General features: G+C 37.0%; 1 protein-coding gene across 1 annotated transcript; it reads right to left on the reverse strand.

The window, feature by feature from the left end:
- Nucleotides 1-20,735: 20,735 nt before the first annotated feature.
- On the reverse strand, nucleotides 20,736-48,794 carry RAD21 (RAD21 cohesin complex component). The gene is made up of 14 exons (XM_061171839.1): nucleotides 48,577-48,794; nucleotides 41,572-41,746; nucleotides 36,720-36,849; nucleotides 35,231-35,330; nucleotides 33,142-33,248; nucleotides 32,631-32,837; nucleotides 32,046-32,171; nucleotides 31,594-31,716; nucleotides 29,592-29,815; nucleotides 28,212-28,371; nucleotides 27,628-27,773; nucleotides 24,662-24,811; nucleotides 23,150-23,233; nucleotides 20,736-22,400 (listed from the first exon to the last, which is right to left on the reverse strand). The coding sequence occupies exons 2-14, from the start codon at nucleotides 41,713-41,715 to the stop codon at nucleotides 22,209-22,211; spliced, it is 1,893 nt and encodes a 630-aa protein (XP_061027822.1). The 5' UTR covers nucleotides 41,716-41,746; nucleotides 48,577-48,794; the 3' UTR covers nucleotides 20,736-22,208.
- Between the last annotated feature and the right edge of the window lie 23,295 nt (nucleotides 48,795-72,089).

Here is a 72,089-nt window from a genome sequence, read left to right on the forward strand (position 1 = left end):
TTTCTTTAGAAGAAAGAGGGAAAGTTTTGCCAATTAACTATAACAATCATTCATTCCTTTCACTTCATTCATTTTTAGTTTTATTTTCCCCTAGCTTTATTGAGATAATATTGACATATAACATTGTATAATTTAAAGTGCACAGCACGTTGATTTGATACACTTATCTAGTACACAATTATTACCACCATAGTGTTAGCTAACACCTCCATCTCTTCACATAATTACCATTTCTTTTTTGTGGGGAGAACATTTAATATCTACACTCAGCAACTTTCAAGAATATAATAAAATATTATTAACAATAATCACCATAGTATACATTAGATTCCCAGATTCATCTCATAACTGAAAGTTTATACTCTGACCAACATCTCCCCTTTTCCCCCACCTCTCAGCCCCTGGTCCTACCAGTCTACTCTCTGCTTCTGTGAGTTCAGCTCTTTTAGATTCCACAGGTAAGTGATATCATACAGTATTTGTCTTTCTCTGACTTATTTCACTTAGTGTAATGCCCTCAAGGTCCATCCATGTTATGGCAAACAGCAGGATTTCCTCCTTCTCATGACTGAATAATATTCCACTGTGTGTGTTGTGTATTTACCACATTTTCTTTACCCATTTATTTATTGACAAACACTTAAGTTGTTTTCATATCTTGGCTTATTCTTTGATGATAGCCATTCTAGCTGGTGTGAGGTGATATCTCGTCGTGGTTTTGATTTACATTTCCCTGATAGTTATAGATGCTGAACACTTTTTATGTACCTTTGGCCATTTGTATGTCTTTTTTGAAAAAAATATCTATTCAGTTCCTCTGTCCTTTTTAAAAAAAAATTTTTTTTTTGCCCTTGAGTTGTATGAGTGCTTTGTATAATTTGAATATTAACCTCTTATCAAATAGATGATTTACAAATATTTTCTCCCATTCTGTAGGTTGCCTTTTCATTTTTTTGATGGTTTCCTTTGTGCAGAAGGTTTTTTCTTTGATGTAGTCTCACTTACTTATTTTTGCTTTTGTTGCCTTTGCTTTTGGTGTCAAATCCAAAAAATCATTTCCAAGACCAATGTCGAGGAGTTTATACTCTATGTTTTCTTCTAGGAGTTTTACAGTTTGAGGTCTTATATTCAAGTCTTTAATCCATTTTGAGTTAATTTTTGTGTATGGTATAAGATAGGGGTCCATTTTCATTCTTTTGCAGGTGCTACCCAGTTATCCCAATGCCATTTATTGAGACTATCCTTTCCCTATTGAGTATTCTTGGCTCCTTTGTTGTAAATCAAATGATTATATATGAGTGGGTTTATCTCTGAGCTCCCTATTCTAGTTCATTGATCTTTGTGTCTGTTTTCATGCCAACCCTGTGCTGTTTTAATTACTAGAGCTCCGTAATATAGTTTGAAATCAGGAAGTGTGATGCCTCCAGCTTTGCTCTTTCTCAAAACTGCTTTGGCTATTCAGGGTCTTTTGTCATTCCATACAAATTTTAGGATTGTTTTATTTCTGTTGGAATTTTGATAAGGATTACATTGAATCTGTATTTTGCATTGGGTAGTATGGATATTTAATAATATTAGTTCTTCTAATTCATAAGCTCAGAGTATCTTTCCATTTTTCATGTCTTCTTCAATTTCTTTCATCAATATTGTATAGTTATCAATGTATAGGTCTTTCACCTCCTTGGTAAAATTTATTCCTAGGTATTTTATTCTTTTTGATGCAATTGTAAATCAGATTGTTTTCTTAATTTCTCATTCCAATAGTTCATTGTTAGTGTGTTGAAACACAGCTGATTTTGTATCCTGCAACTTTACTAAATTTGTTTATTCTAACAATTTTTTGGGGGGAGAATCTTTAGGGTTTTCTATATATAATATCATGTCACCTGTAAATAGATAAAACTTCTTATTTTCTGATTTGGATGCCTTTTCTTTCTTTTTCTTGCCTAAATGCCCTGGGTAGGACTTCTAGTACTTTTTTTTTTTTTAATTAATTAATTAATTTATTTATTTATTTTTGGCTGTGTTGGGTCTTCGTTTCTGCGTGAGGGCTTTCTCTAGTTGCGGCAAGTGGGGGCCACTCTTCATCATGGTGCGCGGGCCTCTCACTGTCGTGGCCTCTCTTGTTGCAGAGCACAGGCTCCAGACGCGCAGGCTCAGTAGTTGTGGCTCATGGGCCTAGTTGCTCCGCGGCATGTAGGATCCTCCCAGACCAGGGCTCGAACCCACGTCCCCCACATTAGCAGGCAGACTCTCAACCACTGCGCCACCAGGGAAGCCCTCTAGTACTATTTTTAATAAAAGTTTAAAGAGGGCTTCCCTGGGCTTCCCTGGTGGCACAGTGGTTAAGAATCCACCTGCCAATGAGGGGGACACAGGTTCAAGCCCTGGTCCGGGAAGATCCCACATGCTGTGGAGCAACTAAGCCCATGCGCCACAACTACTGAGCCTGCGCTCTAGAGCCCCCGAGCCACAACTACTGAGCCTGCACGCCGCAACTACTGAAGCCCGTGCACCTAGAGCCCGTGCTCTGCAACAGGAGAAGCCACCGCAATGAGAAGCCCGCACAATGAAGAGTAGCCTCCACTAGCCGCAACTAGAGAAAGCCCGTGCACAGCAACGAAGACCCAGTGCAGCCAAAAATAAAATAAAAATTAAAAAAAAAAAAAGAGGTCTTCCCTGGTGGCGCAGCGGTTAAGAATCCGCCTGCCAATGCAGGGGGCATGGGTTCGAGACCTGGTCCGGGAAGATCCTACATGCTGCAGAGCAACGAAGCCCGTGCGCCACAACTACTGAACCTGTGCTCTAGAGCCCGTGAGCCACAACTACTGAAGCCCGCATGCCACAACTACTGAAGCCCATGTGCCTAGAGCCCGTGCTCTGCAACAAGAGAAGCCACTGCAGTGAGAAGCCTGGCCACTGCAACGAAGAGTAGCCCCTGCTCACTGCAACTAGAGAAAGCCCATTCGTGGTAATGAAGACCCAATGCAGGAAGGAAGGAAAAAGGAAGGAAGGAAGGAAAAAGGAAGGAAGGGAAGGAAGGAAAGAAGTAAAGTAAGTAAGTTAAGTAAGTAAGTAAGTAAGCAAAGTAAGTAAGTAAAGTAAGTAAGTAAAGTAAGTAAGTAAAGTAAGTAAGTTAAGTAAGTAAAGTAAGTAAGTAATTAAAGTAAGGGCATTCTTGCCTTGTTCCTGATCTTAGAGAAAAAAATTTTCAGCCTTTCACCATTTAGTATGATGTTAGCTGTGGGCTTGTCATATATGGCCTTTATTATGTTGAGGTACATTGCCTCTATACCCATTTTGTTGAGAGTTTTTATAATGAAAGATGTTGAATTTTGTCAAATGTTTTCTCTGCATCTATTGATTTTTATCCTTTTGTTAATGAAGTGTATCACATTCATTGATTTGCAGATGTGGATCCATCCTTACGTCCCTGGAATAAATCTCACTTGATTATGGCATATGATCCTTTTAATATGCTGTTATAATCAGTTTGCTAATATTTTATTGAGGATTTTTGTGTTTATGTTCCTCAGGGTTATCGGTCTATAGTTTTCTTGTAGTATCCTTGTCTGTTTTTGGTATCAGGGTAATGCTGGCCTGGTAAGATGAATTTGCACGTGTTCCCTCCTCTTCTATTTTTTGGAAAGGTTGAGAAAGATTGGTTTTAATTCCTCTTCAGATGTTTGGTGAAATTCACCAGTGAATCCATTTGCTCCTGGGCTTTTTTTGTTATTGGATGGTTTTTGATTACTGACTCAATCTTACCACTCATGATTTTTCTGTTCAGATTTTCTATTTATTCATAATTCAGTCTTGGTAGGTTGTAGAAATTTATCCACTATTCTAAGTTGGCATGTGTTTATTATTCATAATATTCTCTTATAATACTTTGTATTTCTGTGTTATCAATTGTAATATCTCCCCTTTCATTTCTAATATTATTTATATTATTTCTAATAAGTTCTTCTTTATTAGTTAGCCTACCTAAAAGTTTGTCTATTTTTTTTATCTTTTCCAAAAAACAGCTCTTAGGTTCATTGATTTTTTTCCTAATGTCTTTTTTAGTCTCTATTTCATTGATTTCCACTTGAATTTGTTATTTCCTTCCTTCTACTAACCTTAGACTTAGGTTTTTCTTTTTTATAGTTCCTTAACATGTAAAGTTAGGTTGGCTATTTGAGATCTTTCTTTTTTCTTTTTCTTTTTTCTTTTAAAACATCTTTATTGAAGTATAATTGCTTTACAATGGTGTGTTACTTTCTGCTTTATAACAAAGTGAATCAGTTATACATATACATATGTTCCCATATCTCTTCCCTCTTGCATCTCCCTCCCTCCCACCCTCCCTATCCCACCCCTCTAGGTGGTCACAAAGCACTGAGCTGATCTCCCTGTGCTATGCGGCTGCTTCCCACTAGCTATCTATTTTACATTTGGTAGTGTATATATGTCCATGACACTCTCTCACCCTGTCACATCTCACCCCTCCCCCTCCCCATATCCTCAAGTCCATTCTCTAGTAGGTCTGTGTCTTTATTCCCGTCTTGCCACTAGGTTCTTCATGACCTTTTTTTTTTTCCCTTAGATTCCATATATATGTGTTAGCATACTGTATTTGTTTTTCTCTTTCTGACTTACTTCACTCTGTATGACAGACTCTAACTCCATCCACCTCATTACAAACACCTCCATTTCATTTCTTTTTATGGCTGAGTAATATTCCATTGTATATATGTGCCACATCTTCTTTATCCATTCATCCGATGATGGACACCTAGGTTGCTTCCATGTCCTGGCTATTGTAAACAGAGCTGCAATGAATATTTTGGTACATGACTCTTTCTGAATTATGGTTTTCTCAGGGTATATGCCCAGTAGTGGGATTGCTGGGTCATATGGTAGTTCTATTTTTAGTTTTTTAAGGAACCTCCATACTGTTCTCCATAGTGGCTGTATCAATTTACATTCCCACCAACAGTGCAAGAGTGTTCCCTTTTCTCCACACCCTCTCCAGCATTTATTGTTTCTAGATTTTTTGATGATGGCCATTCTGACCGGTGTGAGATGATACCTCATTGTAGTTTTGATTTGCATTTCTCTAATGATTAATGATGTTGAGCATTCTTTCATGTGTCTGTTGGCAATCTGTATCTCTTCTTTGGAGAAATGTCTATTTAGGTCTTCTGCCCATTTTTGGATTGGGTTGTTTGTTTTTTTGTTATTGAGCTGCATGAGCTGCTTGTAAATCTTGGAGATTAATCCTTTGTCCGTTGCTTCATTTGCAAATATTTTCTCCCATTCTGAGGGTTGTCTTTTGGTCTTGTTTATGGTTTCCTTTGCTGTGCAAAAGCTTTTAAGTTTCATTAGGTCCCATTTGTTTATTTGTGTTTTTATTTCCATTTCTCTAGGACCTGGGTCAAAAAGGATCTTGCTGTGACTTATGTCATACAGTGTTCTGCCTATGTTTTCCTCTAAGAGTTTGATAGTGTCTGGCCTTACACTTAGGTCTTTAATCCATTTTGAGTTTATTTTTGTGTATGGTGTTAGGGAGTGTTCTAATTTCATACTTTTACATGTACCTGTCCAATTTTCCCAGCACCACTTATTGAAGAGGCTGTCTTTTCTCCACTGTATATGCTTGCCTCCTTTATCAAAGATAAGGTGACCATATGTGCGTGGGCTTATCTCTGGGCTTTCTATCCTGTTCCATTGATCTATATTTCTGTTTTTGTGCCAGTACCAAACTGTCTTGATTACTGTAGCTTTGTAATATAGTCTGAAGTCAGGGAGCCTGATTCCTCCAGCTCCATTTTTCGTTCTCAAGATTGCTTTGGCTATTCGGGGTCTTTTGTGTTTACATACAAATTGTGAAATTTTTTGTTCTAGTTCTGTGAAAAATGCCAGTGGTAGTTTGATAGGGATTGCATTGAATCTGTAGATTGCTTTGGGTAGCAGAGTCATTTTCACAATGTTTATTCTTCCAATCCAAGAACATGGTATATCTCTCCATCTATTTGTATCATCTTTAATTTCTTTCATCAGTGTCCTATAATTTTCTGCATACAGGTCTTTTGTCTCCTTAGGTAGGTTTATTCCTAGGTATTTTATTCTTTTTGTTGCAATGGTAAACGGGAGTGTTTTCTTAATTTCACTTTCAGATTTTTCATCATTAGTATACAGGAATGCAAGAGATTTCTGTGCATTAATTTTGTATCCTGCTACTTTACCAAATTCATTGATTAGCTCTAGTAGTTTTCTGGTAGCATCTTTAGGATTCTCTATGTATAGTATCATGTCATCTGCAAACAGTGACAGCTTTACTTCTTCTTTTCCGATTTGGATTCCTTTTATTTCTTTTTCGTCTCTGATTGCTGTGGCTAACACTTCCAAAACTATGTTGAATAATAGTGGTGAGAGTGGGCAACCTTGTCTTGTTCCTGATCTTAGTGGAAATGGTTTCAGTTTTTCACCATTGAGGACAATGTTGGCTGTGGGTTTGTCATATACGGCCTTTATTATGTTGAGGAAAGTTCCCTCTATGCCTACTTTCTGCAGGACTTTTATCATAAATGGGTGTTGAATTTTGTCGAAAGCTTTCTCTGCATCTATTGAGATGATCATATGGTTTTTCTCCTTCAATTTGTTAATATGATGTATCACGTTGATTGATTTGCGTATATTGAAGAATCCTTGCATTCCTGGAATAAACCCCACTTGATCATGGTGTATGATCCTTTTAATGTGCTGTTGGATTCTGTTTGCTAGTATTTTGTTGAGGATTTTTGCATCTATGTTCATCAGTGATATTGGCCTGTAGTTTTCTTTCTTTGTGACATCTTTGCCTGGTTTTGGTATCAGGGTGATGGTGGCCTCGTAGAATGAGTTGGGGAGTGTTCCTCCCTCTGCAATATTTTGGAAGAGTTTGAGAAGGATAGGTGTTAGCTCTTCTCTAAATGTTTGATAGAATTCGCCTGTGAAGCCATCTGGTCCTGGGCTTTTGTGTGTTGGAAGATTTTTAATCACAGTTTCAATTTCAGTGCTTGTGATTGGTCTGTTCATATTTTCTATTTCTTCCTGGTTCAGTCTCGGCAGGTTGTGCATTTCTAAGAATCTGTCCATTTCTTCCAGGTTGTCCATTTTATTAGCATAGAGTTGCTTGTAGTAATCTCTTATGATCGTTTGTATTTCTGCAGTGTCAGTGGTTACTTCTCCTTTTTCATTTCTAATTCTATTAATTTGAGTCTTCTTTTTTCTCTTGATGAGTCTGGCTAATGGTTTATCAATTTTGTTTATCTTCTCAAAGAACCAGCTTTTAGTTTCATTGATTTTTGCTATTGTTTCCTTCATTTCTTTTTCATTTATTTCTGATCTGATCTTTATGATTTCTTTCCTTCTGCTAGCTTTGGGGTTTTTTTGTTCTTCTTTCTCTAATTGCTTTAGGTGCAAGGTTAGGTTGTTTATTCGAGATGTTTCCTGTTTCTTGATGTAGGCTTGTATTGCTATAAACTTCCCTCTTAGAACTGCTTTTGCTGCATCCCATAGGTTTTGGATCGTCGTGTCTCCATTGTCATTTGTTTCTAGGTATTTTTTTATTTCCCCTTTGATTTCTTCAGTGATCACTTCGTTATTAAGTAGTGTATTGTGTAGCCTCCATGTGTTTGTATTTTTTACAGATCTTTTCCTGTAATTGATATCTAGTCTCATAGCGTTGTGGTCGGAAAAGATACTTGATACGATTTCAATTTTTTTAAATTTACCAAGGCTTGATTTGTGACCCAAGATATGATCTATCCTGGAGAATGTTCCATGAGCACTTGAGAAAAATGTGTATTCTGTTGTTTTTGGGTGGAATGTCCTATAAATATCAATTAAGTCCATCTTGTTTAATGTATCATTTAAAGCTTGTGTTTCCTTATTTATTTTCATTTTGGATGATCTGTCCATTGGTGAAAGTGGGGTGTTAAAGTCCCCTACTATGATTGTGTTACTGTCGATTTCCCTTTTTATGGCTGTTAGTACTTGCCTTATGTATTGAGGTGCTCCTATGTTGGGTGCATAAATATTTACAATTGTTATACCTTCCTCTTGGATCGATCCCTTGATCATTATATAGTGTCCTTCTTTGTCTCTTGTAATAGTCTTTATTTTAAAGTCTATTTTGTCTGCTATGAGAATTGCTACTCCAGCTTTCTTTTGATTTCCATTTGCATGGAATATCTTTTTCCATCCCCTCACTTTCAGTCTGTATGTGTCTCTAGGTCTGAAGTGGGTCTCTTGTAGACAGCATATATATGGGTCTTGTTTTTGTAACCATTCAACCAGTCTGTGTCTTTTGGTGGGAGCATTTAATCCATTTACATTTAAGGTAATTATCAATATGTATGTTCCTATTCCCATTTTCTTAAATGTTTTGGGTTTGTTATTGTATGTCTTTTCCTTCTCTTGTGTTTCCTGCCTCGAGAAGTTCCTTTAGCATTTGCTGTAAAGCTGGTTTGGTGGTGCTGAATTCTCTTAGCTTTTGCTTGTCTGTAAAGGTTTTAATTTCTCCATCAAATCTGAATGAGATCCTTGCTGGGTAGAGTAATCTTGGTTGTAGGTTTTTCTCCTTCATCACTTTAAGTATATCCTGCCACTCCCTTCTGGCTTGCAGAGTTTCTGCTGAAAGATCAGCTGTTAACCTTATGGGGATGCCCTTGTGTGTTATTTGTTGTTTTTCCCTTGCTGCTTTTAATATGTTTTCTTTATATTTAATTTTTGATAGTTTGATTAATATGTGTCTTGGTGTGTTTCTCCTTGGATTTATCCTGTATGGGACTCTCTGTGCTTCCAGGACTTGATTAACTATTTCCTTTCCCATATTAGGGAAGTTTTCAACTATAATCTCTTCAAATATTTTCTCAGTCCCTTTCTTTTTCTCTTCTTCTTCTGGGACCCCTATAATTCGAATGTTGGTGCGTTTAATGTTGTCCCAGAGGTCTCTGAGACTGTCCTCAGTTCTTTTCATTCTTTTTTCTTTATTCTGCTGTGCAGTAGTTATTTCCACCATTTTATCTTCCAGGTCACTTATCCGTTCTTCTGCCTCAGTTATTCTGCTATTGATCCCATCTAGAGTATTTTTAATTTCATTTATTGTGCTTTTCATCGTTGCTTGGTTCCTCTTTAGTTCTTCTACGTCCTTGTTAAATGTTTCTTGCATTTTGTCTATTCTATTTCCAAGATTTTGGATCATCCTTACTATCATTATTCTGAATTCTTTTTCAGGTGGACTACCTATTTCCTCTTCATTTGTTAGGTCTGGTGTGTTTTGACCCTGCTCCTTCATCTGCTGTGTGTTTTTCTGTCTTCTCATTTTGCTTATCTTACTGTGTTTGGGGTCTCCTTTTCACAGGCTGCAGGTTCGTAGTTCCCGTTGTTTTTGGTATCTGTCCCCAGTGGCTAAGGTTGGTTCAGTGGGTTGTGTAGGTTTCCTGGTGGAGGGAACTAGTGCCTGTGTTCTGGTGGATGAGGCTGGATCTTGTCTTTCTGGTGGGCACGTCCACGTCTGGTGGTGTGTTTTGGGGTGTCTGTGGCCTTATTATGATTTTAGGCAGCCTCTCTGTTAATGGATGGGGCTGTGTTCCTGTCTTGCTAGTTGTTTGGCATAGGGTGTCCAGCACTGTAGCTTGCTGGTCGTTGAGTGAAGCTGGGTCTTGATGTTGAGATGGAGATCTCTGAGAGATTTCTGCCGTTTGGTATTACGTGGAGCTGGGAGGTCTCTTGTGGACCAGTGTCCTGAAGTTGGCTCTCCCACCTCAGAGGCACAGCCCTGATGCCTGGCTGGAGCACCAAGAGCCTTTCATCCACACGGCTCAGAATAAAAGGGAGAAAAAAATAGAAAGAAAGAAAGAAAGAGGATAAAATAAAATAAAATAAAGCTATTATAATAAAAAATAAGAAAAAAATTATTAAGAATAAATTTATTAAAAATTTTTTTTTAATATTTAAAAATAGATTTATTAATTTTTTATAATAAAAAGTTAAAAAAAATTAAAAAAATTTATTAAGAAAAATTTTTTTGATTTTTTTAAAATTAAAAAAAATTTTTTTAATTTTTAAAAATAGAAAATAAGGAAAAAATATTAAGAAAACATTAGGGGAAAAAAAATTTTTAAGTAAAAAAAAAAAAAAACAAAAACAGACGGACCTAACCTTAGGACTAACGGTGAGAGCAAAGCTATACAGACAAAATCTCACCCAGAAGCATACACATATACACTCACAAAAAAAGGAAAAGGGGAAAAATTAATATATCCTGCTCCCAAAGTCCACCTCCTAAATTTGGGATGATTCGTTGTCTATTCAGGTATTCAACAGATGCAGGCACATCAAGTTGTTTGTGGAGCTTTAATCCGCTGCTTCTGAGGCTGCTGGGAGAGATTTCCCTTTCTCTTCTTTGTTCGTACAGCTCCCGGGGTTCAGCTTTGGATTTGGACCCGCCTCTGCATGTAGGTCTCCTGAGGGCGTCTGTTCCCCGCCCAGACAGAACGGGGTTAAAGGAGCAGCTGATTCGGGGGCTCTGGCTCAGTCAGGCCGGGGGGAGGGAGGGGTACAGAGGAGGCGGGGCGAGCCTGCGGCGGCAGAAGCCGGCGTGACGTTGCAGCAGCCTGAGGCGCGCCGTGCGCTCTCCCGGGGAAGTTGTCCCCGGATCACGGGAGCCTGGCCGTGGCGGGCTGCACTGGCTCCCGGGAGGGGCGGTGTGGAGAGTGACCTGTGCTCGCACACAGGCTTTTTGGTGGCAGCAGCAGCAGCCTTAGCATCTCATGCCCGTCTCTGGGGTCTGCGCTGATAACCGCGGCTCGCGCCCGTCTCTGGGGTCCGCGCTGATAGCCGTGGCTCGCACCCACCTCTGGAGCTTGTTTAGGCGGTGCTCTGAATCCCCTCTCCTTGCGCGCCGCGAAACAAAGAGGCAAGAAAAAGTCTCTTGCCTATTCGGCAGCTGCAGTCTTTTTCCTGGACTCCCTCCCAGCCAGCACCGAAGCCCGAGCCTCAGCTCCCAGCCCCCGCCCGCCCCGGCGGCTGAGCAGACAAGCCTCTCGGGCTGGTGAGTGCTGGTCGGCACCGCTCCTCTTTGCGGGAATCTCTCCGCTTTGCCCTCCGCAACACTGTAGCTGCGCTCTCCTCCGCGGCTCTGAAGCTTCCCCCCTCTGCCACCCACAGTCTCTGCCCGCGAAGGGGCTTCCTAGTGTGTGGAAACCTTTCCTCCTTCACAGCTCCCTCCCACTGGTGCAGGTCCCGTCCCTATTCTTTTGTCTCTGTTATTTCTTTTTTCTTTTGCCCTACCCAAGTACATGGGGATTTTCTTGCCTTTTGGGAGGTCTGACGTCTTCTGCCAGCGTTCAGTGGGTGTTCTGTAGGAGCAGTTGCACGTGTAGATGTATTTCTACTGTATCTGTGGGAAGGAAGGTGATCTCCGCGTCTTACTCTTCCGCCATCTTGCCCCTCCCTCTCTTTTTTCTTTTTTTAATTAATTTTTTGTTTTTATTTTTGGCTGCGTTGGGTCTTCGTTGCTGTGCGCGGGCTTTCTCTAATTGCAGCGAGTGGGGGCTACTCTTTGTTGCAGTGCGTGGGCTTCGCATTGTCGTGGCTTCTCTTGGTGCAGAGCATGGGCTCTAGGCACGTGGGCTTCAGTAGTTGTGGCACATGGGCTCAGTAGTTGTGGTGCACAGGCTTAGTTGCTCCGCAGCATGTGGGATCTTCCCGGGCCAGGGATCGAACCTGTGTCCCCTGCATTGGCAGGCGGATTCTCAACCACTGCGCCACCAGGGAAGCCCTTTCTTTTTTCTTTATGTAAGTGTTTACTGCTATAAACTTCCCTCTTACAACTGCTTCTGCTGCATCCCATAAGTTTTGGTATGTTGTATTTCCAATTTTTATTTGCCCCAAGATATTTTTTATTTCTCTTTCAATTTCTTTTTCAACCCATTGATCGCTTAGGAGCATTTTGTTTTATCTCCATGTATTTGTGCATATTGTAGTTTTCCTCTTGTAATGGATTCCTAGTTTCATACCACTGTGGTCAGAAAAGATGATTGATATGATTTCAGTCTTCTTATATTTATTGACTTAATGGCCTAATATATAGCTATCCTTGAAGAATGTTCCATGTGTATTTGAGAAGAATGTGTATTCTGCTGCTTTTGGATGGAATGTTCTGTAAATGTCTAAGTCCATCTGGTCTAATGTATAGCTTAAGTCTAATGTTTCATTTTTGAATTTTGGTCTAGATGATATATCCAATGTTGAATGTGGGGCACTAAAGCTCCCTACTATTACTGTCTCTTTCTCCCTTCAGAGATGTTTATATTTGCTATATAGCAATATATATATTTGGGTGCTTTGATGTTGGGTATATGTGTATTTATGATTGCTATATCTTCTTGATGAATCGAGCCCCTTTATCCTTACATATTGACCTTCCTTGTCTCTTATTAATGTTTTTGGCTTAAAGTCTACTGTGTTTGATACAAGTGTAGCTACCTCCACATACTTTTTATTTCCACTGGCAAGGAATATATTTTTCCATCCCTTCACTCTGAGCCTATGTGTGTCCTTAAACCTGAAGTGAGTCTCTTGTAGGCAGCATATAGTTGGGTCTTGATTTTAATCCATCCAGCCATTCTGGGTGTTTTCATTGGTGAATTCAACCCACACATATTTAGAGTTATTACTGATATGTAAGGACTTAACTAATGCAATCTTATTAATAAGTTCTCTGTTTGTTTTATATTTCCATTGTTTATTTTTAACCTCTGTTTCTGGCTACCTTTGTAAATTGGTGATTTTTTATGATAGTATATTCTGTTTCCCCTTTATCTTTTGTGCTTTTACTATAGGTTTTTGCCTTGTGGTTATTATGATGCTTACATAAGACATCTGGTAGATAAAACAGTCTATTTTAAGCTGATAGCAACTTCAGTTTTCTACAAGAGCTTCACCCTTTTACTTTCCCTCTTTTAAGTTTTTGATGCATTATTTACTTTTTATATTGTGTATTCATTAACAAATTATAGTAGCTATAATTATTTTTAATACTCTTTTCTTTTGATGTTTATACTGTAGTTAAGTGGTTAACACACCATCCTACTACAGAATTAGTTTTTTAAGTTTGACTGAATATTTACTTTTACCCATATGCTGTATACTTTTGTACGCTTTCATGTTTACTAATTGGCATCTTTAAATTTCAGCTTGAAAAACCCCTTTTAGCATGTCTTGCAAAGCAGGTCTAGTGGTGATGAACTCCTTCAGATTTTTTTTTTCTGCTCTAGGAAAATCTTTATGTCTCCTTCATATCTGAAGGATAGATTTGCTGGATGGAATATTTTGGGCTGGCAATTTTTTTCTTTCAACACTTTGAATATATCATTGCTTCTCTCCTGACCTAGAGTTTTAGCTGAGAAATCTGCTGAGAGCAGGCCTAATGGGACTTTCTTTATAGGTTACTATCTTTTTTTCCTTGGCTGCTGTTAGGATTATCTCTTTATTTTTGATTTTTGACAGGTTCATTATAATGTGTCTTGGATAAGGTTTTATTTGCACTGAGATAATAGGGTTATATTAGCTTTGTGAACTTGGATGTATAATTCTCTCCCCAGGTTTGGAAAGTTCTCAGCTATTATTGCTTTATTTTAAATTGAGGTATAATTGACATATGTCATTGTATTAGTTTCAGGTGTACAACATAATGATTTGATATTTGTATATATTGCAAAATGATCACCACACGTTAACATCCATCACCATATGCAGTTACAAATTTTTTTCTTGTGATGAGAACTTTTAAGATATACTCTCTTAGCAACTTTCAATTATGCGATACAGTATTAACAACTATAGTCACCGTGACTTATGTATTTTATAAATAAAATAAATACATCCCCACGACTTATTTATTTTATAACTCAAAGTTTGTACGTTTTGACCTCCTTCACCCATTCTACCAACCCCTCCCCCCCACCTACCCCTGGCAACCACTAATCTGTTCCCTATATCTGTGACTTTGGGAGTTTTTGTTTGCTTCTCTGTTTAGATTCCACATATAAGTGATGTCACATGGTATTTGATTTTCTCTGACTTATTTCATTTAGCATAATGTCCTCGAGTTCCATCCGTGTTTTCGCAAATGGCGAGATTTCATGTCATTTCTTTTTTTATGGCAGAATAATATTCCATTGTGTGTGTTTGTGTATAAAATATACACATAGACACCATATCTTCTTTATCTATTCATCCATCATAGACACTTAGGTTGTTTCCATATGTTGGCTATTGTAAATAATGCTGCAATGAATTTGGACATGTGTGTATCTTCTTGAGTTAATGTTTTCGATTTCTTCACATAAATAAATACCCAGAGGCAGACTTGTTGGATCATATGGAAACTCTATTTTTAATTTTCTTAGGAACCTCCATATGTTTTTCATAGTGGCTGCACCAATTCACATTCTCAATCACAGTGTACAAAGTATTCCCTTTTCTCCACATCTTCGCCAACATTTGTTATTTCTTGTCTTTTTGATAATAGCCATTCTGACAGGTGTGAGGTGGTGCCTCATTGTGGTTTTGATTTTCATTTCCCTGATCATTAGTGATGATGAGCATCTTTTCATGTACCTGTTGGCCATTTGTATTTCTTTTTTGGAAAAATGTCTATTCAGACACTCTGCCCATTTTTAAATTAGATTGTTTGTTTTGATATTGAGTTGTATGATTTCTTCATGTTTCAGATATTAATCCCTTATCAGATATATAATTTGCAAATATTTTCTCCCATTCTTTTTGTTTTCTTTTCACTTTGTTGATGGTTTCCTTTGCTGTGCAGAAGCCTTTTGATTTGATGTAGTCCTCTTTGTTAGTATTGCTTGTTGCCTTTGCTTTTAAGGTCATATCTAAAAAATCTTAGCCAAGACTGATGTCAAGGAGCTTATCACCTATGTTTTCTTCCAGGAGTTTTATGGTTTCAGGTCTTACACTCAAACTTCAATTGATTTATAGTTAATTATCATGTAATTTCCAGCTTCATTCTTTTGCATGTGGTTGTCCAGTTTTCCCAATACCATTTTTGAAGACACTGTCCTTTCCCAGTTGTATATTCTTGGCTCCTTTGTTGTAAGTTAATTGGCCATATATGCATGGGTTTAATTTTGGGCTCTCTATCCTGTTCCATTGATCTATGTGTCTGTTGTTATGACAATACCATACTGCTTTGATTACTATAGCTTTGTAATATAGTTTGAAATCACGGAGTGTGATGCCTCCAGCTTTATTCTTTATCAAGATTGCTTTGGCTATTCAGGGTTTTCATGGTTCCATGCAAATTTTAGGATTGTTTGTTCTGTTTCTGTTAAGAAAAAAAAAATGGCAGCAGAATTTTGATAGGGATTGCATTGAATCTGTAGATTGCTTTGGGTAGTATGGACATTTTAACAGTATTAATTATTCCAATCCATGAGCATGAAATATCTTTCCATTTATTTATGCAAGTGGGGTATTAAAGTCCCTACCTTTATTGTTTTGCTGTCTATTTCTCCTTTTAGTTCAATTAATTTGTCTTATATATTTAGGTACTCCTATCTTGGGTGCATAAATATTTACAAATGTTTTGTCTTCTTGTTGGATTGACCTCTATCATTATGTAATGTCCTTTTTGTCTCTTAATGAGAGACAATGTTTATTTTAAATAATGTTTATTTTAGTCTATTTTGTCTGATATAAGTATAGCTATCTCAGCTTTCTTCTGGTTTCCATTTGCATGGAATATCTTTTCCCATCCCTTTACTTTAAGTCTGTGTATGTCCTTATATCTGGAGTCTCCTATAGGCACTATAGAGATAGGGTGGCTGAATGGATTAAAAAAAAAAGAGACCTATTTCTTTTTACTGGAGAATTTAGTCCATTTACATTTGAAGAAATTATTGATATGTGTGTGTTTATTGTGTGGTAATTGTTTTCTGGCTGTTTTGTAGTTCCTCTGTTCCTTTCTTTTTCTCTTGTTCTCTTCCTTTGTGGTTTGACTTTCTTTAATAGTATGCTTCAATTCCTTTATCTTTTGTGTATCTGCTATAGACTTTTGCTTTGTGGTTACCATGAGCCTTGCATATAACACCTTATATCTACAGCAGTCTATTTTAATTTGATAACAAGTTTGAGTGCATTCTAAAGCTCTACATTTTTATTCTCTCCCCCACCTCCAAATTTTATATTTTTGATGTCACATTTTACATCTTTTTATCTTTTGTATCCCTTAATTATTGTAGTTATAATTGTTTTTTACTAAAACGTTTGTCTTTTAACCTTCACTAGTAGGTTAGGAAATTTTTCAGCCATGACTTCTCCAAATACATTTTCTGCCACTTTTTCTTTCTCTTCCCTTCTGAGACCTCTATAATACAAACGTTGGTCTGCTTGATGTTGTCCCATAAGTCCCTTAAACTATCTTCTTTTTTTTTTTTTTCCTGCTCTGATGGGGTGAGTTTTTGTGCTTCATATAGTCTGCTGTTAAACCTCTCTAGTACATTTTTTCCAGTTCAGTTATTGTATTCTTCATTAATATGACTTATGTTTGGTACTTTCTTATACAGCATTTTCTGTCTTTTTTTGAAGTTCTCACTGGGTTCATCTATTCTTCTCCCGAGTTCAGTGAGCACCTTTATGACCATTACTTTAAACTCTTTATCAGATAAATCACTTATTTTCATCTCATTAAGGATTTTTTCCTGAGATTTTATCTTGTTCTTTCATTTGGAACATAGTTCTCTTTTTCTTCATTTTCCTTGACTTTCTGTGTTGGTTTCTGTGCATTAGGTAAACGAGTCACTTCTCCTAGTCTTGAAAGAGTGGCCTCATGTAGGACAGGAACCTTATCGTTTAACCCTGTCTATCTCTTTGTTGTCTTTCAAACTTTTGTGATTGTCCAAGAAGATTTATTTTTATTGGCTCCCAGTAGTTGAGAGTGTGCCAAGACCTGTAAGTGTCCCAAAGAGGAGAATCTCAGTCAGCATCTGGATTTAGGCTGACTGGAAGCCAGAAACTCAGGCAGCAGCTTTTAAAGTATTCAAATGTATACAGTCCAGTGGGACCAGGTTAGGGAAGTTTTCAGCCATGACTTCTTTGAACAAGCTTTCTGCCTCTTTCTCTCTCTCTTCTTTTTTTGGGACCCCTATAATATGTATATTGATCCTCTTAATGATTTCCCATAAGTCCCTTACACTATTGTCTCTCTTTCTCTTTCTGTTCCCCAGCCCCACCCCAGATGAATTCTACTCCCTGGATTTGAGTTTGCTGATTCTTCCTTCTGCTTGACTAGTCTGCTGTTGAACCCCTCTATTGAATTTTTCAGTACAGTTATTGGATTCTTACACTCTGTGATTTCTATTTGGTACTTTAAAATATTTTTTCTCTTTATGGAAATTCTCACTTTGTTCATGCAATGTTTTCCTGACTTCAGTGAACATCTGTATATTATTTTGAAATGTCTATTGGGTAACCACTTATATCTGTTTCATTAAGATCTGTTTCTGGATATTTGTCTCGTTCTTTGTTTGTAACATATTTCTCTGTTTCTTCATTTTCTTTGACTGTGTTGGTTTCTGTGCTTGGACAAAACAGTCACCTCTCCCAGTCTTGACAAAGTGGTCTTGTGTTAAGAGATGAACCTCATCAGTAAGCCTGGCCCATGCTCCTAGTTGTCTCTCAAGGCTTTGTGATGGTCCAAGCTGCTTTCTTTGTTCTTATTGGCTCTCAGTAGTTGAAGGTGTACCCAGATATGACAGTGTCCCAAAGGGGAGGACTGCGACCAACACATAGATACAGGCTGGTTGGAAGCTGGACCTTTAAGCAGCAGCTGGTGAAGTTTGTATTTAGACCTTCCAGGTGGGCGTTTTGCCTGCTCCCTCTGATTTGGGCCTGGGTCTATGGCAGTGGGGGTGTGTGTGTGCACGTGCGCGTGCTCCTGAGTCTAAGAACTCCTTTGTTGTTTGCTGCAGTCCTGTGGGACTTGTGAATGTCAACTTGTGAACCCTGTTGGCTATCAGAGTCAGGTGATCCAGGGGTCTTTCCCTCAGGCAGCAGCCGTAAAAGCTGGGGCATAAGACACTTGTAAAAGCTCCTTTCAGGGATATACTGGTGACTTGAAGCAAGCTAGAGGGAGAGAGCAGGGGAGTGTCTGCTGGTTTCCCTAGTCTGAGGAGGACTGCAGTCAGCCTCTGTAAGTGTGCTCAATTAGAAACCTGACCCTTAGGAATCAGCTTTTAAAGTACACAAATAAGAGCCTGTCTTTGCTCCCTTTGCATTGAACTCTGGGAGGATAGCTGTGGCTAGTGCTCGCACACCTGTTAGAAATGTTTGCTAGTCTTGTGGGTCTCCCGGATGCAAGCCCCATTGGCTTTTAGAATTAGGTATTTTGGGGGCCTGTCCCTTGGGTGTGGTCTTAAAAGTTGTGGTGGTGAATGTGGGGTCCAAGTCCTCCACTCTTCAGGGAGAAGTTGGAAGTTGGAGTTCTCTCCTGATTATATATTGCTGTGCCGGGGGTGAGGTTTATGTCAAGCATGTCTCAGCCTTTCCTACCCACTTTGACGTGGGTATGTTCTGGTTTTACCCAATGTATAGGAGTCGCTTAGGGTTTCTGGATTTCTTTCCAAGAAAATTGCTCCATGTGCAGCTGTACATTTGGTATGTCCATGGGAGGAGGGGGGAGTTCAGGAGCCTCCTCTGTCACCATCTTTGCAGCCAGGATTGCTCATCTCATAGGGCACTGAAGGCAGAAGGAAGGTAATGTGCTGAAAGGGAGGGAATGTTCAGAGAGAGACCATCTTCTAGGTTCCTTCTGGCATCTTACTCAGATTCCCTAGTGTTTACAAAGACCTTTAGTCTCCTCATAATCCTATTTTGCATCCCACTCTATCAGATTCATATCCTGAAAACTCCATTTTCTAATATGAATCCCTTGCTTTAAACATTTTTACAATAGCCACCATTTATTGAGTGCCCACTTTTAGGGACCCTTCACAAACACTCTGCAAGTTCTGTACCAACCACCCAGATTGATAGTTGAGTAAATGGAGTCTCAAGGCAACCCTGGGCTATTTAACCGTAAATACCAGTATACTTTTCACTTGACTGATTTTTCTCAAATTCTGGGACTGGTGGCAGCATGTTCAGGCATTACTCCAAACCACACAGTAAATAAGATATGCCTTGCAGGAGCACTAATGTTTACTCAAAGATTGTTGTGGGAGGTCTATTACTTTCTTTCCATCCATTCAGTTATTTTGTATTCAGTGGGCATCAGCAATCCAGAAAAACATTCTGCAGGAAATAGGACCCAGACATCCAGTATTTTTTAAAGCTCCTCAGGTGACCACAAAGGGCAGCAAGGTTGAGAACCTCTGCTGTATACGATCTGGCCCAGATAGAGAATAAAGCTTCTTGAGCTTTAGGCTCCATAATCAAATTAAGATTTTGAAGCTGAGTTTCTACACCCCTGGCCCATTGCTCTACTGCACTGCCCCCCGCTTTTTAAAATTAATTAATTGATTTTTGGCTGTGTTGGGTCTTCGTTGCTGCACGCGGGCTTTCTCTAGTTGCGGCGAGTGGGGGCTACTCTTCGTTGTGGTGCATGTGCTTCTCATTGCGGTGGCTTCTCTTGTTGTGGAGTGTGGGCTCTAGGCACGTGGGCTCTAGAGCACAGGTTCAGTAGTTGTGGCGCACGGGCTTAGTAGCTCTGCGGCATGCGGGATCTTCCCGGAGCAGGGCTTGAACCTGTATCCCCTGCATCGGCAGGTGAACCACTGTGCCACCAGGAAAGCCCTACTGCACCCTTTTGTTAGCTCTAAGTTGAGGAAGGAAGTCAAGGGGCAGGATTCCACTTTCACATCTCTACCTAGGCTTTTCAGTCCCAAGTTGAATACTCATGGTTCTGCTATACCTGAAATAAAACCATTACCACACTGAGTTATCTTTCAAATCTTAGCAAAAGCTTTTTCTCGTTGGACTACCCGCAGGTACTTTGGCATGCTGTATTCTAGGCTCCCATTACTTTCATATTAGACTGTAATTCTTTACTAGGCTGTCTTTACCACAGGTGGTGAGCCCCATATTAAAGCATCGTCGGGTTTGAGGCTAATTGGTGTTTAGTAAACATTGGTTTTTCTATTATAAACAGTATTAAACTATGTATGCGGAAGATACAGCAGGGCTTACTTAAAGCATAAAGTCTTGAATGTCTTAAAGCTCACAGCTGGTGGCAGGACAAGTCAGATGCTTGAATGCAAAGGTGGATACATTCCAAGTTACCTACCAAAAGCCCTGGCTAAAGTAGGCTTCTCCGATGGACCCAGAATATCTCCAGGACGTTGCTCATGGGCTGCAATTGTTTAGGGCCTCAAGAACCCATAGGCATGTCATAATTTGTATGTACTTAGCAGTTACAGGGCTGTATCTATGCCCCAAAGATTCCTCAGCACCAGCCATTTACTGGGCTCATTTTAATCTTAATACATTCTAATATACATTGTAAAGATTTATTTTTTACTCTAAGACCTCTTGAAAAGTTCACTTACTATTTGTATGGATAATTATTCAAGATAAGGCAAAAAAGATGAAGCAATGTTTTCTTGGGGAGTGCCACCAACTGAATACCAATACTCCAAAATTTACAGCTTATAACACAACTTTTATTAGAAAAGTTATACATAACATAGCATCAACTATTTTCAAGAACAATATTAAACCTGATAAGCAACAAAAACCAGACTAACAAAATGTGTAACAAGAAACTAATGACCTTTCTATAATCAAACATTCAATTATCTACAATGTCTTTATACAAAGGGAGAAAAAAACCATGGTTTACAGGCACATCATATTGAAAATAAAGCGGCAACAGCAATTTTATACAATTACCATTCTCAAGAAACTGAATCATCAAAACAGTAATTACGAGTTCACAAATTTAAAACATCTCACATAATTTAAAATTACTGGGTATATGCTGAAGTCTGAGTGATTTTTGTTTTCCACAAAAGTGCCAACACTTAAAAGCTAGAACTTTCAGTGTGTAATTTTGCCCTAAAATGTTAAGACATGTATTGATAATCATAACAGTCACATAATTTCTGGTGCTATCTGATCTGTTAATATTAAAGCCTTTATTTGGATGTGTTTTTTCTTCACTTAAATTATAGGAAACTGGATACTGGATTTCTGTTGCAAAGCGATTAGAGTTCCAAACACAGGAGTGTGCAAGCACTGGAAAAACTGATCAGTACTAAAACATAATAAATATCAGAGAAGCCATTAGTTTTTACAGCACTGTCTGCTTAAAGGTTAAGTCAACCAGTTGTACGATTTCCCATCAGTCTGTCCTTTCAGTTGGCATAGCAATTTCTATTTTCATGATCTGAATACTCAAATATATCCAAACATCTTTTTAAAACTTTGATTTATAGCTCCTGGAAAGTTATAAATGCTTTTTATATTCATTCTACTCTAAAAAGTCTATTTCTGCTCATTTTAGAGCCTCACTAAAACAAAAGATTTCAGGATAGTAAGATTCATTAAAAAGTTTCAAATGGAATGATTTACAAAATAGGGCACTTTAAACCAAGCCCTATTTTTTTGTAGCTGAAAGGGATTAGTTACAGTACAATTTCACACAACCCCATGATCAAATGTGGAATTATACTTTAAAACTTAAGAGGACAATCTCTGCTTTGGGCACCATCCCTAAAGCACAAGCACAATGGTTACGAAGAAGACTGCCAGGTGCTGATGGGAAAAGACGATTCACACTATAGTTATTAACTGTCAGGCATTTTTTTCCTGAAAAGTTCTCCTTTACAATGCAATAATCGAGAACTAAGATAAAAACCCTGACTTTCCACTGCTACTCAACATTATTATATGCGCCAATATTGCACAAATCTGTTCTGGACTGTTAAAATAAACTTGGGGTACTTGTTTTCTCCATCAGAACACAAACACCATACAAGCAGTTTCCCTTAAAGATGAAACTGACAAATTTAAAATACCGGAAAACATGAAGAAAGAGGCAGGGACTTTGTACATACAAAAATCTAAATTTTCTTGAAGGGTTCTGTGTGCCCTACACATGGGGGCAATTTGTACACACTAGTGAAATGAACACTAGCTATAATGCTTCTAGCTGCTCAAATGATGTGGAACCTTGGTCCGGGTGTTGCAATGATATCGCTGTATGGTTCCTCCTGCGTCAGCTCAATAGCTTGCTGCTTTTTAAGAACCAAGAAGCTGTAGAACTTTGCTGCAGCTTGCTTTCTGTTCGTGTTTCGACACAACTCAAGCAAACTGATAGATTCAGCTCCAGTTTTAGCGAGAGCTCGCTGAAATAAAAGAAAGAATTAAATGAAAATAATCTAAGAATTAAATGAAAATAATCTTCTACACAATAAAGTAGTAATTTTAAAAGGATACTACTTTTGGATACTGAGAAAAGTATACTGTATATTCTGTTGGGGGCTAGGAGTAGATTTTTGAACAGTACAAGAGTGTTTCTCACATTAAAAAAGGCAAGGGGACAAAGTTAACATTTTTGGGACAACCTAATATAGATGACTCATTTTTTCTAATTAATAAAATCTAATCAATTCATCTATCAATTTCATCTAATTGATAAAATAGTAAAATCTAGCACTTACAGTTCTGAAAACTGTCAACTTAACTATCCTTTGCATTTATTTTAGGAGACCTGAGCACCTTGCCTGGTATTTCATAGACACTCAAGATATCTCCTCTGTATCTGACACATTAAGGCCCAAGGATAAATGACACTGTACAATGATTTGACAAATTTAATGATTCAACCCATTAAATTTGCTCAACCAAAAGTAAGAAAATGTACACACACAAAGGAGTTCTGCTTTGCAGGGAAAGTGTTCACCTGGATGCTTTCCAGGCTTACTCTTAGCCCAACAGCTTGTGTATTAAAATAGTTTAAGGTGTGCGGTTTTGGAAAAAGTTTCACAAAAGGTAGACTTTCTGGTTATAGCATGTAACTCTTTTTTTTTTTTTTTAAGGAAACACTGCCGAAAGCCTTTGATGAAATTTTTTCTCTAGGACTTTGCAGGCATACCTGAAGACCATGAAGCATCTGCTGAGTCCTTTTGTTCCATCTTCTTTCCTCTTGATCCTGATCACCCCCTGAGGCATCTTCATCCTGGGTGAAAAGGACCCCCGTGCAAAAACAAAAAACTGACAAAACTGCTACAAAATGAAGCATTTCCGTATCTCCTGAAGGCTCTAAATTGTGTGTATTTTGACTAATGGAAAAAAATCACTTAGCATCTAGTTCGACATCCCTTCTTAAATTACAAAAGAAAATCCTCTGTACCTGCAAGCATTTAGCTGAATATATGACTCTGTACTGGTCTGTAAGTGTGTGATCTACACAGTCTGGTCCATGGACTATCGCTGGTTGGCGAGCTATGTGTTACTGGCCCTTTGCTAAGGTAAGAAACTGAAGCAAGGAAATAAACCAACTATGTCACTAAGCATACTGTTTATTTTAACTGAATATATATTTATGTATTTTTTTGGTAGCGTGATTTTCTGGACGATGGTATTCCAGAAAATTCCTAATCTCACCGTGGACCCCTACCAAAGAGCCTGCAGACTAGCAAAGATGAGTAAGTAATACTGTTCCATACAGTGTTTTAAAAGAAATGGGCTATAATTTATATTTAACTGGAGTGGCCTGGCTGCCAGTCACCTGCCACCTACAAGACTGGCTTAAGTTGGCATGGGGCAACAGCTGAGATGCTTCCAGGCTATGCTGCAACTATCACCACATCCAAAGAACCAGGAGTTAATAACAGCTTAACATATATTAGAAAGTATAATTTTAAATGCTAATTCAACACTAAGGCTGAGATACTCTAGCCCACAGGCTGGAAGAGCTTTGGGGCTACATTCTGACTTTAAAACAGTGTGTAAGGCTCACGTTAAGCACTAACTGGCATAAATTACAAACATGAACAGATGGTAATGAAAATTGGAAGAAACTTTAAACATAAAGGTTTAAATAAAATATTTGACAGAACATCAAATAGAAGAATACATACTCTAATACATACTCTAATATACAACCTTAAAGATCCAGGGAAAGAAAAAACTTGAACAGCCAAAGCATGCCTCAGGAAAAGGAAAATCCATTCCCAAAGTCAAAAATAAAAATCACTCTATTTTATTAGCCAAGTCACAAACCACTCCAGTCTAATGAAAAAGCAAAATCCACACAAATAGAGAGACTATATTAGAGGCAGATGCTAATAGCTGACCAATGACCACAAGATAACAAAAGCAGCTTACAAACAATTTAGAAGTCCAGGAATCAGTGAAAGGGCAAGTCCCATGTCCTTGAAAAGCCCCCAAGGGACCAAATGAGAGATAACACAGCACAACATCTGAAGTTCTTAATGATGGTGTAGATCACTAAGAATTTGGCTAAGTTTTGCTTATATTCAAACATTTTTCATCACTCTGAACTCAGCTCCAAGATGAAAAATAATAAGAGCTGGTTGAAGATTTTCGCTAAACCTAGAATGGGAATTTATTCATCAGATCTTTTTTTACAACGTTTCCTTACCTCCTCCTCTTCATCATCTTCTTTCTCCTTCTCTTTCTCCTTTTCTTTTTCTGGTAAAAGTTCTAACTCTGGAATTAATTGACAAATATTTGGAGGCTCTTCTGGGGGCAGCTCTACAGGAGGTATTTCCATCTGCTCTACCTGCTGAGGCTTAAAGCAATAAAGATAAGGCAATTTAAGATGCACATTTTAAGGGCAGCTTCTCTTAACTATGCAAACATGTAGTTGCTGCAGTTTTCAAAATGAAAAGAAATACTTTTCACACTTCCTCATAATCAAAACCTGATTACACATCTTGTTCTTTTACTGTAAAGCCACAACATTAAAGTACTTTAAAAAGGAAATTAATCCATTCATTATCTTATTACCCTAGAACAAAAGTGTTTTGTTTTTATACTTACTTTTTAGAAGTCAAATACTTAAAGTCTATGTGAGGAATTTGCAAACAAGAAAAAACCCTCAACACTTTCTGTATTAGCATTTTAGGACTAAACAGAACCCACTGACGACTCCTGGGCAATGCAAAAAGGCTCTAACATTAATTAGCCTGGTACTGTCGACCACTGCTGTATAAGGCTACTGCAACTCAGCTTGAGCTCTAAATAAGAGCCTTTGTGCTCTTCCAGCAGCAAATATTAGGAATGAGGAGACTATTTTTCTGGGTCCATTTCTTGAATTTCTTTCTTCTCTGACTTCATACAAACACATGAGAACATTAATAGAGTGACAAGGGAACAATCACCTGGAGAGTGGTTGGTACTAGAGTAACCCACTAATTACTTGTTCCCGTTCCTGAACTCAAAAACGTTCTTTTTTACAACTCCTTACCATCAGAGGGCATAGAGAACTGAGAACTCGTTGTTAAAATTGGCAAAGAATATTCTTTTGCCAATGTCTTGATGATGGAGGCTGAACCAAGAGCCTAAGGTACCAAAAAGCCTCCCTTTGCCCAGAATTAATTTATTCTATAGCCTTACTTAAGCTTGGGAAGCCTTAAACCAGACCACCTCCTTCCTTTATACTCAGGATAGGAACACTAAGTGAACTTAATGGTAGCCAGTCTAAATGAAGTAGCAAGACGTCGCTTTACCTTTTTTCAGCAACTGGACGAGTATATTCTGATTTCTTAATAAGAGAGCCTAGAACTGCTTAGTATTAAAGATATACAGGAATATTTATAAAGAATAAACCAGAACCCAGAAGAGAATAGAGAGTCTAGGAATAAACCTACGCATATATGGTCAATTAATTTAGCACAAAGCAGCATACAATGAGGAAAGGACAATCTCTTCAATAGACAATCTCTTCAATAAATGGTGTTGGGAAAACTGGACAGACACATGCAAAAGACTGAAATGGATTAAAGACTTGAATCTAAGACCTGAAACCATAAAACTCCTAGAAGAAAACATTGGTGATAAGCTCATTGGTCCTGACGACTTCATCAAACTAATATATCTGAAAATCATTTATAAGAGATTAATATCCAAAATATATAAAGAACGCAACACAATTCAAGAGCAAAACAAACTGATTAAAAGGGGCAGAGGATCTGAACAGACATTTTCCCGAAGACAGCAATACTGATGGCCAACATCTCTTATCAGGGGCATGTAAATAAAAAACCACAATAAAGCATCACCCAAAAAACAAGAGATAACAAGTGTTGGCAAGGATGACGAGAAAAGGGGAACCCTCTTGCACTGTTGGTGGGAATGTAAATTGGTGCAGCCACTATTTATCCAAAGGAAATAAAATCACTATCTGGAAAAGATATCTGCACTTCCACGTTCACTGCAGCATTATTTATAATAGCTAAGCTATGGAAACAACCTAAGTATCCATCAACACATAAATGGATAAAGAAAATATGATATACACGCACAATGAAATATTATTCACCATAAGAAGGAAATTCTGCCTTTTGTGACAACATGGATGGACCTTGAGGGCATTATGCTAAGTGAAATAATCAGAGAAAGCTGAATCCTGTATGATAGATGTATCACTTACATGTGGAATCTTAAGTATCTTAAAAAGCTCACACTCACAGAAGCGGAGAGTAGAATGGTGGTTACTAGCAGGTGGGGGAAATGAGTATATGTTGGTCAAAGTCAGTTTTGGGGATCTAATACACAGTATGATGATTACAATTAACAATACAGCTGTCCCTCAGTATCTGCAGGGGATTGGTTTCAGGATCCCCTCTGAATACTAAAATTTACAGATGCTCAAGTCTCTTACATAAAACAATGTACTGCAGACAGCCCTCAGTATACATCCATGGATAAGGAGGTTCAACTATATACTATGCACTTGAAAGGTGTTAAGAGTAGATCTTAAAAGTTCTCATGACAAGAAAAAAAATCTAATCCTGCGAGGTGATGGGTGTTAACTAAACTTACCATGGTGATCATTTCACAATGTACACATCTAGCAAATCATTATATATTGTACACCCGAAACTAATACAATTTATATGTCTGTCAATTATCTCTCAATAAAACTGGAGGAAAAATGTTCCATCTTGCTGACAAAGTTATTTATTAGCAGGAAGTTTGTTTCATTTCACTCACAACGTACTTAACAGGTTCCATATGCTGCTTTTCTTATTCTGCCTAGAACTGTCAGATTCACCATGGGCTAATGTTTGAGAAGTGAAATAAAAACCAGAACCAAGTTCAGAGTCAAGGATTCCACAGTAGCCAAGGATGCTCACTTTAGGCCACTGTGAAGCAAGACTATCCAAGAGTCAGAAAAACCAAAAACTCCTAAGAATGCCTCCCATTCACGGCACACTGTGTTGTGATCCTCAGCTGCCATTCTTTCTGGACCCATTCCTTACTACTTTCTGCCCAAACCAAGATACTTCAAAAGGTCTCCTTAAACAACACTTGCTATTGACTAGGGATCTAAAACATTGCCCGAACACCCACACCCCAAACACCTTGGAGAGCTGTGCTTACAGGGATCATGGGTTCTGGGTCCATCTGTCCCACTTTTCGCTTAACTCCCTGAGGTGGTGGTGGAGGCATGGCTGACTCATCCAGGTTTGTTCTGCTGGTCTCCATTGACTCTTGGAGGCGGCTTGGCTCTTCCAAAATGGGCTCATCTGCAATCGATCATACGAAGAGGGGATTACGGTCATACAGTCCTCAACAACATTTTAGAACCATTTAATACTAATATGCTAAGACTTTCCCTAATGATCAAGGCTGAATAAAATTTTACCTCCACAAAGGTTACTAAATTTATAATACATTTAAAGGTGGGAAGAGGTTTTTAAAAGGACATGTCCCACCTCCAGTCCAAGGCAGGACAATCCTTTAGCAGACTATCACTCGGCCAAGTCCTAAACCTCAGACCTTTCTGAAAACAGAAAACTTCCCATCTAACAAAGGAATCAGAGACTATTAACGCATGTATTCCCTGTCCAAAAATCTGAGAATACGTCTTTGTTCCTGACTTCTTTCACTTTGGCGATATACAGGTAAATTTTAGCCAAGTGTTCACTTAGATTTGCTCAGGGAGCCCTTGCAACGGGACAGACCGATAACATCGCGCTGCCGCTGCTGCTGGGGCTGCTCCTCTCTGGGAACCTCCGGGTTTTCGAATTCTTTGAGGAATTCATCCAAATTATCAGCCTCTCCTCCTTTCCTCCTTTTTCTAAGATCTTCTGGTACTAGTGGTGTAAGACAGCGTGTAAACAGCTATTAAAAAAAAAAAAAAAAATCAATTATAAAATCTCTACTATAAATCACATGAACCGAAAACCTACCAATGGCATTACTATTTTCCATAAGTATGCCTTAACAATCAGTGTATATATAATTTAGCATGATTTCTACTTAATGTTATATCATATTCATGCTTCATTCTACTTTATAATTTGAAATCCTCTATGTAAAAATTATTTTCACTGCAGCAATTTTAGAAAAGTTGAGAATGAAATTTTTAACCATTGTCTCATAACTTGGAGATAACACTAAAGTTCTAAATTTATTTACCTGCAGTTTATTTTCATATTCATACACTTAAAACAATCTAACTGAAATCATACCCAACAGCTTTGCATAGTGCCCTTTTCACTTACTATTGTATGGTAATTTCATTAACTATCATTTCTAGTATTTTTAATGACTGAATATTCCACTGAGTGGAAGTAAATATGTATGTGCGTGTATATATATGCCACACTTGAATGATTCTTCAATATTTTAAGTTTCTTTTAAAAAATTTAACTGTAAATAATAATGAACATCTTTACAGAAGTGGCTTTTTGAATTACCTCCTTAAGAAAAATTCCTAACAATGAGACCACTGAGTCAAAAAAAAAACACTTAAAGACCTTCTTCCAAATGATTATACGATTGTGCTTCCAATATACAGCAGTTTTATCAAAGCCTTGCTGCTTTAAACACTTTATAGTAAAAATCAATTGGTTCTATGACGCCTCAGAACTTTGCTTTAGAATAGTCTGGAACCTAAAGTGAGCAGAAAGGGCCTGTAAGTGAAAAAAAATTCTCATAAAGCCAGATTTCTGTACTGTGGGAAAAGTAGAACCACCCCTTGTTTTAGCCAGAAAGCAACATCTAAAGATTGTAGACTGGAACCACAGTACACACTAAGGCAACAGAACTTGTAATATATCATAGCAAGCTGAGGAGCGAGAACTATTAATAAAAACATCAGTGGCTTTTTAGAATAGTGAAGATTCATTCTACATCTTTTAGAAATACAGGTGTCACTTATCATGATCTTTCAGATCAGGTTTATGTTCAGTACACTGTGGTTTAAGGGAGGAAAAAAAAGAAGATGCTATATCACTGAAAAAATACCTGATCAAAAATGATTCAAACAAGTTTTTAAAGTTTATTTTTAAAAATGGTCAAAATCGATATGAAATTTAAAATTCTGCAAACGATATTACCTTCAGTAGTCTGTTATTCCACAAAGGCTGAGCAGGTAAAGAAAAAAGTTTTTCCACTCCCCCGGTCTCTTTCCACATCATCAATTTCTTGGTGGGTGGTGCCAGATCCAAAGTAGTAACAATATCAGAGTAATCACTAAGCTGGGCTCTAATTGTCTTGCTATCCAACTCTTTGACACTGTCAACAATTAGCTTCCTCTTCCTCTTGGCTTTTGTTTCTTTGACTGGCATGATAAAAGAAAATAAGGTCATTTTTTCTGAGGCCAGCATGAAACATACAACTACCAGATTTGGTCTCATTATATTCCTGCTTTTCTAAACACCTAGAAGAGAAGTTAAACTTTCATGAGGGTAGAATCTGTTTTAAGTGATGTTTCCCAAGTACCATATAGAGGCTAGCATACAATAGATGTTCAATAAAAATTTGCTGAATGAATGAATATTGACTTTTAGCACAAAATGAGCAAAATAATGGCAAGAGCCAATTCATTTTTGCCCATGTAGCTTTATATTGTAAACACATCACACTTGATTCAGAGTTGGGCTCAAGTCCTAGGTTCTGCCACTTATTGAGTGACCATTAAGAAAAGTTAACTTCATTTTGCTAACCTCTTCATTTTCTCATTTGAAATATGGCCAACCACGTATAGGGGATTGTAAAATATTTAGTATGATGTCTGACATAGATTGAGGACTCCATAAATGGTTGCAACTACTATGATTTTTATTGGAAGAGTTACAATTCATATATGGCAGCTGCACAAGCAGCTTGATAAAGTGAAATAAGCGCAAACCCAGTCAGATGAACCCTGAACTCCATCCTATACACTTTTTGTATCCTCATTTCTAATCCTTACTAAACTCTTACAAAGAGGTAACATTATCTCAATTTCTTAAGATACAGAAAAGCTCATGGTATTAAATAAATTCCTCAAGATTTCACTGTCATACATGTTATATACCCCATAGGTTTTTATAGACAAAATACTCGTGTGGTTCAAAATTCAAGATTCAAAAAGATGTTATACAGTGACAGCCTCTGTCCAGGCCCTGTCCTCCAGCTACTGAGTTCCCTTCCTTGAAATTAAAAAGTTCAAGTTTTTGTTAACAGCTGGCTAAGTTCAATTATCCTATTTTAAACACTGCAGTATATGTCCCTCTTACCTTGTTTATAGATCTCTGTAACATCTGTCAATAATATAGTATATAATTTACTTAATTACCCATGTTCCCCTATTATTTAAGTTCCATGAGGATAAAGACTTGTTCATTTTTATATTTTTAGTTCCTAAGTATAGCTACACAGTAAGTACTCTTTTTAAACCAGAAGCCCAAATCAGAATTTTTGGTGATCAGATTCTAAGTAGGAAACCCAAAAAGTTAATCTTGTTTTACTTAGAAGTAATAACAGTATCTTGAATTATAGTGTAAATGACTTAAAGTATTCTACCCCACTGTACCCATACACCATCTAGAAATTTTAAAGTTTCACATCCGAATTACATACTGCCTCTTTTACTCAGAAGCAGCACCCCCAATTAAATATGCTTTGCTGTGTTTCTCAATAAGCAGTATAAGGAAAATACTGATTTTAGAACCTTTGATATTTCCGGTTAAAAATAAAAGTATTTTTAGATTTTCCTAGATTGTAGCCCAAAGCATACACAGAATCTAGAATGTTGGAAGATAACTGATTAGTCAATCTTGTACTTTACTGAAAAATGCCTTGCAATGCTTTCTGTTACACATGTGGCCTGTTAGCATTTTTGTAACCCCCAAAGACTAAGATATTTATTAGCAGAAAGCTTGTTCCATACTTTTATTTCACAGCAACTTGTAAAGATACTCTGTAAGATATTCGAACTATAAGTGAATTAAAGTTTCTATAATAGATGACTAACAAAGGAGAAAAGAAGTTTAGTTATATTGAAAATGAGCAGCAGATTAGTGGACATGAGCCAGAACTAGAAAAAGTTCTAAGTCAAAAAGTTTGTTTGCTCACCAGTGATATCAATAGGTTCCAAAGCAAACGCTTCTTCCTCATTTGGAACAAGTGTTGTTTGATCAGTCATAGTTGGCATCGGTTCGACAGGATCCACTGAATCAGGACTATCAGGCCCACCCACTATAAAAGCAGAAATCTGGTCACAAAAGGCTTGGGTATTTAACATATATCCAGCAAATGAGGGAAAAAAATCCCTTTGAGTAACTGAAAGAAACCCACTGGCTCCAAAGAAAAAAAACTTTTCTAGTTATAAGGAGGTCTCTCCAGTTGACCTATTGCCCAAAAAAGGGGAAGGAGCACAGGGTTAAAGAGAATCAATCATAAGCACTGTTTTTAAGGAGGTTTACAGTTCATCAAAAGCTGAAACTTTTAGTTTTTGGTCTTCTACAGTAAATATCTTTTTGGATGCCATACATCATGCCCAGGATCACTGAACGTGAAATGCTTACTTGATACGTTATCATCCTCATCCATATCATCATGTGCAGGCTGTTCTGGCAACATCACCCCCGCCTCAGACAGGGCAGGGGGATCGTCAAAGATACCGCCGTCATTATTACTAATAAGTTTGTCATCTGAAATAGGGAATGTAATTTAGTTACAATTTAAAAAAGAAATGCTAAAAGAACAATAGCCAATCACTGGAAAAATAATGTTAAAATGGATTAAATTAAAAAATTTAAATCTGTATTCAATATGCATCTGTTCTCTTCAAGGTAGTATACAAAAGTATAAAACACTTAACATATGAAAAAAATCTCTTAATTTTAAAACATGTATTTACTTAAACACAAATAGAGCACTTCGAAGAATTAGTAAAACTTAAAACTCCAAGACAAGCAGTTTTAAACAAAATTAGGTATTGTTAAAACATTTTTAGGCTACAGGTTTACAGAAAACTTTTACTGAACCAACTGGTGACAATTCACACATATATACCTAGAGAGATGCTCAAGACTAAGAATTAGCAACTGCTCTAAAACCCCGCAACAAAATAAAGAAATTGTTAGAATAATCACCTTGTTGTGACTTACCTAATATACCACCATCATTTCCTTCTCCAAAATTGTCATCCTTATATTGGTCTTCATATTCTAAATGGTTAATTTTCTCATTCAGATTGCTGGTGCTCTGTTCAGGCTCTAATAGGAGGTTAGAAGCACCAGTGCTCACTAACATGTCATCATCCTCAAAAGCGCTACCTTCTCTCATTATTTCACGATCATCCATTCCAAAGTCACCTAAACAAATTTTGGTTGGTCATTAGTTGAAAAAAGTTAGAAACATCACCGAATCAAAAGAAAGTGGCTAATGATTTATTTTAATTATAATGTCACGTTTGCTTACTGAAGTCTTATTTATCTTTGAATATTAAAACATCTAGTTTAAACTTTAAATCTTTAGCATCTATTATATTTCATAAACTGATTCTGGGGCATAATGAGAATATTCAAATATAAGATCCAAATTTAGGTTACCCTAAATATATTGAGTAACGTAATTTTAACATTATAGCTAATGGCTAATGATTTGTTTCTCTATTACCAAAATCATTTTCTTGTAGAATACTGATGTTTCCAACTTCTTCTCTCATGGTTATCTCTTCCACTCTACTCTGGTTCAGGCTGAACTGCTGGGCCACATCGATGTCACTTGAAAAGAATTTCAAATACATTGTAGTCTCAAGTCTCATTGTAATGTATTTATAAAAGAAAACACATCTCAATTCTTTATATAAGAAAAAAAAACCATACATACAATCTGTGGAGCCTAAATATTTAATATTAAATAAATACAATCCAAGAACCTAAATGATGTGGAAGTTAATTTAATTTGTATTTAAATTTTAAAACTGTTAATGACCAGCGAGCAAAATATAATATGCTGAAATCACTACATAAGGCAACATGGTATACAGAGCAAAAACTTAGAGATGCATGGGCTAGATAGGCATGGGTTTTCATCAGAGCCCTGCAACGTACAGGCTGTGTGAACACTGAAGTTAACTGGCTTTTCTGAGACTTTGTTTAGTACAAATGTGGAATACCATCGACCAAATTCAGAATGTAAATACTTCCAAACAAATCACCAGGTTTGTTCAGCAAATAAATGGCAAGGACAAACATACAAAAAACATGTAGCTCTGTTACAGGTTCTTAAGAGAGACTTATGATACATATCAACCAAATGCAGTCTGGAAACTCTGTATAGACCGTAGCTGAAACAAAGCATGGCGGGGGGAGCCTATGTGTCAACTGGGGACATTTGACTGCTGATTGTATATTATATTAAGGAATTATTGTAATTTTTTAAAAACTGTGATATTATTATGGCTTTGTTTTAAAAATTCCTTGCCTCTAAAGAGATACATTCCGAGGTATTTACAGATGAAATAAAATATTTGTTATTTGCTTTAAAATAATCCATTGTTAGAAGGTCAATTGGGGAAATACAGCTGAAACCTTGAGCAACGTGGGATTTAGGGGCACCTACCCACCCCTCCCCCTGAAGTCAAAAATCCACATATAACTTTACAGTCAGACCTCTGTGGTTCTGCATCCACTAATTCAACCAACCTCAGATTGTGTAGTACTGTAGCATGTATTTAGTGAAAAAAAATCTGCACGTAAGTAGACCCTCCCAGGTGAAACCTGTGTTAAGGGTCAACTGTACACATGAAATAAAACTGGCAATACATTGATAATGAAAGAAGCTGGATGATCAGCACCTGGGGTTCATAATATTTACTAATCTCTCTACTGTTTAGCTATGTTAAAAAATTCCACCATAAGAATTTTTTAAAAATAAAACAAGTATAAAGAAAGGGAGGAAAAAGTAAAAGCAGCCAAATAGTGCCTAGCACTAATTAACACAATAAATTCAAAATAAATCATAAATTTACTCCTATAATTAAAAGTCAAAGATCATTTTTTAAAAAAGCAGACAAATTTGTCAAAAAAATAAATGAGGATTGGTGTAGAGGGTTTCTCGGATAACTAACCGTGCTACTCAATCGCTTGGCAAGTGACAGTGACATTCCCTGTCATGGTAATAATAGCTGAATTCTGAAGACTTGAGAAGAGGGAAACAACATACCACAGTATTCTGCTATAATGGCCATCTCTGTACAACTTTCTCTTCTTAAATGTTGTGTGACAATGACCCTTTCTTGCTCTTTATAGAAAGTTATCTCATATGTTTATTTAAAAAAGAAAAGAACAAAAATTGTGGCTGAGTATAGCTTGGCCAAGATGATAAACTGGTAGATGACTTTAGTATATACCTCTGAAAAAAATCATGAAGCAACAGTTCAAGTTTACTGATATCATTATGTAAAGCAAACAGCTAGACTGCTGTTCAGTTTACACAATTGCCTAAGCAAATCAGAATTCTCTTAGCTGTTTTAAAGCTGGCATCTTCTACATGATCTTATAGAAGAAACACTTCTAGGTTGTATGTTTCATATTTATATACTACCCTAAATGAAAGCACATGCATTCTAGCTACATGTTAACGCAATGTCAAAACATCCCAAGAAAACTATGCATTTGTAAGCCAATAATGTTTTTTGTACACCAAGTCAATAATTAAAAAAAAAAAAAAAAAAGAAGAAGAAAAAGAGACAGAGACATACTCTAAGTCAGGCAGTGGCTGATCAAAATCATGAAATTCTTCAGGTAAAGTAATAGCATTGTAAGCAGCTTCTCGATTTTCCTCAGGCAGGTCAACAACACCTGGAAAAGAAACGGTAAGCTTGAAGACCTGGCTACACCAAAGATTATCAAGGGATCAAGAAAGGTAAAGAGTCAGTATAGGGAGGGAGGGAGACACAAAAGGGAAGAGATATGGGGACATGTGTATATGTATAACTAATTCACTTTGTTATAAAGCAGAAACTAACACACCATTGTAAAGCAATTATACTCCAATAAAGATGTTAAAAAAAAAAAAGTCAGTATAATTTCCTAAGGTTATATTCCAGAAGGGTTGATAATATTTGCAAAGTACCACTGAAGCTCAAGTACTTTTGTTTTTTTAATAATCATTAGCCACACTACTTGTGTTACAAGAGGTCAAAGCACTAATTATGCATTAAACTGAGAAGTCTTTAAAAGGACGTATCAACAAATAAATAAATATTAACAACAGTTTTCTAAATAAGCATGAAATTTATGAGGAAAAGGAATGACTGCAAAAGAATACCTCAAATGTTAAGAGGAACTGGTTATTTTAGGAAAGTGGGATTAAATTATTTTAATTTTCTTTACATTTTCCCCTATATTTTTCAAGTGGTCTATAATAAAAATGCATTGCTTTAAAAGATAAAAAGAAACAAAACATGTTATTTAAGCAAAATACACTTAGTAGCCACATATGAGAAATCATCGGCCTCCGCCTAAAGTGTCATGGCCCCCACCTAAATATTTTACTTTTAACCAAATCTTAGATCTCAAAGATTTCACTATTTATATATTAAAATAAATGGAAGCATAAGAATATAACAACAGTAGAAATTACGGTATAAGGCATCTCTTCTACACATTGAGATTATTTTAATCAGAATAAAATTTTGTCAATGCTTTAAAAAATTATACAATAGTAATTATCTATGCAGATGGAAATTTGGTTGCTAGAGTCCAATTTCAGAATCAACTATTACCTAAAACAAAACAACAACGAAGAACTATAGAGAACATTTAATAAAGTCTCAACAACTTAAGCTAAAAGTGGATTTGATTTTAAGACTACACTAAAATTATTCAGGAAAAAATTAAAATTCTAAGATTTTCTTTCCTGAGCTTTATTTTTAAAAATCATAGAACAATTAGTTTTCCACACTTCAACCTCTGATGATTGCTGAAAAAGGGGTTAAAAGAAAAAGGCAGCTCCAAGGGAATAACAAAAAAGGTGTAACTGTCATAATTCCATACGTAGAACAAAAATAAAATTGGTTTTTTCCCTTGAAACACTGCCTCTCTAAGCTCTGCCCCGTCTTTAAAGGGTTCCCTGTACTGCAATTAAAACAAAACAAACTACGCCCATCTAGCATATTTGCTTAGCAGTTTTTAAACTAAACACGATTAACTCCTAAGTTAAAAACAAAACAAAAAAGTCAACAATACCTGGCCGAAAAGCCATCTTTATCTTAATGAACGCTTCATTACAATCTGCCAGGAGATATTTGGCTTTTCTGTGATAGATTCGAACTACTCCCAGTAAGAGATGTCCTGACGTTCGGAGTGCCATCTTCACCTGTGAATTAACATTACTCTATTTTATAAAGTTAATTTTCTGGATTTAGAGACTACTTCAAAGCTTGTATGTTGTGCAATTCATATCTCTCCATACTTTTAACCATTTATTTGAAGTTACCTCACAATCATGTATATTTTATTTCTCACTGCCTTTACCTGTAAATTTCCTGAGTATACCCAAAGAACAGACTGGCAGAAATTCATGAATTAATATAGACGTGACGGTAGCTATGAAGCAAGTATTAAGGCAATCCATGAATTGTTGTCATTAGCACATTAAGAAGTATGTGGCACTTTTGGTTGCCAGTCTAGTCATTGCTCCTTGCTAGGTAACTGAACTCTGATTTTATTTGGGCAGTGAATGTCCCCAGTCTTGAAGGATGACTGTCTCATTCTTCTCTGCAGGCGCTTGTTTTTGAGTGGGCATGTAACCCAGTTCAGCCAACGAGAAGTGTCAAGTAGGTCAGAGAATTTCTGAGACAGATTTTCCCAATTAAAACAAAACACAACACAACGAACACCCCTCTCTTCCTTCTCCCCTTCCTGCACTGTGAGTAGGTGGGGCCTGTAGCTGCCTGCAGTCCCCCCGTAACTGCGAGGAGGCCGAGGAGGCCGTATGCATGAAGACCAGAAGCCAATAAACTAAGAAAGGTGAGTCCTTTGCTGAACCAATCCTAGATCTTCCTATTTCTAAACTTCTAGTTAAATAAGACTGTTAATTTCCTTATTGTTTAAGCCACTCTTCACTGAGTTTTTATTACCTGACTAGAAAGCATACTAACTGATAAAGGATAATGACATCCATCTTCCTTCACAAGAAAATACATTCCTCAGCCCGTATTTTAACAACAAGGTACATCTTGATCAGTGCTTACGGGAGATCCAGTATGTGGGATGAGACAGAGTAGTTGCGAAAAGAATGAGAGAAGTAAATACCCAATCTAAATAGAATGATTCAAAATTCCTCTGGTTATAATAAGAATTTTTTTTTTTTTAAAGAACAAGAAAACATGAGCTCAACTTTACCAGATTGTTTTCCAGATCACACCATAAAAACATCAAATTTTTAAGTAGCAAAGAAAGCTGTTAAATATTTGCTTAAAGTTTAAATTATGCTTAGTACACTATGTTACTTATAACTTACAAATACAATGTGTTGTTTTATTTAATATGGGTACTCTCTATAGCAGTCTAGAATCCTATTTACAATAACTCTCAGGCTCTATATTTATGGTCACATCTCATAACAGCATAAATTATGAAGTTTAGTGTTATAAATTCTTAAGTATCTAAAACTGTAATAAATTTATAACTAAATCTAGGACTTATCTGATGATAAATCCCTCATATGAAAAATAATACCCAATTAAAATACTGCTCCTAATGGAAAATGAGAATCTCCCTTTATGGTGTAGTCTTAGGAAATTTAAAATTACTACTGACTGCACCTTCACCTAAGAAAAAAGGAGGGAAAAAAACCCCAATCTTGGCATGCCATTATCTTGTCCAGAATTAGCAACTTTTAAAAGGTGGTGTTTAAACAAAAACATGGAGATACAGAGAAGAGAGTAGTGGTTACCTTAGGAGAAGGGGATGGGGGACAGGCAAAATGGCTAAAGGGGATCAACTGTATGGTAATGGATGGAAACTAAATTTTTGGTGGTGAGCACACTGTGGGGTATACAGAAGTAGAAACATAAAACCTATATAATGTTATAAATGAACGTTACCTGAAAGTAAATTCCTTAAAAATGCAGATAATAAAGTAGTCACCTCATTAAAAAAAAAGGTGGTGTTTGGGCAAAGTCTTTCTTTCTGGATTAGTTTGGTTCAGAGTTTAGTCCAGGAACAGGTAAAATGAGGTGTGGCATTTTTGCTGTTGAGCTAGCTCATGTGAAGAGTGTAGGTATCATCAAGAACACAGGCTATACGTCCAAGGAGAACTCTGCAGGGATTAAGAGGGGCTGTTCCAACCAGAGACGGAGGGGAAGTGGGGAGAGAGAACGCATGCAGCTGCAAGGAGCAATTTGTCTGACACTTGTTCTAAACGACTAAACCAACATTTCACCACAAGAACTGCACAACAAGAGCAGACATTAGAAATTTTCAGGTCACTTCACCCTGTGGAGATATCTATTGTGATATATTCTATCACAATAAAATAAAATCAACCAATCAAAGAAAAACACACTTAGAAATGGTTTTTAAAGTTGTAGTGTCCCTAATGGGGTACAAAGTACTCTGCACATATTATGAAAAAGTTTGTTATCCTTTTAAGCCAAATCACCCTCAATACTTGCTTATGGATGTTAAAGATTAGCCACACATATCAATTTCAAGAAAAGAGTTCAATTTCTCTTTTCTCCATTCACCTAACTCAGTAAGCATACCTATAAAAAGAAAATATCATCTTCTCAAACAATTCGACCAGCAGTGCACACTGGTACAATTTCCCCACAGAGCGAATTGTTAATGCACATCAGAAATCTTAAAGTAAGTATACCACCTGCTCCAATAATTATATTCCTAAACATCAACATTAAGGAAAGACACAGAACAAAAGATTTTACAAGTAACAGTTACTAAATGGCTGTTTTTTTAAAAGAGGAAAACAAAAACTTGTAATCCTACCACCTAGAGAAACCTTTAGTAATATTTTAATATGCCTTCTAGGCTTTTATATATGCATAAACATAATTTTTCTTTTTGTGTGCATGTGTACACAAAAAACTGTATTATATTGTTTTGTAATAAGCCTGCATCCAGGAAAAGCTCTGTTCATAGCATTATCATAATTTTTAATGGTTGCATTATACAGACTAGAGGAATTAAATTCAAAAAATTTGGAAAAAATATGGATTATTTCCCTCCCTCCCAAAAGAAGCTGGTAAAATAAATCATACACAATCAAAATGATAAATTTCAGGTCCATAATCCTTTATATGAAGTCCTAGGGGCCAAATGTGTTTTGGAATTCAGAGCTTTTTGAATATTATAAAGGTAATGCAGTGCACATGCCGTTTATTAAAACATTCCCAGGAGTGTCTGCAGCAGCTCCCCATAACCATACATATTAGTATTTCTACAGTGAATTTATGAAAACACAAATGACCTCACTTCAATTTTGGTCAAGTGTGTTTCTGGGTTTTTTTGTGTATTTAAGTTCTGTGGATAAGAAACTATGACAATGTACAATGCAACCATTAAAAATGATGGCAGAGTTATGAACAGAGCTTTTCCTGAATGCAGTCCTGTTACAAAACTTACAATGCAGTTTTTTTTATACATGCATAAAAAAGGAGAAAAATTACGTGTATAACACATGCACCCATTAAAGTCTAGAAGACATACCAAAATACTAAAGGTTTCTCTAGGTGGCAGAACTACAGGTCACTTATTTTCCCCTGTCTGTAAAGTTTTCTAATTAGTATTGTCTTAGAAATAATATAATAGAAACATCTTTAACACCAATAAATTCTACACTATAACTCTAAAACCAGTTGAATTTCCATATACAGATAGAAACTTTATAATTTACTCTAATTCCAAATACAAACTTTCACTTCTCTCCTGTAAAACATTTATTTTCCCAGATAACTTTTCTGAACAAGTCTCTGCTACATCCCAGCTTTATTCCTGGGATCCCCTTGCTCTTTCAGCAATAAAGAACTACTCTTATTTAACACACTATACCAGCATTGTCCAAACTGTTAATTCTAAGAGTAGCTCCCAATGCTGATCCAGGGAGCTGCAATCTGGAATGCTTTCAAAATAGGAAAATTGGTACATGTATGTGTGTACGCATATGCATAAATACAAAGCCCAGGAAAGGACCTTTAAAACACAGATGTGATATGTATATATATGTGTGTGTGAGTGTGTGTGTGTATATATAAAAATTATACTCAAGGACTATACCTTTGAGATTAGCCCTTCATACATTTTTAAAGTCAACCTGTCTGTTCCTCAATGAAATGCTCATGATGTTAGTAGCTATAATTGTGTCTGTTTGTTTGAATGGTCTTTCCTTGGCAACACAAAAAGCACATATTAAGTCATTCTGTTTGTGAAATCCAAGGGTGGAAACCACTGCTTCAGAAGTTTCAGAGGATATCAATAAAACCTCCTCTAGAAACAGAGTAGTAAGCAAGGCAGATAAGGTAAGGACATTGATGAGGCTGCCATTCTAGGGGAACACAGTAATTAAATATTTAGGGAAAGTGCATGGCCAAGTACAAACGTTCTACGATGGGAAAAAGTTCTGGTATCTTCAAGAAATGGCAAGTAGGCCTGTGAAGCTGAGGTGGAGCAAGTGTTCTGGATACTATTTGCTACGTGGATGAAGTATCAATAGGCAGATCTGGCCCCTGGAACATTTTCTAATTAATGGGTCCTTATTTTGAAAAGTCTGTAAATTCCTCAATCAGGAACACCTATACACATATTTAATATGAAAACACCTAGGAAGTTAAATATAAAATATTTGGGTACTGCCCAGCCATGCTTATCTGCCATTAAAAGAGGCAAATGAAGATATCTGTGTACTCAACAGAATTTTTAAAGAGAAGAGAGTATCAAATTGAAACTCTGGCTAATCTATGGATTTTCTTTACCTCCAATATACATAGGTGCCTACCTAAGAAGCTGTTTTTATAGAATTCTATTTCACACATCAATGAACAATCAACAAAGTGAATAAAAATACCAACATCAAACATACCTTCGGTGAGATGATACTCTCCACACTGCTCTCTAAATTACACTCAAACACATGGGCTTTGGTTAGCTTCTTATCCCAGTGGGCCGCTAGCCAAATTTTGGCCAGAGGCCCTCTTTTACTGAGGACAAAATGTGCGTAGAACATTGTTCTGGTTGACTATGAAACAGGAGGAAACCTGAAGGGGACAAAAAATTAATGCAAACACCATATGAGAACTGAATTATTTATCAAGACATACAAGAAACCTGAAAATAAAAGTCTCCTATTCTTCTAAATATGAAAACTATGAAAGGCTTGAGTGAAGTACAGTATGCATATAAAAAACAATCTATTGTTTAATTTTGAGAGGGTAAGAAAAGATCCCCCCAAACACTAAGCTGAAAGGAAAGGGGACAAGTCAAGTCACTTCCATGCCCTATTGTCATCTTAAAATAAAAGTGCTAGTTTTTTTTTCCTTTAAGTAAAAACTGTCTTCAGAAAACTCTTATTCTTTTTGAAGTTCCATCAAGTGTTAATTCCATTCCTATCCTGATTACTAACTGTAAAAATAAGTCTGCTTCTGGCCAAAAGCCAGAAAATATATTCTTCATGACAAGAAAAGAATGTCCAAGAAGAAAAACACTCAGGCACAGATATTAATCAATGAGGAAATTTCCATGTTTAGAACCCCATTAAAAACTGAGATTCTTAGCTAAATGCATTATATAATAATTGCTACCTCATGACAAGCATTTCATATTTCACCAAACAGATAAGTAAGTGGGTTGGCCCCATTTTACAGGTAAGTAGTTTAGAAAAGTTGAGCCTTAAAAAGATGAAGCATTGTATAGTTTTCTCAACTCAGGAATCTGAAAAGCACTTGATTACTAAATTCAGGACAATGATACAGTATACAATTTATCTCATGACTGAAATAGTCTTAGTAGAAACACAAGTATATTATTCTTTTAGTTTCCTTTTAGTAAGCTAATGTATTAATACCTAAGAAAAAAAAAAGGCAGCCTGAAAAACTCCAGCTTGGAGAGCATGTGAACAGTGTAAAAAAGATAATTTCCCTTATATCATGTATTCTCCCTTTTCCACAGAAAATTTTAGAAAATCTATTTTGCCAACTGAACTTTTTCTAAAATGTCCATAACACTAAAAAAAGGTAAGTCATGCTTTTACAGAAAGAAACTCAAGCACACCCAAAACACATGAAAACTAATTAAAATTTAAAAACTTTTAAAACTTATGTCACACCTATCCCTTGCTCCCTACCATTCCTAAGTCCTGGCAACCACCACTCTGTTCTTTACTCAAATTTTATCATTTTGAGAATGTTATATAAATGGAATCATACAGTATGTGACTTTTTGGAATAGCTTCTTGGATTCAGCATCATGCTACAAATTCATCCAGGTGTTTGCTGCATGTCTTAACAGTATGTTCCCTTTCATTGCTGAGTAGCATTCCATGGGGGTGGTTATAGTACCACAATTTGCTTAGCCATTTACCTACTGAAGGACATTCGGTTGTTCCCAGTTTTTGGCTATTTCAAATAAAGCTGCTATAAATATTAGTGTATACAGACTTTTGGTGAATGTTAATTTTTCATTTTTCCAAGACAAATGTTCTGCGGTGTTACTGAACAGCATGATAAGTGTTCCTTTAGCTTTTAAAGAAACTTTAACACTGCTCCTATCAAAACTCTAATGAGGTTTTTTAATAGCTACTGACAAGATTTTTCTAAAACTCATAAGGGAAGGCAAAAGACCTAGAATAGCTAAAAGTATTTTGAAAAAAAAAAATAAAGTGGGAAGAATCAGTCTACCCAATTTTAAGACTTATTATATAGCTAGAACAGTCAATACTGTGCGAAGAGAAAGACACACAGATCAATCACAGATCAATGGAACAGAGTAGAGAACCCAGAAATAGATCCACACAATTAAGTCCAACTGATTTTTCACAAAGATGCAGAAGCAATTCAAAGGAGGAAGGTAGTCTTTTAGTCTTTGACAAATGGCGCTTGAGCGATCAGACATCACCCATAGGGGAAAAAAAAAAAAAAAAAAAAAAAAAAAAAAAAAAAAAAAAAAAAAAAAGGACCTCAACCCAAACCTCACACATTATATAAAAATTAAGTCAAAATAAATCACAGACTTAAATGTAAAACTATAAAATTTTAAGGAAAAAACCACAAGGGAACACCTTTGATACCTAAAGCTTGGTAAGAATTTTTAGACATTGTACCAAAAACATGTCCTATAAAGGAAAAGAACCTAATATGAAGGAACCCATTGAGGATGCAAAGACAAGATAGAAGATGGGAAAAAATATTTGCAAACCACATATCTGAAAAGGACCTGGCTCCAGAATATATAAAGAACTCTCAAAACTAAAGTTAAAAAAAAAAAATCCAACTAGAAATGGGCAAAAAAAAAGGGACATTTCAAGGAAGAGAATATACCGATGGCAAATTAAAAACAAGAAAGATGCTCAGCATCACTAGTCATTAGGAAAATGCAAATTAAGACCCAATAAGATATCACTGCACACCTCTTATAGGAGCTAAAATTAAAAATAACGGCAACAGGAAGCAAATGCTGGTGGGGATACAGAGACGCTGCATTTCTCATACACGGCTATTGGGAATGCAAAATTTCTTTTGAATTAGCTTAAGAAAAAAGATCCAGAGTAAGTTAACTCGAATTTTCATGTTTTTACAAAGGGACTGTAAATTTTAAACAAGAAGTTTGCTTATTGTACTTTCAATTAAAAACTATGCTCATTCTTTCCAATAAGGTACAGAAAATACATACATATTAGTTAATGTATCCCAGGCAAGAGATTTTATGCCTGTCAAAAATGTTTGGGAGGGTGGTGGTGCAAGAGTAATTCAGTCAGGTTTGCCTCATCTCCAGTTTCCATCACTTAATGGAATTTTCAATCTCTGAACCAGATGCTTCCAGGGGATCATTCATTCACACTAGGAAAATTTTCTCTAAAGACAAAAATAAAATAGGCTTCATCAACTGCCTAATGATGTGAACTTTTTCTCTCAAATGTGGAGGTAAGAAAAGAACTAAGGAATACTAAACTAGGAAGAATTCGGATCAAATGCTCTAAGGTAAAAGCATTAAACAACACCTCAAGTGCACCTTCTATTCCACTTAGCAGATCAAAATTTGCTTCCCATAATCAAAGAGACCCTCCTATGTTGCAGTGCTTCTACTTCAAGCCTTAAAGTTTGTTAGCATAAAAATTAAGCTGCCTCTACAGCATTATAAATATAATCTACAGGATTTTGTAGAAATCCAATATAGCTGTGTGTTCTCAGAAATACAATCACTGTCATACACAATAAGCTCCAAGTATCACTATAGAAGATAGTCATGTTCCAAATAAGTAAAAAAACTCTTACTATTTAGCCCCTAGAATACTCCCTGCTGCGTGTCAACTACTAAATAAGTGCTTAATGAATAAGGAAATGAAATACACCAAGTGATCTCATAATTGATACATGTAAAAAATTCTGGAAATTTTAGAAATTGAAACTGGCACGTCTCAACAGGTGTCAGCAGTTCATGGCCAGCACTTCAGCTGCTAGTCAAGAGTACCATGCCTAAAATATCCCAGCTATGCCCAGGCAGAGATTCCTAAACAGATGCTTTCTTGGCATTGGATGGGGAGTAACTAAAGCAGAGTGGTGCTAAAATTAATCTGGGAACCAATTAGCAAGAGGAAATCACCTTAATAACTAAAGGAAGCCTGATGTACAGCAGTGGATCAACTATTGGCTTATACCTAAATAAGAATAAAGTGTAATCATTGTTGCCTTTTAAACCATTTTTTTTCCCTTAGTAATACCAAACCTTTAACCAATCTCAAAAGAAGATTGGTTGAAAGTTTTAAAGATTCCAAATTGTGCTAATCCTTTACAAAAGATCTTAGCAGAAAGCCTGCATTTGGTAAAAAAGCGTAGCTTACCAATTTCATGACTGCTCAATTTTTTTCTAAAGCAGCAAACAACTTTTAAAAATTGATCCTAAAAAGTAATTTAAATCTGATGTGAAATGACAGACTGATAATTTAGAACATATTCAGGAACGCAAAAACGGCAATTTCTTTAAGATGTTTCTAAAAAAACAAGCTCATGTTTCTACAATGATGTTAAATCATTATAATATTTCACTCATCTGTTAAAAAGCAGGGCAGGATACTGGTTGCATAAATTGGTATGACCTCTTTGAAGGGCAATGTGGCAACATCTCATACTCTCTAGCAAGAAACTGCACTTCCAGTAATAAACCAAAAGTATACTTGAGGATGTATAATAATAACAATTTAAAAAAAAACCAAAAACTTACTAAGCTCTAAGTATTTTATGTGTCCATCCTCTTCGTGACAGTCTTAAAAGATAAATACTGGCCCATTTTACAGACCAGGAAAAAGAGAAAAGGAGAGGATAAGGAATGTGGCAAAGGTCACCAGTATTTAATGCAAGTGGAACTTGAACTTCAGAGCCCACAAGTCTAACTAAACACTATGTTGCCTTGCCAGCATGACTTTTAACAGCAAAGTATTAGAAATAACCTACCTAGCCCTTAATAAGTGACTTTCAGCAAATTAATACAATCATACAATAGAATTCCCATGCACTCTTAAACAATGATAAAAGAGAGCTCTCTCTATACATGTATACAAACATGCACTTGCATAAGCAAAAAATATCTATGTAGTGCAAATAAAACTGATGACACCGGTCACCTTTGGAACCTGGGTCCAGTGAGAAAGTGAGGACTACCCTTGTGTACTGTTGGACTTTTTTTCTTTTTCTTTTTTTAACTTATGGCATACACGAAAGTCATCTATTCAAAGTAAAAGCAATTATTTTGGGAGTGCTTTGCCACTAACTAGCATGTTAAGCTGCTTAATCTGTGTAGTTCACTTTTCCTAACTATAAAAAACTGGAAGGTGGAAATTCAGTGATTACTAACCTTAGAAAACATCAACATCGAACTCAGATAAGAATGGAACCATCTCTTTGGGGGTGCTTGGGGAGTGTCTCAGGGACAGAAGGTATTTCCAACCCTGCACCCTAGAGCTCCCCTCCCTTTTGATACTAATGTTCTTTGAAGGAGAGTTTTACCATCAGACAGTCCTAGGTTCAAACTCAGCTCCCTCCACAGTTGTTCTGTAAGGGTTAAAAGTGAATTAACATCTGAGTCTTAGCCTTCTCATCTATAAAATGGGGATGTTTCCCGAACAGTATTATGAGAATTAAACAGAACATCATACCCAACACAATGCCACTACAGACACAAATAGTTACTTTGGAAAAAAAATCTCCCACAGAGCACATACCAGCTATCGTGACCATGCCTAACAATTCTGACATCACAACATTTAAACAAAAAACACAAAATCTTCATTTCTGATATTAGAAATTTCCCTTCTGTACCAAACTATAAAAGATAAAACTCTCAGAATCTTTATGTTCCAATAAATAGGAACTCACCAGGAAAGACATTCTCATCCTTAAGAAAAGTTAATCCTAGATTGTACTAATGTGTTGCCTCTATAAACACAAGAAAGGTAAAAGCTATGCTCTATCAATGTAATTCTGACTTGTATATAAAAAGGCACTATGTCCACTGAGTTATGCACTGCTGTCACCTCATCTACAAACTGGTAATAATTTAATCACTGGGTATGGCATACGTCCTCATCAATGCCTTTTTAAAAGTAATTGATTAGTTGCTCCCAACATGAAACAAAGAAATTTAATGACTCTACAACTTAGGAAAGCTTCTCCAGCCTGTTTTCAACATTCTCCACAACCACACAGCTCCCTGGCATTTACATTCGTTGGAAGAAAATGGCAATTTGTTTCTGGAATTCAATGATCATTCTAAACAATATACGGAGAGCAGATGTTAACTTTCGCTTGCAAAGGGAAGCCGATGAACAGTAGCCTTTACCAGAAACCCTTAAAAACTCAAGCGCGTTTTCAAACACTGAAAGCCTAACAAATCGTAAGGTGGCCAAACCCTCCAGCGTTTCCCTCTTTCAAATTTGAAGAAGGCCGCTAAGTCTGGCAGCAGCACAGCTCGACAGTGTCACCCCACACTATCACAGCAGATCATTCTCAAAGCCTTTCTCAGCGAGGAAAGAGACACCAGGCATTTGTCAGAAACGCCCCCCCGCCCCCCGCCCAAATACAACACTCAATATCCTCAATCGCTAGGAAAGCCAGGGAGGAAAACCAATTATGCTAATTTCCTATGAATCAGAAGCAACTTCCCTCGGTCGCGTTTTTTATGGGTCTGGCCAATATTTGATATCCCCATCGTAACCATCTTCCTTTAAGAAAAAAAAAGGGGGAAGGGGGAGCAACAGCGGTCCCTAGCCAGGGGTCCGCCCCGTCCTCCGGCCCCACCGTGGCCGCGATGGCAGGGCCCGCGTGTCTCCTACCCCCGCACCCACGCTCGGCGGACGGCTGCGGCCCCTCGGAGCTGGCGTCGCGGGCGGCCAGCCCGCCGCCGCCGCCTCCCGCCCCGAATCCCGCGTCTTCCCAGACAGCCATTTTCACCCGAAGAGTAGGCGGCCCTGTGCCCAGAGCGCGCTCGTTCAAACCTCCTCCTCGCCCTCCGCGGCCCGGGGTTCCTTCTGCCTCCTCGGGGAGCCGCGCCTCCCCGAGAGACCGACCGAGTAACTGCTTCTTTGGCCTTGGAATAGACCTGAACCATTTGTTACCCAACAGACGATGATGCGGGCCCAGGCTGCGCGGGTCCCGGCCGAGGGCGGGCACCTGGGCAAGGGGCCTGGGCGCGCGGCGCTGCGGTTCGGGAGCTCGGAGGGTGGCAGTACTGCCCCGACCCGGGGCGCAAGCAGTGCCGACGTCTCCCTCGCCCTCCCGCGCCCACCCCCCCGGAGTCCCGCTCCCCGACGGCAAGACGGCGGGGAACGGGTGGGGGGAAGAGAGCCGGAGGAAAAGAAGGGGTCGGCCGACTATCTTACCTTGTTCTCCGGCGGGAGTTGGGCGGGCTGGGTGGCCTGGGGAGGGGAAAAGGGTCGGGGGAGGGGGCGGGGAAAGGGGGGAGCCCTTGTGAGGTGTAGTTTCGGAGCAGCTCCCGCCGCCGCCACGGCCGCCGCCTCCTTCCCGATTCACTCAAACAAACAAGATGGCTGCCGTTACGCCGCGGCTCTTCCTGCCGCCCAAATCCTCGGTTCAAATCGGCAGGATGTTTACGGTCAAAATGGTACCTGTGCGCCTGCGCAGCCAGCCTAAGCCCCAGAAGGAGCGACGCAGGCTCAGCGACCATTTCCTTCTCTTTGGCACCCGCCTTCTGGTTGAGCAGCCCCGAACTGAGCAAGCGCGAAGGTGATTCTTTTGCTAGAGGGTCTTCGAGCGTCGCGGAACTGGGAAGCGGCGCGCGCACAGTGCTTGCCAAGGAACCGCTGATTGGATGTAGCTTTATTCTTGGGCTTGTTTTAAAGGAAAAAAACCTGTCTTTGTGTAGTTTTGTGTGCCCCTTACATAAAAATTCATTTAAATGGTTCTGTAGCAACGAATGTAACATAAAGCCCTTAAATAAGTTCTCTAAAATGTAGGGGTTCATTCATTCAGTCAACCTATATTTATAGACGGTCTTCTCTGAACCACCTACTATGATAGCTAGGGTCTGGGATATAATGACGATATAGTGAGATAGTATCTGCCTATGTGCTATTACCCAAAGTACTTAAGATGATACAATGATCCAGCCCCTGCCTCCCGCTCCCTCTCTTGCCCCTCTCTTCCTCACTGTGCTCCATCAAACGCACCAAGAGAGCTCAAGAGTTTTGCACTCACTGTTCTCTGTGCTTAGAATAGTCTTGCATTTCCATCCCCTCTCCTTTTGTCTAATTCTTAATCTTACACTCTTAGCTCAAAAGTCACTCCCACAAGAGAGTCTTCCCTGATCCTCTGTATTATTGATATTTAGGATAACACTACTACTGTAAAAAAAAAAAAAAAAAAAAGTTCCCCATCCCGCCCCCAAACTTAAGGGCTTTACAAAACAGCCCTGCCAATTTCTGCCTGTATGACCATGAGTAACAGCCTCTCTGTGCTTTCGGTTTCTCACCTGAGGATTGTTGCGAGGATTCATGAATTAATACGTGTAGAAGCATTTGGAATGGTGCATGGCATGTTACAAGTAATCTAAGTTATTTTTATTACTATCTTCATTGTCATTATCACAATTATTCTCCCCTATAAATTTTGTTTTATTCCCTAAAGAATGGCACCCCGAGCTAGACAAAATGCTCCTAGCCAGAGTAGAGGAAAAGATTACCATCGTTTGATGTGGACACCTAGCAGTTTTAATCCAGCCCAGTTGTATGCTAGTTTTTCAACTGCCCTGGACCCTTCGAGGGTTTTAACACTATACAACACAACTCACTTTTAACCTTCCTATGTTGTAGCAACAGGTGGATAAGAAAGTGGGCAGCCTTGTGCTCCACTTATCCTGGGTCACCTGATGTTTGCTTGGGGCATGGTTCAACTCACAGGCTGGAGTCCATTAGCCAAATGGTCATGGCAGCTGGAACTCAAAGCTTCATCAAGTGACTATCCTATTTTAGTTGGGCAATTTTTTGTTTGTTTGTTTATTTGTTCTTTTCTTTGTTTTTTTAATGGGGACTTTGAAGGCTGCCATTAAGGATAGTTGTTGAAATCCCAAGCTAAGTAGGGAAGGGGTGCAAGCACTTTTATTACTTTCATTGTGATTTCCCTCAACCAATACAGATTAAATGTTTAAAACATTTAAATCCTTCCTGCTGGTGTGGCTTTTCATAAACTCCACTCCGGCAATTGTGTCATCATCTCCAAAAAAACCACAAAAACCCAACCAACCAAACAAACAAAAACACACACTCGTTCATTAACAAACTCTTTACAATAGAAAAATTCAATTTCTGCCAGTGAACGATTTAATTCAACACTTCGAAATAATTTAAGTGTATCAGCTACAAAATGATCTAAAACTAATCGTCTGGGAAGAGTCTTGAGTGAGGTTAAGGATTACATGGATAAGACTACATTGCATGGTGAATCCTTCTTCATTGTTAATATTAAATTTCAGTTTAAATCTGTCTCCATTTCAAAATATGGTCAGATGAATACGCATTGCCACTACCTGTCTTTCTTATATTACATTAGTTTTTAGAGTTTTTGTCAGTGGGACCACATACATTTCCTCTTAATTTGAATAAAAACAATTCTGTTTTACTAATTTCTAATAACAAATCTAACATTTAAATCAACAGCTTACTTTTTTATCGAAGACTTCTTTCCCTCTATCTTTGAAGGATGGTTATGAATATGGGCTTTGGGTTCAAATCCATCTCTTCTACCTCCCAGCTGTTTTATCATATGCAATTTATTATACTTAACTTCTCTGGGTTTTGATTTCTTTATCTACAAAAATGGAGGCCATACTCTTTATGACTGATGAAAGAATTAAATAAGATCATATATATGAAATACTTAGTGGCTGAAACTGAATAATTACTCAATAAATTGTGACTATTACTCTTGAACCTTCTAGCTTCTGAGTAATGAAATAGCTGGCAAGGTATGGCAAATATTTATCAAATATTCAGATTTTAAGAACATCAATAAATACCTGCATACTCTAAATGTCCCTCTTAACTATTCTTCGCTCTATGCCCATTTTGTAATCCTTATTTGATTACAGTTGTAATCTCTCTCTCTCTCCAGTACTGAACTCCCAAGGTACTATCACTTCTTTTCTCTTGAACCATTTATTCTTACCCAGTAGCTCTCCACTGGAGCCCACTTTCCCTTTCATGGATTTCTTTAATATTTTCTTCACATACAACCCTAATTCCCTAAATCTGTGGATTTGATTCTTTTGAACAAGGTATACATTCTGTTCTGGCTTGAAGTCCCATCCTATCAACATATTCATTCATTTCCTTATACACAACGTTGAGCTAGTTAATTTTTCTTGCTACAGAAGTTAGCTGCAGTTAATATCTCCTTTACCTGGAAATACTTATTTGATGAGTGTGCAATTTTGCAATGTAAAATTTGCAATTTTAATAGTTGTGAATTTGTTTGACTAAAACCGTGGCAGGACAGATTTGAATTGCAGATCTAATCTTCCTCCAGTTGGAATACTCTGCTTTTCTTTTCTGCTTCCTCTGTTGATGACTTGTATGATTTGGGATAATCACTGTCTGAAGAACTGGATGCTGCCTCTGTCTTAAGCATGTTTATAAAGCAGCTGTGTTCTTTCTATGTCTTATTATTTCAGGAACACACACACACATTCACACAACTGAGACTTTTCATGAGATAAAAACTGTTACAGAAATAGATGATCAACACATAGGAACAGAGTTAAGATTTAAACACAATTTCATAGATTTGTTTCTCTGAATTGCTAAACTTTCAAAACATAATGCTCTATGACATAAAAAATATATTTTAAGTAGGAGGGGTTAGATTAAGAGAGGAATAAGGCAAATGGATAGATTTTCAGGAGTATTTCAATATTAATAATGGATGAGTATTAAGTATGTTGCACCAGAATTTAAAAATTATTTAAATAAAGAAAAATCAAAGTATAAAATATTTGTTGCACGTGGTTTCTAAAGTTCATTAAAGAAAAGTCCAGAAAGAGTGACTAGCCCCTTTAAGATTTTGGGCTAAATAGAGAAAAATGGACAGAAAATGACTGAAAAAAATTGTAGATTCTTACTTTTCTTCTACTGTCAACAATATTTTTTTATCCCTAAAAAGGATGGTAATATTTTGATCAAAAAGGGAACACATTTTAAGGACAACAGTCATAGTCAAAAATGTTATAATCAGATGCATTATATTTAAGAAGCGGCAAGATTAAGGACAAAACATTGGTATTCAATTCTTAATATTCTAGATATTAAATAAGTTAGTGATAACGGCATGTGTGAGAGAGGGTTTTATAAATCATAGAAATGGTAGATTTCATTCATAGTCACATGCTCAGCTTCAGGCATGTCATTTTGAATCAGGATTCTGCTCTGGAGAGGGGCTGCAAACATCCCTGTCAAGGCTGCACTTAAGGTCTGTTCAGACAGGTAGATGTCAGCAAAGAAAAATCACTAGGGGCCAGGAGTGGCCTCAGGGATGCGGCAGGTCTCTGGGCCTGATGGGAATGTGAATTTGTCAACCACTGAGGTTGAGGCCAGTGGAAGCTGCAGGGGCAGAAGCTGGGTCAGGGTCTATGATAATCACTTTGACTTTTCTCAGAAAATTTCATTATGCTAACAACATTTCCATGCTGGGAGCACTTTTAACTCCTTAGCTGGACGTTTTTGTCATTGACTATTTTGATGCATTTCCTCTACTTTCAAGCCCATGATCTCTTCTGTAATAATGAGGCATCTTTGACAATAATGGGTGCTTACCCAAAAGCAGATGGATAGCGTTTCCTCTGAACCCCTCCAGCCATTCCAGAATGCAGGTGTTTTTGTTATAACATAATAAACATTGTTCTTTTCATCCTGCAAATTGCTTACTAAAAATAGTAGGGCAAACTGCAGGAAAATAGGGTTGGGGTAGAGCTCTTAAAACCAATGCAGAGAACAAAAATGGTAACATCTTAATAAAAAATCCTTGCAAACTTCAAAGATGTTAAATTACCACTAATCAAGGAAGTAATATAGCAGATACAGTACTTAAAAAGTAGGTGAAAGTAGCTTGATGGAAAAGGTGTAAAGAAAGATAGGAGCTGCTAGGTTATGAGATAAGGGAAACTCCTGCAGTAAGCACTTGAAAGACACAGTGCAGGGCTCAATTGAGCCAAGAGCCGAGTGGAAGGAAATGGGCATCATGTACAGTCCTGTGTTAATGGGCTTTGCATTAACTTGATGGGGGCAAAAAATGTGTTAGGGAAAAAAGAAATCACATCTGAACTAATGTAACTTCCATGTCATTTGGAAATCATTCCCCCATCTGCTAATTGTAAGTGAGGAATTAATATTATTATAGAAACTCACACTGTAACAAAATAGATCAAAATTCTTTCCCTAAGACTAGAGTTGATGTTTTATTATCAGTGAGGCCTGGTATATTCATAGTAGGGTGGAAGAGAGTGATTTTCCAATTTTAATGGGTTTAAAACTCATCTCGGTATTGTGTTAAGTTGCAGATTTGCATTCAGCTGCTTGGGATGGGGCCCAAGATTTTGCTCTTTTTTTTTTTTTTTTTCCTTCCTTTAGCAAGCTTCCAGGTAATTCAGAAGCTGTTGGTACATGGACCACATCAAGGGGAAAGGATTTTTAGAGGACAAACTTTGGAACCAGGTAGACCTGGGTTTGCATCATGGCTCTTCCCATTTAGTAGCTGTGTGATCTTGAGCAAGTTGCTTAACTTCTCTGAGGCTCAGTTTTTTCATTTGTAAAATCAGGCTACTTATATCTACACCTTCGCAGCTGTGGTGTTCATTACATGAGATGACTTATCTAGAGCATCTAGAATGGTGCTTGGCACATTGTTTGAGCTCAGTAAATAGTAGTTATTCTTTTAATATTATTGTAGTTACTATTAGTGATATTTGGATATCTAATGACATACTTATTTTCCTCAACACATTCACCATTCATTTCTCCTGAGATCTGCTGATTTTCTCCTTCACTGTTGATCTTTATTCTATATTGAGTTCCATGACAAAAACTGATTATTACTTCCCAATATCTTTCCCTTTTTCTTTAGATTGGCATATGGCACCCAGTTAAAAGATTACATTTACCAACCTCCTATGCATCTAGGTGTGGCCAGGTTAATATGTCTTGCTCAGTGTTATGTGGGCATTCCTAGATTTCTTAAAAAGAGCAGCATTTTCCAACTGGACAAACTCTTTATCCACTAGCTAATGGAAGGTAGGGTTCAAAAAGATGATACCAAGGAATTGTTTATTTTAGGTGTGAAATGGTATTGTGGTTATATTTTAAAAGAGTGCCATTATCCTTTAGAGATTCATACTAAAATATTCACAGGTTAAATCATAAGATGTTTGGGATGTATTATAAAATAATCCTCAAGAAGTGGAAACAGGAGTGGGTGAGGGGATAGAAACAGGATTAGCAGTGAGTTGAAAATTGTTGAAGGTGGGTGAAGTGTACATGAGGAAATCACTCTCTCTACCTCTGCATATGTTTGAAATTTTCCAAAACAAAACATTTAAAACAATTTTTAAATGAAATCAAGACATGAAGAATAATTTTAATCTTAAGCAAATTTCCAAAGATTCACAGAACGTTTTTTAACCAGCATTTATTCTAGAACATTTGGAATTTATAAAGTATATTTATATGTAACCATCCAATTCTCCAAGTTATTCATCTATTCTATTTGGCAATGATTAATCAATTGGAAATGGGATTTCTCATTCATACATCTTACTGGTAGCACAAAATCAGTGAGCTTTATCCACTATCTCACTTTGGAAAGACAAACTGAGGTGAAATCTAATTAATATTTTAAGCAACACATCAGTTAGTCTCTATGGTCTTCCATATTTTTTCTTGCTTCCCGACTGTCATCATTCATTTCTTTCACACAGTGAGACCATGAGTATCAGAGGCAAAGGTGGGTCACGGTATCTTCTGTTTAGGATCTAACAGGTCAATGGCTATTAATCCAATGCTGCCACCTTCTATGTCTGTCTGATAACCATACACCACATTACCATTCAGCAAGTACCTATTTGATAATTATTATATAACACTATTTTCAATATTTTAAAAACTTTCCTTTCACTCTACATACCCTTCCAGCTACAGCACCACTTCTCAACTACCCTTTACAGCAAAATTTCTTTAAAGAATTGTTCATGTTTTCTACCTCCAGTTCCTTCCCTTCCATAATCTTTTCATTGCAGTAAAATATATATAATACAGAATTCACCATTTTAACCACTTTAAAGTATACAGTTCAGTGGCATTTAGTATATTTACAGTGTTGTGCAACTATCACTACTATCTAATTCTAGAACATTCTTATCACCCAAAAAGGAAAACTTATACCCATTCAGCTATTTCTCCCTATTCCATCCTCCCTCCAGCCCCTGGACACCACTAATCTCTGGATTTTCCTGTTCTGGATATTTTATATAAATGGAATTATACAATATGTGACCTTTTGTCCCTAATTCTTTAACTTAGCATAATGTTTTCTAGGTTCACCCACATTGTAGTGTATAGCTGTACTTCATTCCTTTTTATGGATATATAATATTCCATTGTATGGATATACCATATTTTGTTTAACCATTCATCAGTTGATGGACATTTGGGTTGTTTCTACCTTTTGGCTATTGTGAATAGTGTTGCTATGAACATTTGCATACAGGTATTTGTTTGAACACCTGTTTTCAATTCTTTGGGGTTTATACCTAGGAGTGGAATTACTGAGTCATATGGTAATTATTGAGTAATAGCCAAACTCTTTATCCAGTGTCTGTGCTATTTTGTATTCCTACCAGCAATGTATGAGGGTTCCAAGTTCTCTAGATCCTCGCCACAACTAGTTATTTTCTGTTATTATTATTTCTTAATTCTATCCATACAAGTGGGTGTGAAATGGTATCTCATTGTGGTTTTGATTTGTATTTCTTTAATGGCATTGAGCATTTTTTCATATGCTTGTTGGCCATTTATGTCTCCTCTTTGGAGAATGTCTATTCAAATACTTTGTCCACTTTTAATTGGGTTGTTTACCTTTTGTTGTTGAATTGTATGAATTCTTAATATATTATGGACACGACTCTTATCAGGTATATTATTTGTAAATATTTTCTCTACTTGGGTCATTCTTGACAAAGGATAGCACAGAACCTAAAAATCTCAAATGTTCTGATATTCAATTGTGTGGGTTGAAAGTACAGCTTTTTAAAAATTTAGTTTGCCTATAGGCTCATTATTAGTAGAGATAAAAAATTTCAAATCCTTGAATTGTAGGCAATACTAGAATCCATTTCTAATACCCAAATACTTCCCTAAACATTGAAGTATTTACATGTGCAATTCTGTTCTCAGACTATTTGAAATATTACCTTGGAACCACAATTAAAATAAACGTTAATGGGTTTAAGGAAGGCTACCACAACAGAAATTCAATGTCTTTGAATCTTTCCTGATTCCTGGACCTTTGCAAAATAATATATATTATTTAATTTTAATGTACTGGATTACCAGGCTTGGAAACTTGGCCTTACATGTTTAACATTACAACTGACAGGTTGATTTATTTTGGAAGTCAGTAGACTCCTGACATTTTTGTAAAATAAAGATAGTCCATGCAGAATTCCTATGAATGACCTAAAGAAGATGTGTCAGTCAGGGTCTAGCCAGGAGACAGAAATTGCTCAGTAAATTGAGTGGAACATTTCAATATAAAGAATTATTTTCTAATAATGAACTAATAGCAGGGAGTAACTACTAAGGGATAAATAATTAATAGTTAACTAAATAACAGGAGATTACAGCTTAGCAGTAAAGTGAACTCAACAGAACACAAGAATAGCAGAGGTAGGGAGGAGCTACTACTTCTACAGCTGAGTCTAAGACCCATGGAAGGAAAAGACTTGGAAGGAGGCCAACACTGACATCCAGACCCTGTTGGAGAGGGTGTGGCTGTGGCCTACTTAATAACAGAGAATTTGCTGAAGTGCCACCAGCCAGGTCTGGCTGGAAACCACCTGTTGGGGCCCTAGTAAAACAAGTTGGGAATCAGCCCTCTGGGATGCTGGTGAAGCTCACTGGGAAGTCACTTTCTGAGCTGCTAGTGAGATTCTGCATGGTGCTGGCTAAACTTGTTGGTGCATGAGTGCCACTGGGTGTCCCATATGCTGCTTTCTGTTCCACGCCCCCTGCTGACAAAGCCTAACATTGCACTAGCTGACAAGGGGAAATATTTGCATGGTCCAGCTCCTGTATCACAAAGCAAAACAAAGGTGAACTTGGAGCTCAGAGACAATAAATTGATAACTGGCACAGATGGTGATCTATGACTATTTGAGGGAAGAACCCAGGTTTATGGTTTATGAGGAAAAGTTTTAGAGCTGGTTATTTATGTAATACAAAGAAGCAGAGTGATTAGTTTGAGAACAAAAGCTTAGCAATGGCTGAACCAGGAAACCTGTAATAACTGAAAAATAGATATGTTGAGGGTTATCTGAATTTGCGAGCCCAGAAGTTCCTAAAACAGGAAATTCTCTCTTGGAGCAGACCCAAAGATAATGCCAAAAGCAGGTGCTATACAATTAAGTATGAGTCAATATCACATGTTCTAGATAAAGTGTTCTGTTGCATGAAGAATTGCAGACATCAGCAAACAGGTGATTTTGTTTGTTTGTTTGTTTGTTTATCTGGGGGTGCTGCTGTGAAATCAGACCAGGCCTATTTTTCAGGACCTGGAAAAAAGATACAGTTTTCCTTTTAGGGGTGTATCAATGAAGAATGCTTTTTTCTGCAAGTAATAAACAACCTTTTTTTTTTTTCCTACAAGTAATAAATAACAGTGGTTTCAGGGACAAAGAATAAAACATTTATGTTGGATATTAATCCCTTATGGGTCATATCATTTGCAAATATTTTCTCCCATTCAGTAGTTTGTCTTTTCATTTTGCCGATGGTTTCCTTTGTTGCATAAAAGCTTTTAAGTTTAATTAGGTCCCATTTGTTTATTTTTGTTTTTATTTCCTTTGCTTTAGGAGGTGGATCCAAAAAAATATTGCTACAATTTATGTCAAAGAGTGTTCTGCCTATGTTTTCCTCTAGGAGTTTTATAGTATCTGGTCTTACATTTAGGTCTTTAATCCATTTTGAATTTATTTTTGTATATGGTGGTATAGAATGTTCTAATTTCATTCTTTTACATGTAGCTGTCTCATTTTCCCAGCATCACTTGTTGAAGAGACTGTCTTTTCTCCATTGTGTATTCTTGCCTCCTTTGTCATAGATTAATTGACCATAAGTGTGTGGGTTTATTTTGGGGGGCTCTCTATCCTGTTCCATTGATCTATGTGTTTGTTTTTGTTCCAGTACCATACTGTTTTGATTGCTGTAGTTTTGTAGTATAGTCTGAAGCCAGGAAGTGTGATTTCTTCAGATCTGTTCTGCTTTCTCAAGATTGTTTTGGCTATTCGGGGTCTTTTGTGTTTCCATACAAATTTTAAAATTATTTGTTCTAGTTCTGTGAAAAATGCCATTGGTATTTTGATAGGGATTGCACTGAATCTGTAGATTGCCTTGGGTAGTATAGTCATTTGAATAATATTGATTCTTCCAGTGCAAAAGCATGGTATATCTTTCCATCTATTTGTATCGTCTTCAATTTCTTTCATCAGTGTCTTACAGTTTTCTGAGTACAGGTCTTTTACCTCCACAGCTCATACAGCTCAACATCAAAAAAACAAACAACCCAATTAAAAAATGGGCAGAAGAACTGAATAGATATTTTTCCAAAGAAGAAATGTAGATGGCTAACAGGCACATGAAAAGGTGCTCAACTTCGCTAATTAGCAGGGAAATGCAAATCAAAATCACAATGAGATATCAAATCATCCCTGTCAGAATGGCTATCATAAAAAAGTCTACAAATAACAAATGTTGGTGAGAATATGGAGAAAACGGAAAACTTGTATGATGTTGGTAGGAATGTAAATTGGTGCAGCCACTGTGAAAAACAGTATGGAGGCTTCTTAAAAGACTAAAAATAGAACTACCATATGACCCAGCAATTCCACTCCTGGTTATACATCCAAAGAAAACAAAAACACTATTTCAAAAAGATACATGCACCCCAATGTTCATAGCAGCACTATTTATAATTGCCAAGATATGGAAGCAACCTAAGTGTCATCAACAGATGAATGGATAAAAAAGATGTCATATACACATACACACACACAAACACACACACACACACACACACACAATGGAATACTACTCAGCCATAAAAAACAATGTAATTTTGCCATTTGCAGCAACATGGATGGACTTTATGCTAAGTGAAATAACTCAGAGAAAGATAAATACTGTGTGATATCACTTATATGTGGAATCTAAAAAATACAACAAAATAGTGAATATAACAAAAAAGAAGCAGACTCACAAATATAGAGAACAAACTAGTGTTTACCTAGTTTACAAGTGCTTACCTGGGGAGAGGGAAGAGGGGAGGGGCAATATAGGGGTAGGGAATTAAGGGGCACAAACTGTTAGGTATAAAATAAGCTACAAGGATATATTGTACAACATGGGGAATAGAGTCAATATTTTATAATATATTATAAAACTATAATAACTATAAAGGAAGTATAACCCTTAAAATTTGTGAATCACTATATTGTACACCTGTAACATGTAATATTGTACAGAAACTATACTTCAATAAAAAAGAGGAAAAAAACCCCAAATATAAATTTGCACTCAAAAGCAAAAAAAAAAGGGGGAATAAAACATTTAAGTACTCACATAACAAAACATCTGGAGGAAACAGCTCCTTGATAACCTCAAAGACCCACATTTTTTACATCTTCCTGCCCTATCATCCTTGGAATACTGGCTTCATGGCTGGAACATGATGCCTGTTGCTCTAGGTATCATTTCACCATTTAAGACAAGAAGAAGCAAGAAAGGGGTTGACATCTACGTACGTGCTCAACAGACATCATTGGTATCAAACTGCTTGACAAATATTTATTGAACCATCATGTGTGTGGCAATGTGTCAGGCTGTGGAATTTAACGATTAATAAAAAAAATGTATATTCCTGGCCCTTTAGCAAATCCTACAGACTCAAATATGAGACTTCTCCTTCCTAGGGTTTCCTTTTCCATAATGCTCATGCCTGACTCTGCACAAAGGAGAATCTTTCTCCAACCCCTGTACACTCGCCGTAGTTCCTCTGCCCTGAGTCCACCTGGTACATTCTGGGAGTTACCCTATTTATTTATACTTACAATATCATATGTTTAGTATAATATTTTATCTAACAGTGTTTTGTGACAGAATTCTCTAATATAAAACCTTTTTTAAAGATATAATTTTTATTGATGGTAGCCAAGGTATTTATTCTCTCTCTTTCCCTCTTTCTCTCTTCTTCTCTCTTTTAAACCTAATAAGCTATTATGTTAGATGCTAGGAGACCGCCATTTTTAAGGAGCATTCTCTTTGTGGTAAAGGTCTGATTTCCATCTGAGTAGTGGGAAATGTATTGACTTTGACAACCAAGAGAGAAACTCTCTTTTTAAAAATAACTTTCAATAATATTGACAATTTCTCATGATCTAACTTACAACTTTGTAAGGGACAGTTCCTTCTGTACGTTTTGGGACCCAATTCTTTTTTTTTTTTTGGCCACACCACGTGGCTTGTGGGTTCTTAGTTCCCCAACCAGGGATTGAACCTGGGCCCTTGGCAGTGAAAGCGCCGAGTCCTAACCACTGGACCACCCAGGAATTCCCTGGGAACCAATTCTTAAAAACTCATGGAATAACTCTTTAAATAAATAGAAAAAAAAAACACAGTGTGTTAAAAGTGCAATATAATTAACTCACAGGTTATTTAATAACTTTGTATTACTAACTTTCATACCCCTGAAAATATGTTGGTCCTTTCCATCCTCTGATTCCTTCAGCTTCATCTGCTTTCTATATTATGGAATCTCCTCTTACCAGGTTTGTCTTTTCAGAGGAGTAGGCTGTCCTTGGCTTGCCTATATAATATTATACAAATAATGGAGAGGATTTTCCCTCTATGATGTTTTTCTGAGATGGTTTTCTCTTTGAAAAATGTTTTCAGTTTCAAAAACAAATTCCACAGATGCACACACACACACAAAAACAACCAAAAAACCCCAACTAGATACAGAGTTTAGCTGCTTCAACAGAATGTGCAAAAGACAGGAAGCAACAGCCAGATTCTCAGGCTCTGATTGTCCCAAATCACACAAGTCATCAACTGAGTAATCAGAAAAGGAAAACAAGCCATTTTTAGTTGAAAGAAGATTTGAATCCATAATATGCACTGTAAGCCCACAATGGATGGTTTATAACCAAACAGCCGATTTTTGTGACTTAATTTGAGTTACCCGGTACAACATATCTTGAAAATTGCACAAAAATATCATACAGAATATATTATGCAAAATGCTCAAATATTGAGATGCAAGATTTTTTTGCCCCTTGGGAGCAGTCTTAACAGTCATCCGTAGCAGGTGCAAACTATTCCAGGCAGAGGGTTGGGCTCGAAAGAATATATTTTTTCATCAGTTCCAGAAATCTATCTTTCTGAGGGATTAGGAGGAGAAATTTCTGGAACTGCGTGGGTGTTTCTGAGTCATTGGAAGAGGAATCTAGAATTGTTCATTTAGTTTGTGGGATCATATAAACTCAGGCTTGACTCATTGCTGTCATTTAGTGTTCCTGATGATCAGTTTTCTTGATGTAAAATGGGGGTATAGTCAGGGCTCAGTTGTAGATAATAGGAAACATTTGGGTAAACTAAGATGAATGAGATAGATTGTGAAGAAGAGCTGACTCTCTCTGGGTCTCCAGGAGAGACTCCCAGAATATCAACTGAGAGCCACCCTCTAAAGAAAAGGCTACCTCTGCAATTGTCAGGAAGCTGGGGAATCAGGAAGGCATTGTTGGTACACTTCGTTCCAGAATCACACTACCTTAGCTATGGACCGGTGTTAGAAGCTTCCACCAGCATTAGAGCTCCAGAGACAGACCATGCCTACTAAATCCACTCCGCAAAACCATGTTATTGGCATCCCCACCTTTCCTTCCTTTTATTTACTAAATGAACACAACACATATTTGCTGAGTACTTATTACAACAAATGAGTAAAATATATAGTACATTAGAAGGTGACAACTGCCATGAAGAAAAATAGTGTAGGGGATGGGAGTAGAGAGTATTGAGGGGGTGAAGGAAGTCTCCCTGAGAAAATGATACTTATGTGAAGATCTGAAGGAAACCAGAGGATGAGCCCTGTGAGTCCCTAAGGAAGAAGTGTCAGAAGAGGGAACAGAAATTACAAAGGCTCTGAGACAAGAGGTTCCCTGGAAGTTTCAAGGAACAGAAAGGACATCCGCTTGGCTGAAGTGGAGTCAGTTAGGGGATGAGCCCTCTATCAGAGATTACACTTATTCCAAAGTACAAAATTCTTAAGAGGTTTCTTAAGTAATTTATTGCTTGGTTTGCTATATAGACCATGTATATATTTTGAACTAGGATATCAAAGACTTGAATAGAATTTAAACTAATTCATGCTTCTTGAAATGAAAGAACAGATCTATTAATACTAATATATTTGAAGCTACTACTTTCAAATAATATTCTGTGCTATTAAAGATGTCATATCTAGTTTGGCATTGTTTCTTTACATTTTTTAGATTTTTATCATCGTAAAAAATTTAAAAACACGTATCTGTCTTTGATGCAACATGTTTGTGTGAAGAATTAATGAGTTACATGATTGAATTCTACATTTTGGAAGATTCTTACAATAGGCTTCATCTTTATTATAGTACAACTATTACATCCAAAAGAAAATCTGAGTATAAGTTGTCAGATGCATCACTGAAACACATCTTAAGGATGGAGAATAATGAGTAGGCTGGCTTTGACAAATACTTTTCAATGGAAGGCTAAAAGTGAACAAAATAAACTCATTTCTGTGGGAGATAGCAACTTACATTTACCTTCCTTTGACAAAATACTTTACCCTCACAAATAATTTGCATATTCTAAGAATACTGGTTTTTGTCTGAGACACAACTGATCTTATTGTAAAAACCATTGCACTGTCATTATAATCATGTGTTACCCTAGGGATGTAGAGGAACACATGGAAGGTGGGCTGAGGAGAAAACTACACAAAAGATGTCTAAGAGACAGACGGTATTAGAGCACGGTTGCTCAAACTTGGTATAATTATCATTGTGCCATTTGTGGCAGCTGTCCGGTATCCAGGATATTTAGCAGCATCTCTGGCCTCTGTCTACTAGTAACATCTCCCTCCTCCTTCTTATGTGACAACCCAAAAAGTCTCCAGATTGAGGACCACTGACTTAGAATCAGAAGAGTGAAACAACTTAAAAAACTGATCTGAGCTTGAAATCTGGAAGAGACAGCTCCACCTATGGATCTGGGAACAAAGGGACTCACTGAATGGAGACCTAAAGAATTTAAAATTAAATCTTAGAGGCAATTTTAGTATGATTTGCAACTCCAGTTAAATAATTATTGGTAATAATCATTAGTTTAATATGTGTACAAGTTTTTGTGTAGACATAAGTTTTTAACTCTTGAGTAAATACCAGAGGAGTAGGATTTCTGGATCATATGGTAGAATGTGTTTAGTTTTGTAAGAAGTTGCCAAACTGTCTTCCAAAGTGGGTGTACCATTTTGCATTCCTATCAGCAATGAAAGTTCCTGTTGCTCCACATCCTCACCAGCATTTGGTGAGGTCAATGTTGTAGATTTTGGCCATTCTAATAGGCGTGTAGTGGTGTCTCATTGGTGTTTTAATTTGCATTTTCCTGATGACATATGATGTGGAGCATTTTTTCATGTGCTTATTTGCCATCTATATATCTTCTTTGGTGAGGTATCTGTTACGGTCTTTGGCTCATTTTCTAATTGAGTAGTTTTCTTATTGTTGAGTTTAAAGTTCTTTGTATATTTTGGATAAAAGCCCTTTATCAGATATGTATTTTGCAAGCATTTTCTCCTAGTCTTTTCTGTTTTCTTAATAATATCGATTATTTCTTTCATGGATTGTGCTTTGTTGCTTTATCAAAAAAGTCATCACCAGGACTTCCCTGGTGGTCCAGTGGTGAAGAATCTGCCCTAGAATGCAGGGGACACGGGTTCAATCCCTGGTCGGGGAACTAAGATCCCACATGCCACGGGGCAACTAAGCCCGCGCGCCACAACTATTGAGCTCGTGCGCCTCAACTAGAACCCACGTGCCACAAACTACAGAGCCCACGCGCTCTGGAATCCGAGCGCCACAACTACAGAGCCCATGCGCCCTGGCACCTGCACGCCACAGATAGAGAAGAGAAAACCCACATGTCACAACCAAAGAGAAGCCCACGCACTGCAACGAAAGATCCCACATGCCTCAACGAAGATCTGGTGTGCCACAACTAAGACCCGACGCAGCCAAAAATTTTAAAAATAAATAAATAAATAAATAAAATAATAAATAAATCTTTAAAAAGTCATCGCCAAACCTAAGGTCATTTAATTTTCTTCTATGTTATCTTCCGAGAGTTTCATAGTTTTGTGTTTTGCATTTAAGTCTGTGATCCATTTTGAGTTAATTTTTGTGCAGAGTATAAGGTCTGTGTCTAACTTCACTTTTTTTTTTTTTTTGGCATGTGGATACAATATCCAGTTGTTCCAGCACCATTTGTTGAATGGTGAAAATTGACAGCAGAGAGGCTTAGTAATATCCAAGATCACTAGGAAAGGGTAGAATTTATATTTATTTATTTATATATATATATATATATATACTTATTTATTTATTTAAAAATTTTTATTTATTTATTCACTTGGCTGCTCCAGGTCTTAGTTGCAGCACGCGGGATCTTCGTTAACACACGCAGGATCTTCGTTGTGGCATGTGGGCTCTTAGTTGTGGCATGGGGTATCTAGTTCCCTGACCAGGGATCGAACCTGGGCCCCCTGCATTGGGAGTGTGGAGTCTTAACCGCTGGACCTTCAGGGAAGTCCCAGAAGTTATACTTAAACCCTGAAAGTCTAGCTTTGAAGACTGTACTTTTTTTTTTTGGCTGTGGTGGGTCTTTGTTGCTGCAGGTGGGCTTTCTCTAGTTGCGGCGAGCGGGGGCTACTCTTCGTTGCGGTGCGCAGGATTCTCATTGCGGTGGCTTCTCTTTGTTGAGGAGCATGGGCTCTAGGCGCAAGGGCTTCAGTAGTTGTGGCACGCGGGCTCTAGAGTGCAGGCTCGGTAGTTGTGGCACATGGGTTTAGTTGCTCCACAGCATGTGGGATCTTCCTGGACCAGGGATTGAACCTGTGTCCCCTGCACTGGCAGGCAGATTCTTAACCACTGCAGCACCAGGGAAGTCCCATGTAGACTGTACTTTTAACTGCTGGGCTAATGTGGGTAATTCTTGCCAATAATTATAATAATGATATTGATAATCAATGCTATTTCTTGAGCATTTGCTATATTAAAGGCATTTTGATAGGTGGTAAGTGAAACTAGACATGGTACCATTTAGTTTCTAGAATTAAATATTATATTATATTTGCATATATATTATTTATTATGCTATAGGTAATATTTTTTATCCCATTTCACAGATGGAGAAACTAAGACTTAGGGAGGTTTAGTATCTGCTAGTAAGTGGCAGACGCACTCTTTGAACAGAGGTCTGTCTGACTCCCTAGCCCATGGGTTCAACTGTCAGCTAATAACTTACTTAACTTTTGGAAATTTAGTTTTGCCAGTGGTCTCTGCTGCATCCTGCAGGTCCTTCCTAAGAAAGGGAAATAAAACAACTCTTTGCCTGGGTCCAAAGATAGGATCAAAATCCCAATGTCTCCTTTAAATTGTTCAACCCATCACAGATTGCATTCATTACTCTTGTTTTAAATACAGGCCACAGAGACCAAGTAGTCTGCTTCATGAAATATGGGATAGCAGGAGGAGACTTTTGGCTTTCTAATGGGGAAGTGGAGGATGCCAGCAATAACTTCCCATGTTTCCATTAAGATGTATTATTGGTGCTTGCATTCATAGAGTTGAATCCATAAATTTATAGAAAATTATACTCATTTTGTTCATCTCAGAAATCAAAAGTTTCCAAGCAGGAAAGCAGATTGACTTTCACGTAATTTTCTTAGCTCATTTCAGTTGAGGAGCCTTTTACTATCTGAAGTTTTCTGAGTGTAGCTCAGGGGCAAATGAATCTTTCACTTTAAATAGCATGAAACATCTGGGAGTTAGTTCTTATCTGTTAAATTAATAGTTCATGGAATTCCATGCACTGTAGAGTTTGTCCTAAATTCACGGTAGAATGAAAGTCCTTCTCTCTGACGGAAAAACTTTCACTGCTGTGCTGAGATTGGTTTTGCCCAAGATTGCATTTTGCACATTGATTTAATTAGGTGATTCTCATTCTGTTTTACTTTAAGATGATGTCTCTATGGGATGAAGTGAATGTTTTTTTAACAGAGATATGATGCAGACAGGAATTAGTTATTAGCTAATATCAGAGATTGTTGATCCAGTCATTAGACTGCCAGGCTGAAGTGACCGAGATTAAGAGATACTTTTCAAGAGCACTCTTCAGATGGTAAAAATTGAACAATGTTCCATATGAGTTCTTCCCTTTATATTACAATTTCACATCTTAGAATTCAAAACAAATGGTAAATGTGAAATTCTCTATTAAAAACTTTCTATAATATATACTCTGTTAAAAATTTTCTGTGGAAAATTTATTTCACTAAAAACTTGCAAGCCCAAACATGCAACTCCAACATACAAAACTGTTCCCTTTTGTTCTAAACATAGCACTGTTCTCCAGATGGGGTCCAACCTTCACAGAATAAACCTTATTGATCCCCTCTCTCATTATAAACCTTTAATGATGATATGGAAGACCCAAACATAGTGAAAAATAACAACTGACTGAATGTTAATTGCATTTGAAAATAGGTTGTGTTCATATTAGTTTTTTGGACCACTTTTAACCCACACTAAGCTTACTGTCAATAAAAGCCCTCCTGATTTTAAAAAATTTATTATTATACCTGCTGCTGCTAAGTCACATCTTCCTATATTTGTGCAATTGTTTCTTACATTTATCCTTAGTTAATTTCTTATTGGTGTATTTTTGGTTCATCTTAGTACATGGAGATATTTTTTAGTTTTGATTTTGTCAACAGTGTCATCTGGAAATTTTTTGGGTATAACTTTATCCAAGTCATTAACAATAAACAATGAAGCATATAAATATTAACCAGCCAGCACCAAGGACAGAGTCAATATATAGTTAGATCAGTTGGATTGATTCTGTTACCATGTGTATATTTACATGGACTCAAATTTAGCATTGATGTACACTTTTCTAACAAAAGACTAATTCATACCCCAGAAGGCCAATGGATTGATTTGTAACAGATTTAACTGCTGTGACTAATGTTATCATCATATCCACCAGCTGAAATTCTTCTTCCTATTGTCAAGATATCTGGGACTCCAACTCAATAATCAGAAAAAAGCTTTCTGAGAATGATCTTGCAGAGCTAAATCAAGCTGAACTTACCTAAGAATTATTTCATCTTTTTGTATTCACCCATATAGATTATCAAGAAATCTTGATTTACCAATTTGTTGTATATCATATGTCAATCTGGGATTTTTTGGGTTAGAATTTGTAACCTATTTTCCCCTAGTAATTATATTACCACGGTGATTAAATTCCCAGCTATTCCAATAAAACGTATTTGAGCTGTAATGTGGATAAAACAATGTACTTTTAGCAAAAACAGATAGGAAATGGTAGCTGTCTTAAAACTACTAATTAAACAAAATAAACACATTGAATGAAAACTTGTTCATAAAATATTCACAAAAATTCTCCTACCTTCAATTTCTCTTGTGGTAAGCTGGTCCCAGTCTGCTTTCAACAGTTTTGTTCCATCCTCTCATGGCACGCTGGGTATACCTACGAAGTGGAATTTATTACACTGCACTGTAATTATCAACTTATTTTGCTCTCTTCCTTACTAGAAGAATCTTCTGTAAACTCTGACTTGCTAATGGAGGTTTTGAGACATTAAAAAAAAAAAGTTTTTGGAGGATTTAATTATGAGCATGATGCAAGCAAAAAGGCCTCTAGAAGGCCAGTTCAAAGATTCACTCTTGGCAAGAACACTTAGAGGAAAAGAGGATGGTTGTCTAATATTTGTTGAACTATAGAAAATAATGTTTCCTAACAATCACCAAGTGAGAGTCAGCTGGGAGGCTGGATGACTGGTTTCTCAGTATTAAACCCTTTAAGCCCTAAAATTGCTTATGCATTTTATCAGGAGGGCTAATTTCTTCCCAGAGGAAGGGTTGGAATAATATAACAAAATAGGGTTCTGTACCATACCAGGCTTTGGACAATTTTTTTTTTTTACAGACATAATGGGGTCTTATATATATAAACAAGCCTGATTAAAAAAAAATATGTGGTTTGGTTCAGTCTTGTTAATGAACCCAAATTTAGCTCCCCACTCTTGGGAGATCACAGGTATGTATTTATGAGGATATTACAGAGAGAGAATTTGTGTGTGTGTGGATGCTACACCTTTCTATCTACGGAATCAGGATCAGGGAGACCGTGCCCTCAAGCACTATGATCATTTATGACAAAGCAGGTGTTACGGAGCATGCTGAAACAAAACAGAAAGAATGCCAGTGTTAATAGCATTACATTTCAAGCCAGTAAGGACTAGTTCAAAAATATGAAGACCTGAAAGACCTGCACGATATTAAAACTGTGGGGAAATCAATTTTGCCTTAAGAAAACAATACCACAGCAATGTATCCTGAACCACAGAAGAAGGCAATTAATAAGAAGGGTTATCCAATATGACTGGGTTTTAATTCTATGAATCTGATTTGTTTTGGAAGAAGATCTCTTTTGGAATATTTATTTATTCTTTTAAAAATATATTTAATGACATTTAAATCATTTTAACTCCCTATTTTATATGAGACCTTAATTTGTGCCAACCTACAGTTTGATTAAGTAAGACTTTTCAGGAAGGTAGATCCCAAGGTTGACAAGATATTACTATGCAGGGCCAGGATCACGCTTAATTTGTTTTTACTTAGTAGGCAGTTGGAAATTTTTTGTTGGGTGAACTTACTGGATAAAGAATAAAATGTGTTCTGCAGGTCTGTTTGATCTATTAGGGGCTAACCAGTATGTGCTACTGTGCCAAGTCCTTTGATGAATGAGTGAATGAATAAATGAATAAGTAAATGAATGAATAGAATTATCTGTTGGTCACCATCTGAGAGATGAGGATTCTGAGGTCACAAAGGTGGTTGCATCACTATTACCGTATTTGTCTTATCTTTAGTTACCACTCAATACTTTTTTGCTGATTTAAATTGAACATTCCTTATTCCTGTTTCAGGTGCCATAACATTTTACATTTCCTGTTCTCTTTTTAATATATCATTTTAACTAAAATATTTTATTGATACTTTCTGTATTACTCCCCCTTTTCTATTTTTTAATGGCTTAACAACAGCTGCTAAGAAGATTAGAGGAATATATTGATGTTAAAGCAAGGTGATGCGATTAAAGTTGTGTTTTATGATTTTTATATTTTTCTACAGCTAGACTACATTACTTTTTATATACAAATTTGTAAAACTATCTTACACCTGAAGTTTAGTTGCTTTCCAGTTTCTAAGTTTTCTCACACCCAAAGCTAAATACCTAATCTCCAAACCCTAAGCCCACACTTAGCTTGCAAGAGATATACTAGAATTGTAGAGCTGTAGAAGGAATTCAAACAGAATAAGACTGGACTAGATTTTATGATTCTACAACATTATAGAGCCTACATTCTTTTTTTTTTTTTTTTAAACATCTTTATTGAAGTATAATTGCTTTACAATGGTGTGCTAGCTTCTGCTTTACAACAAAGTGAATCAGTTACACATATACATATGTTGCCATATCTCTTCCCTCTTGCATCTCCCTCCCTCCCACCCTCTACATTCTTTTAAGGTTCATAACTGGCTAAATCCTAGGAAGAGCAAGATAAATAAAATACCAGTATTTTCTCCATGGAGCTTATATGTAGGCAAGTAGGTATATCATCTAAAATACATGTAGTGAGTGCTAGATGAGGGAAGTTCCTGGAGTTCTATGGAGTCAAGTGGATGGTGTGACACATTTCATCTCCCAAGAGGATCAGAGCATGCTTTTAAAAATAGGCAATTGGATCCTCTTAAACTGAGTCTTGAAGGGTTGAGAGTTGTGAGGTACACAAGGGAGGAGGGTTCAGTCCAGATTAAGGGAAAGGAACCTGTACAAACATGTAGCCAGAGTCACAGATGGCTATGGTCGTAACGTGGTCAATTTAGACCTGGCGGCTCTCATAATTTCTGGCTTGAGTTGTTACCACTGAATGAAAGTGACTCTCTCAGAGGAAATGTCAACTGTCAAAACGTCTGAGACTCCGTGGCACAATGGAAGAACTTAATGCTTGTACCCCTGTTCTCAAGCTATTGGAATCCCCGTCACACCAAGAAAAGATTGTGAAGTGAGGCAGACAGTAGTTTTAAATGTAGGTTCTAGAGTCAAAATGCCTGGCTTCACATTTACAGCCCACCAGCTGGTACATCTTTGAACATAAGGCAGATTTCCTGACTTCTCTCTGCTTCAGTTTCCTCATCTATAAAATGAGGGGAGTAAGAGTGACTACCTTATAGGGTGCTTGTGAGCACTGAAAAGTGCAGTTTAAGAAAGATCATCGTGGCTGCACTTCCAAGCCTTGTCCTCCAATAAAGTTTTTGTCAGTAATCCCGTCTCTTAGTGGGCGTCAAGCTCAAGAGTTGGAAGAAAGTAGTGTCATTTATTGGACTCTTAAAACCTCACTACAAGGCTGCCACGTGGGGTAGAAAAGATCTGACAGTTTGGTTTCCTGGCTAGACTTTTTCTTCTTGGAAAATGACAAATTAACTGATAAGAACATTCTAATTGGCTTGATAGTTGTATTTCTTATTGCAAATTAACAGGTGACTCTTGGTTTATCAAATCAGAAAGCAAAAATGTGGCTCATATTTTATGGAATCCGTTTGAGGATCAAATAAATTTCCTTTTGTACAGCATCTCTCTCTAAACACGATACATAAACTTATTAATTGTGAGTCTTTCTTCCACTGCCAGCATTATAAAAGGCTCTATTTTATATTTTAAACATTTTCACCAGAATGGGAACATTTCTACTTAAACAGAAAAGCTAAAAGCCAAAGATATTCTTCCAGGAGTTATTTTAATTACTAAGCACCTTTCAGTAGATATTTATGGTTCTTAGACTATGGAATCAAATTTTGTCTTTCTAATAACTACTTGAGATTATGAATTCCAGTAGAAATAATTTATTATATTAATTAAGAGACACTGTAGTGACATGTTGAATAGTAATAGGAATCAGACAGTATTATTAAGGATGAGGTGGATATATAAAATAATGCTTTTCATGACTAAAATTTATCTTGATTCACTTTCTAAAAATAACTCTTGATATATTTCATTTCTCTGATACTTTTATTATAATTCTCTACGAATATCATTTAGCCTAGGTACGATATTTCATTAATTAAGTATAAATTGTACTATGTCAAGGCAGGAAATAATAAAGTTATGTGTAAGCATTAACACATCTGAGAGTAAATGAAAAAAAT

This window comes from Eubalaena glacialis, chromosome 17 (assembly GCF_028564815.1).
Source record: "Eubalaena glacialis isolate mEubGla1 chromosome 17, mEubGla1.1.hap2.+ XY, whole genome shotgun sequence".
NCBI lineage: Eukaryota > Metazoa > Chordata > Mammalia > Artiodactyla > Balaenidae > Eubalaena > Eubalaena glacialis.

Coding starts and splice junctions, on each gene's coding strand:
- RAD21 (XM_061171839.1), bottom strand. CDS start 41,715: ATGTTCTACGCACATTTTGTCCTCAGTAAAAGAGGGCCTCTGGCCAAA. Junction 32,172..32,630: donor AAATGATGGTGGTATATTAG/GTAAGTCACAAC, acceptor TCCCTATTTCAG/ATGACAAACTTATTAGTAAT. Junction 22,401..23,149: donor AGATGCTTCATGGTCTTCAG/GTATGCCTGCAA, acceptor CTTTTATTTCAG/CGAGCTCTCGCTAAAACTGG.